Source organism: Ambystoma mexicanum, chromosome 5q (genome assembly GCF_040938575.1).
Source record: "Ambystoma mexicanum isolate Mex_15411 chromosome 5q, UKY_AmexF1_1, whole genome shotgun sequence".
NCBI classification, from domain to species: Eukaryota; Metazoa; Chordata; class Amphibia; order Caudata; family Ambystomatidae; genus Ambystoma; species Ambystoma mexicanum.
The window spans coordinates 838,497,041-838,569,129 of NC_090933.1; positions in this window are offsets into that span (position 1 = coordinate 838,497,041).

Genomic DNA, 72,089 nt, shown 5'->3' on the forward strand with positions numbered 1-72,089 from the left:
GGGTACTTCCCTTCTTGCGTGTAGATCGTTGATCTCGAGAGGAAGCCTCTATGCCTGCTGAGCCCACAGACAAGACAATAGGCCACCGCCCGAGATGACTAAATCAAAGGGAAACGGCACAAAGGCAAAAAACCCTTTATGCCTGCTGGTGTTCAAAGTGAAGAGGAGGACGATCGCCTGGTCCTTGGTAGTTTCAGAAAATAGGGCAGTGGACCGTTACGACAGAATGGAAGGAGGCATTGATTTCCAAGGTGTTGTATAGCAGTCCCAAAATGCAGTGTCCCAGCAATTAAGCTGGGAAAACAGATACCATAGACTGAACACGTATACAGCATGCAGGGAGGCGGATGTGCCGCGGACCCCAGCAGTACAAGTTAGGTGAACGGCAGGAAAAATGAGGGCCAGGACTGCTGTAGCGTAGTTAGAAAGAAAACAAATGAGGGACAGGAGCGCCGTAGCATAGCAGTAATAGAGCATGCAAGGATGCAGAAGAGCAGCGGCCCCCAACAGTGCTAATGAGGCGAATGGCAGGAAAAATGAGGGACAGGGCTGCCGTAGCATAGCTGGAAGGAAAACAGATGAGGACAGGAGCGCCGTCGTGTAGCTATGAGGAAAGCAAATGAGCGTTGAGGGGGCCGTAAGCCATAGAGAGAGAAAGAGGGGGGAAGCCCCATGAGGGGAGACCATGGAGGTAGAAGGAGGAGGGAAGAAAAAGGACAGAATGTAGGGAAGAGGCTCTACAAACAGCGTCTTACCTGGAAAGTACAGAGATGGGTTGCAATGCACCAGAAGGGTTTATAGTCATAATCCCGAATTTAGAAATCCCGAAAAAAAAAATCTCGAATAAAAAAGGCCGAAAAAAAAAATATCGAATTTTTTTTTATGACGTTTTTTGTTCGAAATGGGGGGGTTCCCCCCAATCCCCCCCCTTTTTTTTTTTTTGTTTTTCCTTATTTTAATTATATAACTAGAGCCAAAAAAAAATATATGAAAATTCGATATTTTTTTTTTCGGCCTTTTATATTCGAGATTTTTTTTTCAGGATTCTGAATTCGGGATTATGACTGACCACCGCACCAGAAGACGGTTGAAGTCCGGAATAAGAAGAGAAGACGGACAAAGAAGACTATACCTGTCAGCACATGCAATATGAATGTGAGGGCACAGTCAATGGCGTCTGAAGCTCCATCTGTCCTGAAACTTCCATGAGGGTCTACCAATCAAAGTTGCTGGCAGCCATTGGGTTGGTGAGGGGCGGTGCTGAGGGAACGGAGCAGGTAGGTAGTGAAATGGGGGTGGAGCCAAGATATTCGTGTGAGAGGGAACGAGGACAGGGAGGGAGAAGCAGGGCTAAGGCCATGGCAGGGTTCTGAATAAATAAAGAAGGCACTCAGGGAGTGGCGCATGACATTGCCAAGAAGCACAGGCTTACATCATAGATGCAAGCCTATGTTCCCGGCCTCCTGATTGGCTAGTGCCACTCCCCTGCGTGCTAACGTTAGAGCCAAAATGTCCTGTACACTCCAAAGTGATTGTTGGATACCTCTTCTTCATATGGCCTAATACATACAATCCCCTCTTAATGTCAGAATTGCTTTCAGTGCTGGAGATAGAATGTGCTAAGGATTGTCCTAGAAGGTCCCATTTCCAACAAATGTATGTTACCAACTGTTGATCATCGGATTGCGTATGCAACGTCCTCCACTGAAGAGGTTGACATTGCCTGGCAATCACCTGAGTGCATGCTACTAGATAGAATAGGGCCTCTACTAAACATATTATGATTAGCAGATAATGCAAGATTGGAGGGCACTGTAACTCACCCAGAAGTTTGAAGTGATGGGGCCATAGATTTGTAATCTTTATGGGTAATTCTAATGCATTGTTGACCGCAGGGAGAAGAAGGGAGACCTTTCTGAAAATGAATCCCAAGTTAAAGACCTTGGCAGATACACAGCCAGCTAACACCGAAGAGTTCCTCTTTGTGGACCATTAGATCAGGAATGTGAGCCGTTATATGTCCACCTTTTGCTCAGTGGATGAGTGCAGGCACAATGTAAAAAATCATTCACCCTAGAATGTTATACCCAGTCGGCCGAAGTAGAATCTGTTTTACCGTCCAGCCCCAAAGACAGTGAGGCTCCTCGATCGGTAGAGGCAGGGTCATTTCTCAGCTATCTGGTATATGCAGGCAACACCTTTTTTCACCAGAGAGGGCATTCATTCAATATAGGAGAAGAAGAGGATGCTTAAACTCAAGTGCATTTCTTTTTCCCCGACTAACATTTTTAGAGGGTGCAAAAATCCAATTATTTTCTGAAAATTGGTAGCATATCTCACGGGATCACTGGGTTCTGCAGACAATGCAGAGGATTTTAGCAAGAGTTCATACAAATACTGAAGTAAAATCCTTGCTCCCGAGGTTTTCCAGGAAAAGGAGTTCTCTCATATTTCAGGGCGGCCACACCATGTGGGAAAAAGGTGCAGCTTTCTGCAAAAAAGAACAACACATTCTGGCCAGTGATACATTTTGTGTATTGGGTATTTATAATGTGCCTATACACAATGGGCCTCATTACGAGTATGGAGGTAGCCATGCCACTTTTAGCAGCATGGCTACCCCCATACAGGGTACCGGTCCCGGTTCCAGGAAAAGGGAATTACTGGGCCATTCTGACCTTGGAGGGCCCGGTAATTCCCTTTCCCTTTCCCGGGACCCAGACCCGGTACATCCTCATTCCCATTTGAGCCCCCATAGGGCTCAATGGGAATGAGAAGGATGCTAACAATGGGCCTGTTAATGATGGGCCCGTTGTTAGCATCCTGGTCTGCTAGCGGGTCCCGCTAAGGACGCTTGGTCTGGTCTGAACAGGCGTTCCAGAGCGGGACCGGCTGCAGACCTCGTAATAGGGTGGCCCCGAATGTACAGTGCTGGTCCCTTACCGGCACCATACATTCCGTGGCCGCCCATGTTGTAATGAGGCCCAATGTGTTTCAATGTGCAACAAGACAAGAGGGTGGGGGAACAGAGAGCCCAAATCAAAATGATCCTACTAGGCCTTGTGACATTCGGATCGTGCAAGTGCAGTAAAGAGAAGTGCAGGGGAGAGTGGAGGGGGGAAGTGTTGGTCATGGCAAAAAGACCCGTGAGAAAAGCAAGGGCCAGGGGAGGCCAGCTGGACAGAGCCAGGGGAAAGCAGAGAGTGTAGAGGAAGGAAGGTCCACAAGCTAAGTGCAAGGAAAGGGATTGGAAGGCCTACAAGGGTGCAAGTCTAGCCAGGCTGGTGCAGGCGGTGGGCCCCGGAAGGGCAAGTGCAAATTGACGGGGGCTGTCAGGGGTGACCAAGTGCAGGGGTATACTGGATAAGGGGGGCTGGTGCCTGTAAGACTCTAGAGGAATCAGGCAGCCAATCAGGAAGCAGACAGGGACATTAGCAGGGGACGAGGAGAGGAAAGGAAGAAGAGAAAAGGAAGGTCTTGAGAAGCCTCCGGAACTTTAGGAGATCAACAAGGTCACTCAACACGCATTTAGTGTTACACTATTTCAGAATGTAGACCAATGCAATATTTCAATATGTCTTACAACCAGGGCACTGGATGTTAAGGTTAGATGTCAAAGATGTCTACTTAACAATTTTGATTAATGCTCGATTCAGAAAATATCTACGGGTCTGGTGGAGCAGGAATGGTTATACATGTCCTGCTTCACATTCAGAATACATTCAGATGTGCAGTGTTTCACGAAACGTGCCTGACCAGTGGTTGCAGCACTTAGAAGAAGGGCCAGTTGTCTTATAATATACCAGGATGACATTTTGATAATGTCCCGCTCATGACCGGAATCCCTCAATCAAATTAATCTGGCAATGTTTCTCCTATGGGTGTTGAGGTTTGTTATAATTCAAAACAAGATCAACACCACTACATTTGAAACTATGGAATTTCTGTGGCTCCAAATATGCTTTCGGATGGGTTCCCTTTGACTAACAATGACAAAGATTTGTTCCATAGAAAGGGAACCACAGAGAGCTTTGAGAACACCAGTAATTACCCTGCAACATCTGTTGCCAATAATAGGTCTACCCTCCAATTAAATGAAGGCAAGTAGACCTCACAGAGAGTCATGTGTGGAGGAATGCTATGCCACAGCCGTAGTGCAAGTGTCAAACATTGGGCAAAGGACACTTGCATGTATTTTCCAGGGCCTTGTGGAATCGGCTCTACGGCAACAACATCCATTTTACAAGAGTCCTTCTGAGAGGCTAGTACACAATGCAGCAGCTTGTTCCCTCACCAACATCTCTGCCATAACCCCAATGTACCATGGAAACAGTGGAAGAAAGAATTTAGCACTTACCTGTAAGCAACTGAAGGTACTAGATACACATTGGGAAGAAAAAAGGTAATTATCCAAAGGTGCCTTGGGTTGGTGGGACATCATGTCTGCAGAAATCTATCACCCACAGAGAATTAAGAATTAAGAGCTGATCTCATCGACTATGAAGAGCATGTTGCTTGGATGGACAAACAACATTATACTAAGGCAAATGTCCTTGTAGAACAGCATACATTTTACTCCAGCGAGCAACTGTCTGGAGATGAATATATTATACCACTGAGAAATCTAGCAGTGACATGTACATTTGGTCAATTTCTTCATTATGTCATACGAGTTCAGTTGGTGGTACACACTAACAACCACCAGGTAAGGACCACCTCTAGCAAGAGTCAGAACCAAGACCCAAGAAAGCAATACAACTTTCCAAGACAATTGAAAGTCGAAACGGTATTGCAGAACAATGGAAAAGGAAAGACAAAGACAAATCTTTCAAGTGTGGAGTGCATTGGATAGGATACCAAAATAAACGTAAGGGAAAAACAAGCACACTAGAAACCAGGGCACAGACATCTATGTTTCCGCTGTGGAGATCATACACACGTTGCCACTTGGAAGAATTATTCAGCACTAGAAAGGTGCATGTGTCTGAGCTTGACATTTCGGCAAGTAGTGTGAAGCAATCAAAGGAGTCAAGGCGTCCAGGCCCAGGCACAAGAAAAAAAGGAACGTCATTGAGGTAGTCAAAGAGAATGATGGTGAGTTTGAGAAGGTGGATCAACTATGTGCAGCTGTGAAAGAGTACCCTTATCATAAAAGAAAATGATGAAGAAGATTTTGAGAGTGTACAAAGAACCACCTGCCACTATGAAAGGTGAGCAATTAGAGTCGATAGCTGACTCAGGGTCCTCAAACACATTAATTCTGGCAGACATGTACCAAGAGAAACTCTGTAGAGTAATGGGGACCTAGAGAAGGTGGCACAGGCACCTGGAGTTCAGGGTTCCATATAGAATTGATTGGATGCTTCAGAGCACAGTCAATATAGCAGAGAGAGGGACCCCAATCCCAGCTGATACATTGAGGCAACCGTTCACATGACTCAGTGACCAGGAGCTTTTGAGCAAATGTGCTGGAGTTTGCATCAGAGGCCAGGGAAAGGTTCCCAAAAGTCTTGCAAGAGGACATTGGCAGACCCAAGGAGAATCAGCATCAGATCAATTTCAAAGTACTCTGCGGAAGAGTACACCTCAGATTGCATGTGAGCATAAAAATCTTACTTGAAGACATGGTGAAGGGTGGCACAATTCAAAATACAGAATCGTCAGAATGGGTCACACTTGTACTGGCAGAAGATTCTGACAAAATAAGGTTGTTTGTGGGGGCTTTATGCCAAAATTAGTGTTGACTGCCATCCTCTCTCTGTGACAACTCTTGCATAAGATTGGGAATGCTGTGGTCTGCTCCACATTGGAAATTAGGAGGGTGTAACACTACATTTAATTTGTGGAGACCTCTAAGGACCTCACACCTTTTGGGACACCTTTTGGTCTCCATTGCTTCCATTTTTAGTGACTTCCAAGAAAGTTATTCGAAAGAATGCACACATTGTTGCAAGACCATGTCCTCATTCTGAAAGCAAAAAATGTTGTTTGTACATGAAAGAAGTTGTTTACTTCGGCCACAGAAGCAAGGTCAAGCCAATACACAGTTTTGCAAGACCATAGACAAGGCTGCACTTCCAAAGAACAAAGAGGAAGTCTATTATGTGTGTGTCTGTGTGTATTGTAATGGTGTAGGATTAAGAGCTCGACACAATTGTGGCATTGCTGATTGCTACAGACTTTTATTAAAGTAATGATGGATAGGAAATGACTGCTTATCCCTATTACTAAGACGGGTTTGCCTGCATCGAAAGAATAACTAAGGGGTCGGTCAGGATGTCCTATGAAAGAAAAGTCCACCATTGTGCCAAAACCCTATTTCCAACCCTTACACTAGGAACCCATACTAAAGTGAATGGGGATCTTCTTCTGGATGTGTGATGCAAAAGTTCTTCTCCAGTTCGTAAAAGAAGAGTTCAATAACTGGTGCAAAAGCAACTTCTGAATGGCCAAGAGAATGAGTGTTCACAAACACCTGGGGAAATGACTCCCTTCCCCTGGCTTCTTTTCAACTCTTTCAAAAGTGCCAAGAGGATACCTTGCTTCTCTTAACGTCTTTATGGGTGTGGATCCTGACTCACACTTGCTTCCTTTTGTGTTTTAGTCCACCTGGTACACTAGCTTGTAAAACTTCTTTCTCCCCGGTCAGCGCTTCCCTGCGATCTGTGGCGACTCCAAAAGGGAAACTGGCAAGCGGATGGGGTGTGGTCTGCTCCACCCACTTGCCGGTTACCAGGGACACTAGGAACTTCTAGTTCCACCTTCCTGGAGTGGTCTCTCCATGCTGGACCCTCCTTCCAGCGGCGTGTTCCTGTCTCAGTCTCCGGGTGTGCCTTCTCTTTGCTTTCTGCTTCCACAACCTCGCGGTCCTTCCTGGGAGGGTTCGACGTTAGTCTAAGTCCTTCCTTGTTTTTTATACATACATAAAATCCATATTGACTAGACTGTTACTTCTGCGGGGTGATTGGTTTTGCTCTGTACCTCTTCTTCGTCGTAGTACCTTTGATAGTTCTAGCTCCTTCAAAGTTGTTCTCATTCTTCCTCGTCTCATACTTACAGTCTTGTAAGGAAGGGGCATGTTCTACCTTATACATTTACATGTAAGGGGGAGGAACTGGGTTAGAGGGTGAGGCAGTGGGTAAAGGGGTATTCAAATACGCCTTTCTCCTTATGACATCCTCCCTCGTCCCATTAGAGATTTCCCCACCCATGTGATCCTCCCATGGTCCACCACCCCCTGGGGGACTATTGGACTGTGGCCGCACCACTCTGGCCCCATGTGAGGTGTCCTTCCCTATGGCAGAAGGGACGAGGCCTAAGGAGTCATCACAGTGTATGTGTGGTAATTGACATCTGCCAAGGGTGTAAAGCCCTGGCTTTTATTAATTTTAATTAGCACATACAATGATGCTGGTGATTCCTTCTCTAGAGGGGTAATCTGCTAACCAGATCCCCCTTTGTTCCAACAAAAAAAAAAGAATATTGTAGTTGTGCCCTGCTGCATCAGTAGTCTGATCCACAGCACCCGTTCTGCTTGTGGCACAGAGCAGCTTCCAAGGCCACAAGATTCCCCCTCGACCACTACAGTGACAGGAAAGTCACTTCAGCAAAGGGGGACATTATAGATATGTCCCCTGTACCAAGACTATGATGATTTGAGTACCCATGCTGGGGGCAGGGTAATCTCTTATAATAAGCTATGCTTGAGTTTAGGGATAGTGCATGGCGATACTTATGATCACGGCCGTCACGTTCCAATTGATATTGCACATATGTCTCCCCCTGAGGGTCAGCTCTGCTGTGGAAGAGAATGTGTACTTGAGTCAGATGGGCTGATACTACCACAAAGCAGGACAGAAACCCAGAGGACCCAGCCTCTCTTTAGTTCTCTTAGTGATGGCTGGTAATCCCCTCCCTCAGAGACAGCCTCACAGCAGGCAGCTGTCCTGGACCCAGGTATCAAACAAGCACACCCATTCAGGAGTAGTAGCCTCACACTAGGGTGCTGTACATTCAAATGTCTGTCTTTGTTGTCAGACGGAGGGGAGGGGAGTAGGAGTAAGATAAGCAGGCGTGCCCTGGACAATCAAAGTGGCCTTCCACCATCTTGTTCTCTCTTTCCCTTTCCTGTCTCCTCCATTTCCTTTGGAGAAAAGCACTTTGGGTGCAGGATCAACCGGGCAAAGTCCATACCAGCCAGGAACAGGGATTGGTCCCCTAAAGCAGGCTAAATTTAGACCAATCACCTGAGAAATTCCCCTCATATGCTGCAGAGGATGAAGTATCTCATCCTCTACATTACTGACACAGTGCGTCCTTCGCATTACTTACCTTTGGGGGGGTGGGTCGCCCACCCGCCTTGAGATTCAACGATACCCTCGACCTCCAGGATGTGAAGGGGAAGACTTTCCCTTCCATGCCTTTGGGTCGAGGGACAGCCAAGATGACATTGGTGCACTCTATGTGCACCGACATCATCAGGAAATGATATTTACACATCAAAGCCAAAAAGCTTCAGCATGGAAATATAGCAGACATGCTTTTGCGTTCTGCAAGGGCTTTTCCAATGAGCCCTCACCGAAAGGAATTTCTGGTCACGGATCATTGGATCCTTGACCAGCAATCCCCAATAGCCCACTATGGAAATGATTTTGGGGTTGAGGGCCCCCCATGGACAAAACAAAACATTTCCCCCAAAGATTCACAATGTTGTTTTGCCTTCTTTAAAGTCAAAGTTGTGCTGTTTTGCACCAATTTGTCTCCAAGTAAGACAAAACAACATTGAACTCGATATAGAGTGGCACACTTGGGGGCATGAGTGGGCTGGCCCTGTGTCTGTGGGGGACCACTAGGCCACCAGAGAAATTGTAGACTTGGCGACGTTCGACCCACATTGGTGACAAGTGCCCCAGGCCGGGGGCAGCACCCCCAGCCAGACTGTGTTACAGCGTTTCCCTCTGGGTACGGGACGGGGCTCCCTGGGACCACTGCTGGGCTTGGGGATGGTTGACACACATGGGAGACAGGTGCCTAAGACTGGGAGCAGCACCCCAGCAGTCCTGGAGCTCTGGCTGGGCCGTGTTAGAGCTTTTCCCTCCAGGGATGGACAGATACCCCACCGGGGCTCCCCGAGACCGCTGCCAGGCCTTGGGACGTTTGACCCACATGGGAGACAGGAGCCTCAGGCCGGGTGCACCCCCCAGCCATCCTAGAGCTTTGGCTGGGCTGTGTTATGGATCTTTCCTCCAGGGAGGGATGGGGAACCTGCTGGGGCTCCCCTGGACCCCCGCTTTGCTTTGAGAAAGTCGACCCACATGGGAGAAGGGGGCTATGGACAGGGGCAGCATTTGCAGCCAAAATGGAGCTCTGGCTGGGCTGCGTTAGAGCTTTTCCCTCTGGGGAGGGACAGGGACCACCGCTTGGCTTGGGGACAGTCAACCCACATGGGAGACAGGTGTCCAAGGCTGGGGGCAGCAACCCCTGCCATTCTGGAGCTCTTGCTGGCCAGTGTTACAGCATTTCCTTCCGGGGATGGACGAGGACCCCGCCAGGGCTCCCTGGTACTGTAGCTGGGCTCGGGGATGTTAAACCCACATGGAAAACTGGTGCTGAAGGCCAGGTGCATCACTCCAGGCTGTCCTGGAGATCTGGCCAGGCTACATTAGAGTTTTTTCCGTCTGGGGAGGAACAGGGGCCCCACCAGGGCTCCCTGGAACCCCCACGGGGCTTGGGGACAGTCGACCCACATGCGAGACAGGTGATCAGGGGCAACACCCCGGGCCATCCTGGAACTGTGGCCAGAGAGCGTTAGAGTTTTTCCCTCCGGGAGGGACGGGACAGCTGCTGGGCTTGGGGCGGTTGACCCACTTGGGAGACAGGCCCACAAGGCTGGGGCAGCAACCTGTCCTGGAGCTCTGTCTGGGCTGCAGGAGTGTGTTTCCTCTGGGGAGGTACAGGGACCCCGCCAGTGCTCCTCTGGACCACTGAAGGGCTTAGGGATGGTCGACCCACATAAGAGATAGGCACCCTAGGCCGGGGGCAGCACCCCTAGCCATACTGGAGGTGTGGCCTAACTGCATTAAAGCAATCCCTCTGGGGATGGCCGGGGACCCCACAGAGGTTCCCCGGACTTTTCCTGGTCTGGGGCTGGTCCACCCATGTGCAAATAAAACACCCAAGGCTGGGGGCAGCATCCCCGGCTGTTCGACTCACATGAGAGACAGGCGCACAAGGCCGGGGGCAGCACATTCGGCTGTCCTGGAGTTCTGCCCAGGCTGCATTAAAGCTTTTTCCTGGAGGGAGGTATGGGGACCCTGCCGGGGCTCCCCGGAACTGCCGCTAGGCTCGGCGACAGTCAACCCACATGGGAGATAGGCACACAAGGCCAGGTGCAGCATCCCTGGCCATCCTGGAGATGTGGCCAGGCCACCTTCCTGCTTTTGCATCCATAGGGGGGTGACTGGGACACTACTTGGGCTTCCCATGACCGCCACTGGGCTGGGGGGCAGTTAACCCATGTACAAGGCAGATGCTCAAGGCCGGGTGCATCACCTCGGCTGTTCTAGAGCTCTTGCCGGGCTGAATTAGAGATTTTCCCAATCCAGGGAGGGATGGGGACCCTGCTGGAGCTCTACTGGACTTGGGGATGGTTGACCCACATGGAAACAGGTTCCCAAGGCCAGGGGCTGCACCCCCAGCCATCCTGGAGCTCTGGCCGGTTTGTGTTAGCGCTTCCCCTCCCGGGAGGGTCGGGGTCCCCTCCAGGGCTCCTGAGAACCCGCTGGGCTTGGGGATGGTCGACACAATGGGAGACGGCACCCAAGGCCAGGGGCAGCACCCCCAGCTGTCCTAGAGTTTTGGCCAGGCAACGTTACAGCTTTTCCTTCTGGGGAGGGATAACGACCCCTCGGCCACTCCCCAGGATCGCTCATGGGCTTCAGGAGGGTTGACCCTTTTTCTTTTTCACCCCGGTAAGCGCACCCACACATGTGAGGTCTGGATTTCATCGGGACAGCTGTGTGAACATGGGAAGGTAAGACATGTGGTGTTTTGCAAGTGTTTCGGTCATTTCTCAGTGGGACATGTGTGCTAATAGTGTATTTTTTGTCGCATTTACAAATTTGCAGTGCATTCTGGGTAAGACATTATAGCGAGATTCAAACAAGTGATGCCTCTCTCGATTCCCAGCGATGTCTTCTTTTTAGAAATGCAGAGGGTTCTCTGGTTTCCTTGGTGGCTGGACACCATAGGCCCAAAATAGTAGTGCCGGATGAATCTTGCGTTTTCAGAACAGTTGACATACGAATGGTTTACTCTTTTTCTTTTCCGTCAGCACCCATGCATGTGAGGTCTGGTTTTCATCAGGACATATGTGTGAACGTGGGAAGGTGGGACATGTGGTGTTTTGAGGGAGTTTTCCAGTTGGAAATGAGTGAAAATTATGTCTTTTTTGCCACAGTTCCAAATTTGCAGTGCATTCTGGGTAAGACATTCTAGTGCGATTAACGCAAGTGTTGTCTCTTTGGATTCCCACGGGTGTCTTCTTTTCAGAAATGCAGGGTCTTCCCTGGTTTCCATGGTGGATGTGACAACCCAGGCCCAAATCTGTGGGTTGTTCATAAGGCCAAATGCAGTATGGATTTGCTCTTCCAGGGGCATTTGGTGTACCAGAGGTTTGGCCTTTTCTCTTTGCGCCCAGGTCAGTGCACCCATGTGAGGTACCATTTTCAACATGCACCAGGCTAACATTTGTTGTAGCATATTAGAGCATGGGTGAATAAATATATATACATCCAGACTGGAAAGCTTTTTGATCCCCAGGACAGTTCTTTTATGGGATGCAGTCATGGGGCTAAAAGGTAATTTTAACAGATTCTCCTATGTATATACCCAGTGGGGTCAAGAAAACTGTTGTAGTGACACTTTAGTGGAGGGAGAGTTTCCTCTCCTTTTCTTTTAGGTAGGCAGTGCACCATAGCTATCTAGGTACATTAGTCCTGTAGGTAGAGACATCGTTCTGAATAGGGTCAGCACTAGTTTAGTGTTAGGTCATTAACTCAAATACTATTCAGTAATTCATTCCCTCTATGACACCTTTGTGTGATGCGACTGCTTTGGAATTTGGGTGTCGGGGATGAAATAGACTGTCTGTTTTAATATCTAGTTCTCAAAATTTGTTTGGTACCATTTTCATTGGGACACCTGTGAGAACGTGGGAAGGTAGGACATGCATTGTTGTCCATGTGTTTCAGTGGATTCCTGCTTGCAAATATCTCAAAATTGTGGGGGTTTTCTGACATTTTGGACTTTGCTGTTCATTCTTGGAAAGAAATCGTAGCACGTTTGACGCTGGTGAGACCTCTTTGGATTCCCACAGCTGTCTTCTTTTCAGAATTGCATGGGTTCCCTATTTTCCTTGGTGTCTGTGACACCGAAGTTCCAAATGTTTGCCCTGCTTGCAAGGCTCAATACAGTGTTGATGGTTTTTTCCCAGAGCACCTGACATACCTGTAATTTAGCCCTTTCCCTTTTGGACTCAACCCACTAGGGCCAATACACTCTTCTCAGTGTGTTTGCCAAACCCGTGGTAGCCATTTCCTTTTAGTACAGGGACAGTGCACCCACACAAGTGAGGTACCATTTTTATCAGGACACTTGTGGAAATGTGAGAAGGTAGAACATTAGTTGTTTTCTCCTGCTTGTGATAAAGTTTTCAGACATTTCCTCGGCTTGTGGTATTGCTTGGTTTGTGAAATATTAAGAAAAATGAGTGATTTCCTAACTAGAAGAGTCAGGGGAATGTAACGGTGCATTGCTTGTCTGGATATTATATTCATGGAAGCCATCACCTTACAAATGCAAACATGTCTAGCACATGCTTTATTTTCTGTTACTTTTCACATTTTTTGCCGAACTATGGGAATTATGCGTACATAGCTGTTGCCTGACCTGCACAAATTACCCCATCCAGAACTTGAAATTGTATCTACTTTTCAGAAATGTATGCCTTTCTGTGTTCCAATTCAGCTCTCCTACCCCCCTCTTCCATTCCGTGCAAGTATGGTCTATTTAAAAAAATAAAATGGAAAAATCGCCTACTTCTCACAAAACTGAAGGTACACTTCTGAAAAATATATGTTTTTGTTTCCACTCAACCTGTTCTTGTAAGCTTGGAAAATGGCGACTTTGGAACTGCACACCTTTTGTTCCTAACTCTTACAAGAACAAACCCACAAGCTTCACTGTATTGGCATTTTTTGGAAAAACATAAAATATTGTCCCTTTTTCTTATTTTCTCACAGCCCCCCTACAGCAAACCACACGTTCTTGGTGGTGTTATGACCGTCTGCATGTGGTAAGAAAAGGCTGTGCTAGGTTCACTGTACCTCCCACCTTCACCACGCCTCCTCCTCCTTTTGAACACAAGCATTCCCCTGTAGGGTGATCCCCACGGGGAAAGGGTGCAGGTGTTCCACCCATCTAGCCTGCAATGCTCTTCGCTGCTCACTGTCCCAGGGGGACCACCGTACCTGTCACCTTCACCAAGCCCCCACTTCCATTTGAAAACAGGCATTCCCCCGGAGGGTTTTGCCCGCATTGGAATGGGCGTGATTGTGCCTGCAGTGTGTTTGGCGCTTGCGGTGGGAGGCAGATCCTAAGCTCCCAAGATCATGAAGACAAACAACGTGTGCAGCAGAAACAGCTTGGGAGTGGCCCATTGTTACTATTTTCCCGCATTTGTGGCCATGAATAAATGATAAGCCTGTGGAAAAACCACCCACCCGCCACTATGGGTGACCACACAGATCATGCAGCACCCAGAAGGAGAATACTTTTAGTTAAAAGGAAAATTGAAACGGAAACCTCCTCATCTAACACATTAGCTACAATCTAGAAATGCCCTTGGAGTCCCATAACCCTCACAGGAAAAGCTTATACCTTAAATAAGGAAATTAATCAGTTCCTCTGTGTCACCCAGGAGGATTGGGGAGATAAGCCTTGAAACAAGGAAAGGGGAACAGCAATTTCACAATTAAGCAGCAGTAACAGTGGTAGTGTGGCCACCCATGCCCCTGACGGTGGGGTTATTGGCATTACCACTAAAAGTGAGGTGGTTTGTACTTTAACGGCCGATGGCCAGTCTACTTCCCTTGGAGCAGCCTATTGCTTTGAAGGGGGTGCAGAGGGTGTCAAAAGAGCCATCCTAATAACTATACACTCTGAGGCGCGGGTCCCTAATATGACCTTGAGGATGACCAACTTTGCCAATTCTGATGCCAGCCCAACCAGATCTAGTGCAGGTGAATAGGACCTACTTCCTCAATTGGACAGCACAGAGCATAATTCTGTGTTCATAGCGGCACCAGATTGCACACAGGAGAGGGACTGGGCGCAACTAAGCAACAGCAAATGCAGCATGAGAGCCAGAAAAGATGATAAACAAACAATGGCAGAGGGACCCAACCCTGATCCTGTCGTAACGACAGAGACATTACCCCCGCTATGTTGAGACTTAATGCATCTGTGGAAGATATGCTCAGCGAGGGAGTTCTGGTCAAATGGCGTGCCAACCATGGTATCAGCCACTCCCATACAGGCTCAGATGCAATCAAGAAGAATCTGAGCACGAGTGCTCTGAAATGTGCCCAGTCATGCACAAAGCCCCACAGCCCATCCATTTCATCAGATTCTCCTGCAACACATATCACAGATTCAGTGACCAGGGTGGCATGTGGGGAATGCACTTGCAAATGTCTCGTGCTGTTCAAATTAGCAGATCTGAAGGGGCTAATACTGGCCCTTCTTGAAACCCACGGAAGAGGGGCACCACAGGAGGGGCTTATAATAGAATTGGAGATGCTGAGGGGACGCTGAAATCATCGGAGAAGATAGACCACTATAACTCTGAGGACCCTGGAAACATGTTTATTACCCACATGGCCGGGTTGAGGCCCATCATGGTAATTAGAGAGACCAATGTAACTAATGGTGCCAAGGGGCACCAGGTGCCAATCCACTCAGGTCTCCCGGCCCTCTCCCCAAGACAACTCACCAAAGCAGCGAGACTACCCCACCTGATTAATTACCACACTGTAAGCAGACTGTACTCCTAGTGATAACCCCATGGTTGGTAAGTCAGCACGCAGTGATAGTTATTCCCTTTTCAACCAAGCCCCTAATGATGTTTTCCCCGGAGTCTCCATACTGAAACCAAAGATGGGCAAGAAAATGAGTGGGGCAAGAGGGAGTTGCATAGGGAGGGTCAGTATTTTTGCACAAGATTCCCAGATTGCCCCCCAACTGCTAAATAACTAGGGTAGCACTTATAAATAAGTGCACCCACTGGCTCCGTGAAGTACACGCTGCTCATCTGTAATCCGTGAGGACATTGAAAACTGTGTTAGACTGCACTACCAGGGGGAGAGTCTCTTTGACACCATACAAATTGACCTTAGGGACCAGAAAGTGGCCCATGGAATATTGGATACTAGCATGAGGTTCTGTCCACCACAATAATGTACGATTGAAATCCATCTCTACCCCCAGTCTAATCTTGGCCACCCCTTAGAATACCATTCACAGCAGTCAGTGCTCTCTGGCATGAATGCAGTGCCGCTGGGGAAAATTACCTGATTGACCAGTAAGCATGTACCTCAGGGTGCCCTGCATAGAACTCAATTAACATTGGGGTGTGGTGGCCAGTGGAAGGGAAACAGGGTTATTTTCAGTGCACCTTTGTTACATGGAAAGATTTATATTAAATAGGCTTGTTATTATTGTTTGTATTTGACAGGATGCAGTTTTATGTTCTTACGGACGTATAAAGTTATTGACAAACAGAAGAATAAGGTGCAAATTTGGCCAGGATATCACTTGTAACAAAAAGTTTACAATGGATTAAATGGCAACTTCCCAAAATTACCAAAAAAGGCTCAGCACTAGGAGGAAAAACCCTCTGCAGGTAAAGTTTAAGGCTGAAGAGAGGCTCTGAATATTCTCATATGGAATTCTTTTGGGGCAGCTGCATGGTCCAAATCCCTCCACAGGTGGTGAAGAAGGAGCCGTCCAAGACAGAATGAAGATCTGCCCCCTCCCACTCCCATGGATCATTGGGAGTGACTAGTGCTGTGGACCCGGACCAACCACTCTGCAACAGATCTACTGTGCCAGAAGAGCAGAACTGAACTGGAGTATCCTGTCCTCGAATCCTTTGCGAAGAATTCACAGCAGCCGGAGGGCCAGAGAAGCTGAAGCTTGTTGTTTTATCACACTTAACTGGTAGTTCCATGTTCCCAGCATCCTGAACCATAGGAAAAAGCACTGGTGCTGGAGTCCGTATTCCTCCAACCAACCAAACTATTGCACTGCTTCTAAACAAGCTCGATACTGCATTTTGTGCTAGCGAATCAAGTCACCTGTTATGCCCGAAGTATCTACTCAGCGCCGGAACACAAACCAAATCCCTGGAGGGTCACTTGCCGACTTTAACCGGGGGCTACAACCCTGGCTTGGCCCAGCTAGCCCGTTTGCCGCTGCCTCATTGATTGCACATTGACACACCCTCGATAACCACTTCAACGACTGTCGCCCGCTGACTTGAACCACTGGAGCTTTACTTGCCAACCTCTCCCAGCTGCCGAAGCCTATCTCGGCCTGGTTAACTGCAAAGCATTCTTGGAATGGCCACAACCTGCATCATTTAGCCACCACTGTTAGACAGACAGAGCACCCACAGTAGACCCTACTCGATACCCGCTTGCTGCCAGGGCCACCACGATCCTATGTGCCCGAACTGAGCCTGATCAGTTCACATCAGTGTTCGAACTCAGGCCTGATACGTCAGCCCACCAAGAACTGAATCCAGGTATTAACCCGTGAACTGCTCCCACGGTCCATTTGGACATTATAGACTGGTTAGGTAATGATTGCTCCTGTCTTCCACCCAATATCCTTTTTACAGTAGTACCTTACCTATCCCCCCTGGAATCATGCTCAGAGTACTCTTTCTCTATTCTGTTGCACATTCTCTGTTCTTTCCCTTGGGGTGGGCTTTTGTGTAATAATCTATTTTTGTCCTACTTGCAGATGGTGTGTTTTTATAGAAGCCTTGATTGGACATTCCCTTTATTTTGGACTGTGATACTGTATTATTTTGGGTCACTACTGGTTCACCTTCACATCCCTCTTAACAGTATAGCCTGCCCTCGGCCCGTGTTTCACCTTTATGATTGTGGTGTGTTTTGGTTAACAGAAGTGAGGGCTGAGTGGACCATTTACCCCTACTCATTGTCACATTGTGCATTACACCAAATTCATTCATGGAAGGGTTTGCTAAGATAGGGGTTCCCATGCTTAGGCTAGTCAAGAAGGGTGTTCTGTTTCACTAGGGAGCAGAACAAGAGAAGGCTTTCCGCCTTGCCAAACAGAACATCCTTTCAACACCTAAAGTTTGCAAAGAAAATTAAGAACTTAGGCTGTGTCTGGGAGGATAAGATGGGATGTGGTGCACAAGTGGGTGCAAAGGTGCAGGCCGCATTTCACTCTCTATGACCTCTGAGACATATCACACCATTTATTGCAAACAAAGATAGAGCAGCGGTAGTAGACACACTGATTAACTCAAGATTGGATTACGGGAACGCTTTGTTATCAGACATACCAGCTTGTCAATTTCGAAGATTACAAGTGGCCCACATGGCAGCTGTCAGTATGGTGTATAGAGTAAAAAAATCAGCCCCCATTTCTGACATAAGAAGATCTCTACACTGGCTAGCAGTGAAAGAGCGAAATGACTTTAAAATTATTTGCCTGGTATTTAAATGTATTAATAAAATAGCACTGAGATACTTATTAGACAAAATCAAAAGTCACGTTTCAATACGGCAACTGCGCTCAGCTGACAAGAACCTGCTCCAGGTACCACGCACTAAGTGCGTGAGCAAAGGGGATCATAGATACGGGGTCTATGGCCCCAGACTTTGGAACAAATTCCCTCGAGATGAAACCCCTTCCTACTTTCCGCACAGCCCTTAAGATCTACTTGCTCTGCTAGAAACCAGGAGTAGAGGAGAAGGCAGCAATAATAACATCATCAAAGTGAAAAATGGCAAGACGAATGTTTAATTGCTACAGCAGCGCCCACATACGATTTAGTTTGTCAGGTGCACGGTATAAATTCTTCAAAATTCAAAATTCACCCATACCGAGTCATTTTGACACTGCCAGGCACTCACTCCTATCTGGGTACTAGTGTGAAAAGCGAAAGGGTCATCTGCACACATATGAGACAAGGGAAGGAACTCCCTTTAGCCTTTGCCTTGGCAGAGTAAAACTACTCTATTATCCATTGTGAGGTGCTGGCATGCGCATGGGGAAATGAGCACTTCCTGCAATTGTTGTGGGGCTGGAACTAACTGTTGGAACTGATCATCTTCCCCGCATCCATGTGCTAAGGGCAGGTGGTGCACACATAATGTTACTGTGTCTCACCAGATTGACATTGAGACTCACATAATTTAGTTAAAACATTGAGCATACATTGAGCAAACCTTAGTTTGGTAAATGATGAGGGCAGGAGTAAAGAGGAGGCCTTTTGCAATGATTTCCAAGATTGTGCTCTAGGAGGAGAAGTGAACTCCAGAGCCAGAGAAGAGCGGGTAAACAAGGAGAAGGAGGACAGTAGATTGCATTTATTTGAATGCTCCCATGGACACACAGGGTGACTCAGGGGGCCAGGTGTAAATTAGCTCTAAGGGTTTATTCTTCAAGTTAATTCCATAAGCATTCAGTACACAGACACAAGGAAAGACCTTTCAGCCGCCTCATTTATACCAGTTCAGCCCCCAAATGATACTGAGATGGACAGATCATCCATAGCACTCTCTCAACATTCTCTGAGCTGCACATGCACAGGGCACTCATCAACATCCAGCTCTGTCTCATCATGAACAGCAGGGCAGACAAACATGACTCAACGCCTCTTGTTCTCTCACACAGTTCACAGCACTTACACAACATGCACTCACTTACTATTTATTGGTTTTTGTAATGCGCACTAAACAGCAAAAAATGTGTTTCAAGGCGCATCAAGGCAAGGGGGGAATAGGGATGAGCAAGAATGTATACAACAAAAACGTTCTTAAAATTTCTTGAAACATTCAGAACGTGCAAGTGCTATTGCATGAGACAGGAGGGAGGAGGGGAAGTGCAGGAAGGGGTTAGTAGCGAAGAAAACCTACAAAAACGTTCTGACTAGGTTGTGAGACAATTTGGAATGTGCTAGTGCTGAACATGAAAAAGGTGGGAAGGGGGGAAGGGAAGTGCAGTAGGGGAAGAAGGTGAGAGGTACATTAAATGCAAAACAAGTGAAAAAAGTGCAGGAACAATTAGGTAAACTGCATTAAGGAAAAAACAGACATGAAATTATGACAAGCAGGTAAGAGTGACTGCAGACTGGAAAAGACTGACCTCGTGGAATGAGGGGCTACATCAGGCATGCAGGCAAGCATATAAGACTAAGAAACCACATCAGAGTGGGTGCACACATATGGAAAGCCTCACTCTATGGTGCAGGGGGCTACACTACATTTGCAGGTACCAATAGGTGGGTGCAAAAAGTAGAGTGCCTCCCCTCAGGTGAGGGTGGCTACATCACATTTTCAGGTAGAATAGGTAATAGCAAATTGGGAAAACCTCACCCTATGGTGCAGGGGGCTACATCGCATTTGCAGGTACAAATAGGTAATCTGAAAAAATTGGACTGCCAACCTAAATATGAAGGGGGCTACATCAACTATGCAGAACAAATGGGTACAATGCGATACTGGACTTCCTTGCCTCTAGGTGAGGGGCTACATCAAGTATGCAGAACAAAATGCGGGAAGGGAGAGATGCTTGCATTGTGCCCAGGCTTTGTGCTATGACCCACAACCTTCACAGACAGCAATCAACCAGTACATGCATTCTACGCCACATATTAGATAAACAGACAAATATATGCAGCCACTTGTTCTGGTGAAGCGACCGAGCTAATAGTCTTTGTAATGACCCAATCACCTGACACAAGTGGCGAGACAATGGTCTGGGATACTGAACACCTACCCTTCTACGACTAACACAACCTCCAGCTAAGTCGCAATCTGCTGAGAACCCGCTACATGGTGCTGGACCTGCTACATGCAGGGAATATTTATTAAGCTTACACGTAGGTTGGCCAATACAAGGGACGATCACCGCTCAAATGCCCAGAGATGTCAAACCTGGTTAAGAGAGATGCATCAGACAAACCCAGCCTGCCACGCCCGAAGCCAAGTGGTTCCCACAATGTGGGACCCTCTCTACAATAGAAAGCTCCAAGGTAGGATAGTCATTACTACTTGCATCCACAAAGTCATCCAAGGGAGTACTTCCACACGCATACAATTATCAACCATCAACCATCACCCATCACTCATGCTAATGATACACAAGATGACTCAAGAGGTAATTTAGCATTAAGGCTTTATTCATTAAGTTGCGCTTTAAGGTACGTCCATAAGCCTTACATCCACAACACACCTACCATCCACCTCATCTTTCAACTGACACTCACATGAAACATTAATTCAAGTGCTTTCCTGTCTCTCCATTCTTCTCATCATTGCATAGAGCATGCATGGAAAAAATCACAACTTCTATCTGATCTTGATGTTCTCTCTTCTTATGATTAATCTCTCTTCTAGACCAAGAAACATTACTATGTGAATCTCATTTGGAAAGAGCAATATCTTGTGAGGATATCATTGTTGTTTTGAAGCTTGGAATCCAAGCAAGCGGAAGGCTGCAAGCACCCGCCCCGCCATCTTGTCCCCTCCTCTTCCCTCCACTCTCCACTGTCCATATCCTGCTGCCTGCCCCCTCACCTCACTCACCTATTGTTCATTGCTGCATTGGTGCATGGAGCCCCCCTTCCATTTCCATGGGGGCCATCTTGGGTAAGAAACACTTGTGTTCTAAAATGACTCATCATATCATATCAAGTGATTGAATCAATGGATCACAAGGAGTATATGACCCATTGATTCAATCAAATACATTGCTACTAGTGCCCTGGAACATTAACCCAGGGTGTTAATATCAACAATAACCAGTTCCCTGGCCCTATTAACTTTGCCCATGGTTGTTACCACCTGGTTCAACCCACGGAAGTGGCTATTATTGCTATACTAAGAAATAGAAGTAACATCTGGATCAGCGGGATTTACACACTGCAGGCTAATAAAGACACACCAGCTCTTTCTGAAAAATGAATGATCACATTTTGTATTTTCCCTTCAGAAGAGTGCAGGTTGTTGTTTTAAAGAAGGCAAAAAACCAACAGGAAAATCTTGTAGCAATAAGGCCTGCATTAAGCAAGAGCTATATGTTTGTCTGCTAGTTTTCAAGACTACATGGGTCTCTTCCTTGGTGTAATGCATTTAAAAATGTAATGTCTTTGACTCAAATATGGAGTCTTGGTGAAATACATTTTGGATGCAACAGTGGACATTTGACTCCAAGTCTCAGTGAAAGCTTTAGTTCTGAACATCGCCTGCATTTTCTGAAACTGTAGAAAAATATCTTGTTTTTGTTAAGGCCAGTCAAGGTTTGTTTTGCATTCCGCAAGGAGCCGAAAGCACTTCTTTCGGCTCCCATGAGAAACAGAGGGTGTTTATTTGTCCTGGCATACCGCAGCATACACTGGCCAGGTATCTGTGAAATGCTATTGGCAGTTGACCTCTCTGGAAAATTGCTGTCCTGCATTATATTGGGGGACATTGGGTGAGGTTTGCAGACAGAGACACAATCACCTCTGCTGGGCTGAGAGAAAGTAGGCGTATCTTGTCAGGTCCGTTCCTGTTGTGCAGGTTTTCTGTTTGCCAACCTGGGTTTGGGAAGCTGTCCAGTGAAGTTCGTGGTAGGGATGAAGAGGAGTTCATATTTGCCAAGGGTGATTTAACCTTTTCTGTCATTTTTCTTTACATTCAGTAACATTTATGTGAGTTAATAAACAGCCATATAAGCACCAGCTGAATGAACGAGTTATTGTTTCAAAAAGCACACTGCCTTCCGTGTTTGTGTATTGGGGGAAAAAGTATAAGACTTTCATGCACTTATCTTTGGAAGAGCAGAACACTTGGTCAGTGGCTCTACTATGGAAGTGACCCATGTGGCATACAGGCATTGCTGCAAGGTCCTCTGTAGTTTTTTGCCATTTTAAACAAAACCCGACAGCACTTTTTGATTGACCAACATGGTACACTTCTCTCTCTGCAGAGGACTGTCAATTGTCAGGGCTTTGGATTGAAATGTCCAATCATATCTCCCTAACAGTGGTACGTTTTTTCCCGTTCTGAGGTCTTTGCACCCCCTTTGGGTGGAAGGTTGGTGTGCCACGCTTTGCAAGAAACGTTGAGGATTCCACACTACAACTTTTACTGTGTCAGCTCCTCATCTCATCAATCTTCTCGTGAACAGCCCCCTGCAGGGTTACAGCATCATTGGAGAATTTAAATTATGGAGCTGCCTCAAAAGCAGAAGAGGTGGACAGGTGGGTCAGTGCAGGAACTCTTTGTTTTGCCCTTTGGCTGCATGCACTGTGGGAGATGTCATTGCAGCCATTTTGAGACAGAGGAAAAAAACAACCAAGAATGATGGCCTCTCCTGATTGCCTGACGAATGCCTGATAAATGCTGTGCATTTCCCAGCGGGCACACCCAATGGTCAAATGTCCTTGCAGGGCCACTGAACACAGCTGTTGGGCTAGTTAGAGTGAAATTTGAGATGGCACTCAGCCTGCCAATCCCAATTCTAAGGAAGGTGAAGTGAGGGCATGAGTTATTGCTATGCCAGGCAGCCCATTCTCTGAGCCTACCGTGTTTTCCTACCATAACCTTTAGCACTCTGCTAATGGTAATACATGGAGTCCCCATACCGCCTCTTCCCTTCCTCTGCCAATTTCCAGATCTTTGCTTTACACATTACGCAATGTATCTAGATATATAAACCGACAGAGAGAAAGAGATACCGAGATAGAGTTGGAGAGCGAGTCAGAGAGAGAGAGTGAGAGAGAGAGACTGAGAGAGAGTCAGTGACAATAGAAAAGTGAGGAGATGAAATGGCAGTTATCTGCACGGGCCAGTGGTAAGAGTGTGGGAAGGAGACTGGGCTGCTTAGCCATGTTATGCCTTTGCATGCTTTGACTACTAATGCTTGGTTCTGCATTGGCGTGACCTTATAATGCCTTGCTAGACCATGTTGTGCCTTGCTATGTGGTCTTTGTTTTTTGTGCCCCTCGCTAAGCTGCTCAATATTCTACTTAATACCTTATGCTGTACTGCTGCCAGGTGTCCCACTGTGATTATGTCTGCTCTTATTTGACTACCTGCGTCCCACTGGAATGTACTTGTGTTCCTGTGCCTACCTCTGTTTTTTTCCACCGCTTAGGCTTTGCTCCCTTGTGCTCCACAGTGATTTGGCCAACTGTTGCTGAATGCAATTAGTACCCTACTGTGTTTTTCCTCTCTGATGTTATGTTATGTTATGTTATTTTGCATTTATATAGCGCCTTATATACCATTGGTATGGTCTGAAGGCGCTGGTAGGTTGAACGCCCTTGGGAACCGAAGTTCAGGTCAGTAGAGAGAGTAGGGAGAGTCAACGGCGCGTGTGTGCACCGGGTATGTGTGCAGCTGGTCCGGTATTCGTGAAATAGCTGCTTCTTAGCGTTAGGTGTGGCGGTTGAGATCAGGGGTATGTGTTTGTTCTGGCAGGATTTATCCAGACCGACTGTGGCTGCGTTAGGCCTGAGGAGAACGCCTGGCTGGGGGGTGTGTAACCAGCAGTGATTACTTAGAATGTTGGGGAGTGAGCGGCAGATGTTAGTATGAGAACAGTTATACCGAATGGTGTCATAGTATCTCTGTGTTCTAGTTGAGTGGTGGTGTACAGATGAGAGTAAGCGAGGGGTGTGATATGATGCGTTACATGCTCTTTCAAACATTCCCTGCATTCCAGACCATACTATGTACGTCGTGCAGTTCTATCAAAGAAATGCAACTTTCTCAGAGAGGCTATTGGGCACAACTTCTAAATACACACATATGCTATTGGGTACACTTCTAAGTGCAACTTTTCTCAGAGAGGGTATTGGACACAACTTCTAAATACACACATATGCTATTGGGTACACTTCTAGATGAAACTTTTCTCAGAGAGGCTATTGGGCACAACTTCTAAATACACACATATGCTATTGGGCACAACTTCTAAATGCAACTTTTCTCAGAGAGGCTATTGGGCATGACTTCTAAATACACACATTGGCTATTGGGTACACTTCTAGATGCAACGTTTCACGGAAAGGCTATTGGGCACAACTTCTAAATGCAGCTTTTCTCAGAGAGGCTATTGGGCACAACTTCTAAATGCAACTTTTCATGAAGAGGCTATTAGGCACAACTTCTAAATACACACATATGCTATTGGGTGCACTTCTAGATGCAACTTTTCTCAGAGAGGCTATTGGGCACAACTTCCAAATACACACATATGCTATTGGGTACACTTCTAGATGCAACTTGTTACAGAGAGGCTATTGGGCACAAGTTCTAAATACACACATATGCTATTGGGTACACTTCTAGATGCAACGTTTCACGGAGAGGCTATTGGGCACAACTTCTAAATGCAGATTTTCTCAGAGAGGCTATTGGGCACAACTTCTAAATACACACATATGCTATTGGGTGCACTTCTAGATGCAACTTTTCTCAGAGAGGCTATTGGGCACAACTTCCAAATACACACATATGCTATTGGGTACACTTCTAAGTGCAACTTTTCTCAGAGAGGCTATTGGGCACAACCTCTAAATAGACACATAAGCTATTGGGTACACTTCTAGATGCAACTTTTTACGGAGAGGCTATTGAGCACAACTTCTAAATGCAGCTTTTTTCAGAGAGGCTATTGGGCACAACTTCTGAATGCAACTTTTCTCAGAGAGGCTATTGGGCACAACGTCTAAATTGGGTACACTTCTAGATGCAACTTTTCTCAGAAAGGCTATTGGGCACAACGTCTAAATGCAGCTTTTTTTCAGAGAGGCTAGTGGACACAACTTCTAAATGCAACTTTTCTCAGAGAGGCTATTGGGCACAAATTCTAAATACACATATGCTATTGGGTACACTTCTAGATGCAACTTTTTACGGAGAGGCTATTGGGCACAACTTCTAAATGCAGCTTTTTTCAGAGAGGCTATTGGGCACAACTTCTAAATGCAACTTTTCTCAGAGAGGCTATTGGGCATAACTTCTAAATACACATATGCTATTGGTTACACTTCTAGATGCAACTTTTCTCAGAAAGGCTATTGGGCACGACCTCTAAATGCAGCTTTTTTCAGAGAGGCTATTGGGCACAACTTCTAAATACACATATGCTATTGGGTACACTTCTAGATGCCACTTTTTACGGAGAGGCTATTGGGCACAACTTCTAAATGCAACCTTTACATGTATAGGACAGAGTTTCCAATGCAAATATACTGCAGATATAATTAATTTACAGTGGCGATGTTTTGTTAGATGAGTGGTAGGGTAGTATGGCCTGAAGTAGTTGCTTCAGGCCCCGCCCTTGCCACACTTACTTGTTGTTGGCTTCTTGCTTCTCCTGCGGATACCTGCAGATACGATCTGGAGTCGTCATACTTTGCCTCAGGTCCTTAGCCGATGGGCTGCCGGGCAGAGGGCTGCCCTAGGAGAGCTGGGAATGGAGGGGAATCGTCTCGGCTGGACCAATCGGAGCAGGGTGGACGGGTCGGGAGGCGGGAGCGAGCGGGACCAGGAAGAGGGTGCGGGGTGGGGAAGGGAAAGCAAACGTGGGATGGGGGGACCTGAAAAAGTTTTTAGAGAGGGCCCGGAGGGCTAATGGAGCGCTACAGGTGCGCAGGAAACACTCCGGCATGGGGCCTAAACTCACCTGCACTCCAGGTGGTAAATGGGGTGCAGGTGGGTTTGCTAAGATACTAAACGCTCACAGAGCGAGGTTGGCGGTCAATGGGGGGATGGCTATAGGGAGGGAAGAAAGACACAGGGAAAAATGGGCAGAGGAGGGGGAGAAAGACAAGCACAGGAGCACAAAATACAAAAAAAGGAGAAGAAAAAACGTACATCTGCAAGGCAGAGGCTGCAACAACGGGGTGGAATGGGGACATGAGGAAAATGGGGCCTCAACTCACCTGCACTCCAGGATGGTAAATGGGGTGCAGGTGGGTTTGCTCACGCACTAAATGCTTGCAGAGCGAGGTCGGTGGCCATTGGGAGGAGGGCTATAGGCAGGGAAGAAAGACACAGGGAAAAGCGGGCAGAGGAGGGGGAGAAAGACACACGCAGGAGCACAAAATACAAAAAAACGAGGAAGAAAAGAAACGTACATCTGCAAGGCAGAGGCTGCAACAACAGGGTGGAAGGGGGACATGAGGAAAAGGGGGCCTCAACTCACCTGCACTCCAGGATGGTAAATGGGGTGCAAGTGGGTTTGCTAAGGCACTAAACGCTCGCAGAGCAAGGTCAGTGGCCAATGGGGGGAGGGCTATAGGGAGGGAAGAAAGACACAGGGAAAAGCGGGCAGAGGAGGGGGAGAAAGACAAGTGCAGGAGCACAAAATACAAAAAAATGAGGAAGAAAAGAAACGTACATCTGCAAGGCAGAGGCTGCAACAACGGGGTGGAATGGGGACATGAAGAACCATTTACTTGAAGTAACTGGTTCTTAGATATTGCACCATGACCCCGTAGCATGCAACTTGTTCATAGGGGTCCCACCAGCACTCTGCCATCTCTGGATTCTTTACTCTGAACTACATGAAGGAACTATTCTCACTAACTTTATACTTGGTATTTCCTGTTGCTGCATGCACCACATATCCTCTATGCCTACTTGTCACTTCTACATACTCACTATTGATTCAGGATTACCCTGTCTCCATGGTACCTACTACTGTATGCTTTGTATAGCTCCCACTTATCCCTGTGTTCCCCCACTTTCATAAAGGACCATTCGCTGCCCACTGTCCACTGTCAGAGACACCAGTCCTCTCAGGGGTGCTTCAGGATATATACTCACAATACCTTACCTGAAGGGCACCTCTATCAAGATGCAACCCAAGGGGCACCCCTATCAATATAGCACAATGCTACGCATCTACAATACATTTTAAATCATCACAACCAATGCATCCTAGCACCACAGGCACATAAGACCCCATTGAAAACAAATACCTCCGTGTTCTTGCCACAAAACACTGAGAAAAATACAACATACCTGCATACAGAGCTCAGGGTACTTCCAGCCTGCAGGTATCAATACAACAGAAATGTTATCTTGCATTTTTCCTCTCTTCTTACTGACCTAACTCATTCACTTCTCTTTCACATCTGCCTGCAAGTCTGGAGGCCATGCAAATGCAGCGGTGCATGGCATAAATCGCAAAAACATTTCTCAGAGAACTAAGGTTCTATCCAGAGTAGAATACCCAGCATTTTTTGATCATCCTAATTTGATTGGTGTCCATTGCCTAAAAGGTTTTGAGGACTGTATCCTGTGATTAGCTGGCATGCAGGGTGGTTTCCTGGTGGGTCTCTGCACTATGGACCACTTTTGTCCAGGTACCCTGGTTTTCTGCTCCCATTGTCTGAACTAAATGATTTGTTATAAAATATCCAGAACATTATTCCTCTATTGACACATGTTATGTCAGACTTTTGTTATGTTTAATCACTTCTTCATCCCTAAATAGAAACAAAGGTGAATTTAAATTCACTATTTGGCCACATTTCATCCAAATATCCTTGTGGGAGAAACCCCCCACATTCGTTTCGCATTGTGTAACATGGGACTACTTTGAAAATGATTTTGAGGGTCACCTTTGGTGTATAAAAGACCTTAGGAGCTTTTCCTTGTTGCTTTTCATCGCCTTTAGAAATCCCTTCCTCTCTGTATCACCACCTGCTTGACCATATTGCTCCTGTGAGTAGTAGCGTGGGAAATCTTCCATCAAGTGTTTCAAGCGACAGGTGGCCAGCTCCGTTGCCATGCCCCTGAACCCCTTTACATTTGATTGAACCCCTATAAATTGAATTCCCCAAAACATTTTATATACATTTTATATAAAAGTGATAAGAACCCAGCTGTAGTGTATATATATATATATATTACATGGCCACGTTAGTGGCCATGTAGTTATGGTTAAGTTGCTGTTTCCATAGGAAGAGCACTTTTTGTGTGGCTTATAACTTCGCTCTCCCTGGACGGATCCTCACCAATCTTTGTAAAAAAAGGTATTTGGGTCACTCTGAATTTGTTTGCAAAGTTTGGTGAGGATTCGTCCAGGGGGGGTAAAGTTATAAGGGGGGTCCCAAAACTTTTTTTTTTTCCCATAGACTGAATGGGAAACATTTTTTGCTCGCGTCTACAGCCCAAACCGCTGGACGGATTTTCACCAAATTTGGACCAGGAGCAGCGGCTTGGTCCTGAAAGCGTGCTTTTGCAAATTTGGTGAAAATCCGAGCAGTAGTTTTTTTTTTTAATGACCAAAAAGTAGGTAAAAAAAATGTGTGATATCTGTGTTCGGTCCGTGGACACACTTCCCTGTTCGCTCCGCGGACAGTGTCCTGATTGGCCAATCGGCTTGCGTGATGTTCGTGGACATGCAACGTGTTCGCTGATTGGACAGCGTGGAGCACGTCAGATTTTCGGTAGCGCCCGCCATCTTGGATTCGCAGTGAAACTTTGTTCAAAATTTGTATTAAGTAGAGTGTGTTGGTGTGTAGGAGTGTTTGGGGAGGGTGGGAGTGTATGAGATAGGATGAAAGTTGTGTTTTTTATGTGTTAGACGTTCTTTTTGTGTTCAATTTGTCTGCGGACATCACGGGTGTTCTGAAATGTTCTAAATAAACTGAATGGGGGGTGTTCTGAGGACTCAATATGTGTCCGTTTTGTTCGCAAGCAAACTGAAACTGTTCTAAGAACACTCACAGTGTCCTGAAATGTTCGCAAATAAACAAAATGGGGGTGTCCTGAGGACGCTGTCCGTATTGTTCTTTGTCAAGTTGAATGTGTTCTAAGAACACTCCCGGTGTCCTGAAATGTTCGCAAATAAACAAGATGGTGGTGTTCTGAAGACGCTTCTAAGAACACTCGCGGTGTCCGGGGAATGTTCTAGGCAGGTGTCCTGAGGACACTGTCCGTATTGTTCTCTGTCAAGTTGAATGTGTTCTAAGAACACTCGCAGTGTCCTGAAATGTTCGCAAATAAACAAAATGGGGGTGTCCTGAGGATGCTGTCCGTATTGTTCTCTGTCAAGTTGAATGTGTTCTAAGAACTCTCGTGTTGTTCTGAAATGTTCGTAGGGGGTGTCCTGAAGATGCTGTTCGTATTGTTCTCTGTCAAGTTGAATGTGTTCTTAGAACACTCATGGTGTCCTGAAATGTTCGCAAATAAACGAAATGGGGGTGTTTTGAGGACACTGTCCGTATTGTTCGTTGTCAAGTTGAATGTGTTCTAAGAACGCTCGCGGTGTCCTGAAATGTTCGCAAATAAACAAGATGGTGGTGTTCTGAAGACGCTTCTAAGAACACTCGCGGTGTCCGGGTAATGTTCGTAGGGGGTGTCGTGAGGACGCTGTCCGTATTGTTCTCTGTCAAGTTGAATGTGTTCTAAGAACACTCGCTGTGTCCTGAAATGTTCGCTAATAAACAAAATGTTGGTGTTCTGAAGACGTTTCTAAGAACACTCGCGGTGTCTGGAATGTTCGTAGGGGGTGTCCTGAAGGCGTAGTCCGTATTGTTCACTGGCAAGTTGAATGTGTTCTAAGAACACTCGCAGTGTCCTGAAATGTTTGCAAATAAACAAAATGGTGGTGTCCTGAGGACACTGTCCGTATTGTTCGTTGTCAAGTTGAAAGTGTTCTAAGAACTATCGCGTTGTTCTGAAATGTTCGTAGGGGTGTCCTGAAAACGCTGTCCGTATTGTTCGCTGGCAAGTTGAAAGTGTTCTAAGAACACTCATAATGTCCGCGGACATTAAAAGGTTCCATAGACCATACTTGAAATGTTTGACTCTATGGATGTGATATGCTGCGGTGGTTGTTGCCAGGGCATAGAGTCTTGGGTGCATGGCCATTTGGCATATCACATTAATATTTGCTTATAATTTTGGGTGTAAAAAAAAAGTATAAGGAACAAAGGTATTAGATACTATGGATGTGATATGCTGCTGTGGTTCTTCTTATTATTGTATACTAACTGTTTGGTCTAGTAACATGTACATGTATTTCTTGTTAATTTCTGTGATAAAAGAAAATAGCATGTTAGTATTAGTGTTTTGTAATGACATTACATTGTATAATCAATATACTTTTTTTTTGGACCCTCATATTTAGTAGATTACAAATCAGAGTACTGTGCAATTTGCTCAGTTTCTTTATTTGTTGCTAAAATCATTGGGTCTGTGGGAGAAAAAAAAGATCCATGTTGGATTAAAAAAAAAAACTTTTTCTGTTATGCTACAGTTTATTTGTTTGTTTGTTTTCAGTGTTCACTTGTTGTTTCTGGCTAATGCTTTATACTTTGGCTTGTATTTTTTTGGAGCAGTAACATATTATTTATTTGTTTTGATATTATAAAATTTTGGAGCAGTTAGATACCAATTGGCGTATTCTAACTGTCTATTTTTTTGATATATTTTAGTGGTATTGATTTATCTATTTGGATATTGTTAAATTTTGGGACAGTTAGATACCAATTGGCGTATTCTAACTGTGTATTTTTTGGTCTAATTTAGTGGTATTCATTTATCTGATTAGTTGTTGTAGAATCTTTGAGCAGTTAGATAGCTTTTGGAGTATTCTAACAGTTTATATTTTTTTAACACAAGTTTACTTAGGGTTTAAATACAGTTTAGTTATCAAATTTTGGTTTTAAGAACATCAAATAAGCGTTTGTAAGATTTCCTGGTAATCTCTGCTTTAGAGTAATGTTACTATCCTTACATTCAAACCATCCACATTTCTTTTTTATATATGCAGTGTAGTGCCCTAAATTGGTTGTGGCGCCTGCGTGGTAGATTATACCTATTGTTGTGAACGTTTTCTTACCAAGTGATATTTGACCATGTGTGAATCCAGTCAGCTTGCAGTTGTTTTTGGTACCATCTGCATTGTAACGTAGAAGCATTAGCATTATGTATTTACTATGTGTTTGTACTACTAACGTGGAGCAATTATCTGAATTGCAGGTAGAGCATAATCTACCATGGTTTGCATTTTGTACAAGTCGCTGAAATGGAATGGATTCACAATTTGGTATTGATATATATATGAAGCGTTCATTGGGGATTTCTTCTTGTGTCACATTGTTGCAGAGAGTGCATGTATGTTTCCATATGTATGAAATCTGAAAGATTTCATTTATAGGTATGTTTTTGTTTTCCGGTACTTGTAGTAAGTACATTAGAAATTCTTGTGGATCTTCCTGTGAGTTTATAGTGAATTTCACCATTCCAGCACAGTAGTCCAATTGTTGTCTTATTCCATAAACACTATACGTGTTGTCAGGATTGTTTGCTGCATTTCTGTGAAGTACTAACATTTGCAAACACAATGGGTCTGTACTGTGTAAGTAAATGTTGTCAACAATTGGTGGTAATTGAAATAGAATATTCATTGCTACATTTGCGTAGCAACTTACACCAACTATATTTGAGAATTTAAATGGTCCAGGTAGTTCTGTATCTAACTGCTTTTTTTGGAGTTTGTCTTCCTTCTTTAAAGAAGTACCTGGTTTACTTTCCCTAATTGATTCTTTTTTGCGTGTGGTACTTGATGAAGTATTAGTTTCTTTTACTCTCTTTGGAGGATTTTCACTGACATCCTGTTGCATTTCTGTTTGATTTATTTTTCTTTTAGAATGTTTTACTTTTTGTGGAACAGAATATGTGTTTAGGTGGGGGGTGTATAGTGAGCAAAGTCTATTGTATTCTAAAATGCAAGGAATATCAGCGTTTATTTTACTTGCATCAAAGTTGATTAGAAATAGACCGTCAAGTGTACGTAAGCGTGATAGTGCTACATAGCTCATGCCTTCTTTAAAGACTGTGTTACCAATATCTATCATTGCTTTGTCTAGGGTAAGACCTTGTGATTTATGAATCGTGACTGCGTATGCAAGAGTCAGAGAAAATTGTTCTCTGCGTACATACATATCTTTGAAGAGAAGGAATCTAGCTGTTGAGCGTCCTATCCTTTTTACTTCTGAAAGTTTGTCAAAGAGTATATTGACAAACTGAATTTTGTTGTCGCGTGGGTATGTTTGAAAGCCAACAACTGTACCCAGTGGTCCATTAACTAGTCCTTGGTCCACGTCAAAGTTACGTTTAAGCATTACTCTGCAATTTAAGGAAAATTTTAATATCTTTTCTAAGCCTACTGTGTTTGAGATTGATTTTTCTAAACTATTTAGTCTTGTTGTGGCTTGGTCACACATAGGTAGTGTCATACCATGTACATCTAGTTTGTCTGTGGCGCTAATTTCCATGATTGGTTGCATTTCTTTACTTAGCATGATTTCATTGAATTTGAAACAGCTTGCAAGAGTTGGCATTAAGGCCATACAATTGACATTTTTGTGGGCTAATTGTTCCATAACATCAGTAGCACATGCATTATCGCCATAAAGGGCATTAATGTGCCGGGTTTTCAATATTGCTTCTGCTTCTTTAGAAAGTATACTGATACTTTTTAAAATGTTGGCATAAGTGAGATCTGCAGATTGCCGCTTGTTTTCTGTTAATTCTCTGTATTGGAAATGTTGCCAAAGGTTGACATTTCCAATGATGCCAACAGTTTTACAGCAGAGTTTGTGTCCTAATGTTTTAAAAATAGGCTCACCTTTTGCTGGTGTTAATTGAAGCAGATCTCCAAAAACAAAAATGTGTTTTCCTGCAAAGAGCTCGTCATAGTCTGTTTTGAGTACTTCTTGTAATCTGAGGTGAATCAAAGCTAACATCAGGTTGGAGACCATGCTCACTTCATCTATTAATAGCATTTTCATTTGTTTCAATACTCTGCGTAATTCCATTGCAGCTTCTGCAGAAAGTTTGTAATAGTCTAAATTGTTCTGGTGTTCTACTGGTAATAGTAGTAATCGATGTAATGTAACACCACCTTTGAGCATTCTGACCATATGGCTCTTATGCACTGATCCTCTACACACCGTACAACATTGCACACTCTTTAAATCTATACAACCAACATGGCTGAAACTATGCACCGACATTTGCAGTCCCTCTTCTATTTTTAGCACCCAAGTACTATAAAAATGTTTAGAAAATGGCGCTGGCTGTCTCCATGGCAACCAGCACGGACGCGACCATACAACATTGAGATCTGGCTTGACGCTCTTCTGAACCAAACGTATGCACTAGTTAGTCATTGGATATATCCCCCTAGGGATCCTCTGTAAACTATCAGACGCCCACTTACATTCTATAGATTAATTCTAGATTTGTGGATATGGACTTGCCGTTACATCACGTCAGATATAGCCACAGCTTCCATTCCCCTTGGGACGTCGCATTTTCAAGTTCAACGTGGCGTGCTCTGCGCTTTCATTTTGGGTATGTATGTACCTTCTAGCTATTTTTACCCTCTTTATTTCTCATGTGGTCCCATTAACTATTAGTGATTCATGATTTTGTTATCACCCAGATGACATTGAATTCTGAAATCAAATGCAATTCACATAATGCTTATGTTGATTGCGATCAACTCATCTGGAATTCTTCACGGCTTCTTGCATGGACGCTCTACTCTTCTCCCGTGATGCCAATTAGGTTGGTCTTTGTAAAGCGTTATGGATTTAGTAATCTTCAGTTCATCTATTATTCTAATTTGCTCATACTTACTTCTTCAGCCTGGAGTGAACTCATGGCATCATTACCAAGACCATTTTTGGATCCATTTTTTCCTGAAACCTAATTGTCCTACTTAGACATTCGATTTTATGGGTGCACAGACCGAGACTATTATTATGCACCACCTACGGTATTATGTTTTTTTCTGTCCTATACTTTTTCTTTTAAACTCATACAAGGTAGACTTTAGATTAAGACTACAGCTCTCATCTAGGAGCGTACATTGTAGAAATACATAATCTCTTTCTTTTAGTTCTTTCTGTATACTCACCATCTATTGACTTCCTCCACATTAGTATACTAGCCTCCAACCCGCCCATGCACTGACTCATCAGTAACGTGGGATAGTTGGTGTACATGAATTCCACCTTATAACTTTAATTTGAGTTTGGATTGATGATTGGAAGCACGATTCAGCCAAATACTTGCGATTCATTGGATAAGTTACCATTATCATAAGGTTAAATTGCCAGGATGTACTGGTATCTAAATTATGTTAAATTGTATGAACAAAGTAAATTACTGTATATATTATCTTGAGTACATTATTATACATCATTGTGTTTTTCCTTTTTTCTAAAGAGTCCATGTTGGCCATTTGAAGAAGAGGAATCTCACCTCGAAACGTGTCGCTGAATATAACAGACTCTATTTGCATTTTTGTCTATATATATTCTTTTTATGTAAACTATGATGCCACATTGTCTTCTTTCTTGTAAACTAATAATCTTTTTGAAATATATATTTTGTTTAGAAAAACAATCCTCTTGCAACATTTTGGCATTTGAATGTATTCAATATATTATCACATTTCCTTAGTAGTGGACTCTTGTCCAAACATTTGAAAGTGTGCAGGGGACGGGAGGATTCCTAGGTAGAATCTTCTTTCTCACATTATGTATAAGCATTTAGCATGCTAGCCCCGATCTTTATCCTTCTACACTTTCTTGGACCATAATGTCTGGATCAATTTTTCCACTCACCTAAAAAATAGCCATAAATGCTTGTGGTCTTCATTAAATAAGGTGCTCACGCCCTATGGTGCAGTATGGATTATTGCCCTCAAAAAATTTGAATAAGGATTTCTCTCATTCAACCAACTGTGGAAGTTGTTCAGTTCCTCTTGTGAACCCTTGAAAATCATAAAAACATCATCTATGTATCACTCCATATGATGATGTTTCTTGGAATGGGTTGTCATCAGTGTAAATCCACGCCCTTTCAAATTGATCTTCATAGATATTTGCCAAGCCGGGTGCAAATGTAACACCCATTGTAGTACCCAATATCTGGACATAGAATATATCTTGTATGTGAAGAAATTACTTGTAAGAGCAATCTGTGCCAGTTGGAATACAAGCTCTGGCGGTACTTCACCCAAAGGGTCTTTGGTTGCGAGAAGCTGTTGTAGAGCTAACACGATGGCTTCCTGTGGAATCTTAGTATATAGTGCTTCGATGTCCAAAGTAACAAGAAATTGTGTTTCTACATCGAAGGCTATAGTTTTAAGAAGATTGAGTATGGCAGTCGAATCCTTGATAAAGGGCACCATTTTGTGTAACCTTTGTACACACATTTTAATGCTTAGATTGAGTCGGAGTGACTAACTAAGCTGTCTCTATCCCTCAACAAAGCACTACGCTATCCCTGGGAGAAATCTAACCCTGGGAAGAGATGTTGCACCGCCTATTTAACAGGGATAGTTAAAGAGGAAACAGTCCCTCCACTAAACTCAAACTAGCAAATAATACAAGCATCCTCACTGCTTTGCTACAAAAGTGCTTGCCAAGAAATTGTAAACCAGGGGGCAGTCACACATAAGCCACACAGTGGATTCTCAAACATACGAAAAATACTAAAAAGAGCATTGTCGCCAGGCGAATCCCATCAGCATTTGGGGAGGGGATTTTCAGCTTTTATCTACCCAACCCCAATGTGCATTAGTGTGATGTCAGCCAATTACAACTTGCCATTAGTTCTGGGCAATGCACGACAATGCTATTTTAAAAAAGGAAAGAGAATATCTTCTTTCAAAATATAGTATAGCTATTGTTTTTAATCAAAAAAGGATGTCTGAAGTAAGGGTTCACCGGTTTCAGTGGCATGTAATTCACGACCTTCCTCAGGTCCAAGAACACAGCTGCTTTAGTTGCAAATATGAGTTAATACTCCTGTTTTCATTGATTAATGTAGGCTGCTGATACACCACCAGCTTCATTGAAAGTTCCACAGGCAGCCTTAAAACATCAAAACCCCCTTTGTAGCGCTATCACCAGTAGATGTCTATTGTAGCGTGGCATTTGTTGGAACATATGTTTGCGATACTTAGAACATTGTTACATTCATGTTTGTATGCCTGCAGTGGTGTTTGCAGTTAACACAACATCTTTGGGTATATACTGCCTAGATGCTCTTTAACTAAAGCCAACATTAATTGTTGTACACATCCACTGTCGGGTTTCACATTCAATTGGCTACTTCCCAACCAATGTTCATTTTTTATTTCCTGCAAATAAGCGTAAATACATGTAAATTATCTACATTCTCAATCTTCATAGGTCAGTTTATGGGACACCATGCTAATTTCTATGTTGTAATGTCTTAAATATACATTTTCCCCCCACTTGCAAACCGTTTTCTCAATTATACTTCTAACACACAGCAGACACCCATGTCTGAACTGCTTCATTTTTAAGAGGGGCTTATATACCACTTGTATAACCCATAACATTTTAGACACACACTGTTGTGCTCCTTTCTCAAATCTTAGCTGGATTGTTGGCTGTATAAAATGCATCATTACAAGACATTTAGGGCTCAACATGTAGCATATTTTACGTAACAATTTATCTGTAGAGAATATTTCCAAACATTCCTGAGCCTCCTGTTACGGATCGTCAATTTTATGTCTGGTGCACCATTTATGAAAGTGTTATTTTTAACATATTTTCACCACTATGGCTGTGAAGCTCTGAATGGCTAGGATATCAGCCCAGATAACACCTGTTGTGACTGCATCGTCTTTAACACTATGGCCCTCATTAGGACCCTGGCGGAAAGGGGTTTACGCCGGCGTAAACCATGGCGTACCTTTCCGCCTGACTACGAGTTCCCGTAGCGCCATGGTGATTTTTACGCCTGCTTTTTGCAGGCGGAAAAATCCATGGCGCTACGGGACTTGTTGTTAATTACGCCACCGTAATTTACGGTGGCGTAATTAACGCCTTCCCCACTCCCATTATACCCTATGGGGCAAAAATGGGAATGGGGAAGGGGAAATGGGGATTGGGGACTTACCGCCCCGCCAAGGTCGGAATGGGGCAGTAAGTCCGCCAACCCCCATGGCGGAGTTGGCAGCTTAGCGCCATGGACCATGGTGCAAATTGCACCATGGTCCTCCGCCAGGGTCGTAATGAGGCCCTATCTGTCTCCATTATCGAGGTGCATTGCTCACAAAGTCTATTATTGAGATTGCCCTAGTTTTCAATTTGATTTGAGCAGCATACACAATAAATATTGTCAGTGGGCCTCATTACGACCCAGGCGGACTTCGCGGTGCTAAATGCACCGCGAAGCATGGCGGAAAGCCGCCGATAGCGCCATGGGGGTTGGCGGATTTACCGCCCCATTCCGACCTCGGCGGAGCGGTAAATCCCCAATCCCCATTCTGCCCTTCCCCATTCCCATTTTTGCCCCATAGGGTATAATGGGAGTGGGGAAGGAGTTAATTACGCCACCGTAAAATACGGTGGCGTAATTAACAACGAGGTCCCGTAGCGCCATGGTTTTCTCCGGCTGGTAAAACCAGGCGGAAAAGGCCGCCATGGCGCTACGGGAACTCGTAGTATGGCGGAGAGGTACGCCATGCACTACGCTGGCGTAATACCCTCTCCGCCAGGGTCCTAATGAGGCCCAGTGTCTGCTACAGCTTGGCTCTCATCATTGCCGGCCATTTTATCAGCCAGATGCTGTATACAAAAACAGAAACGCATGGTGTTAACTCCGAGCTAGATGTCACACTCCTAAAAGCTACAAATGTTTTATTTAAAAATATACCCACTGGCTGGCACAACATTTGACATTGATATTCTCCATGTCTTTCTGTATTCCCCAAAGGTTCAGGGGGTGGGGAATACTCTCTGCCACCTCAACTTCACCATTCTGCATGATCATGGACTTGTATCCATGGTCTTCAGACTCTATTTGCATATCTAAACATGATAGCACAGGCTCTACACCCATGGCCTGCTTGAGAACCTCTGGCAGCCATTTGCAAATTGGCCATATATTTTCACTGAGCTCTTGATCTTCAAAGTCCCCCATCAACGCCTGTGAGTCATCCATTGAATCAATACTGTTGTATCTTTTCCTAATGCAATAAGGTAAATACCTATCACCGGCATCGATGGGGCTGCCAGGGCGTGTTTTCTCCTCATCGTAACTGTAGCTGTTCATAATTACAGTTTTCTTGACACCACGCTGGCTAGCCCCTAGAAGTCTAAAGAGTACAGGTTTTCAAGGCCCACAATAACAGCTATATATACGTATTGTGAGACCTCCAAACCTAATAGCATCATAGCCTTAGAGCCTCCCATGAATATATGCCAATTTATATCAAATCTATTGGAGTTCTTAATAAATGTATCGGGAAATCTTGTAAAATGTACATAACGTGTACATACGTGTATTGGGGTCATCAAATTTATAGAGGTTCAATTCAATTTATATCACATTTCTATAAACATGTTTGGGGTCGTGACATTTATTGAGGTTCAATGAAATGTATATTGAATTTAAAGGGGGGTCATCAAATTTATTTGGGTTCAATGAAATGTACAGGGCTTCAGATATATCTCTATCAAATGCTATATACACTACAGCAGGGTTCTTTTCAAGTTTATATAAAACTGATATAAAACCTTTTGGGGGACAGTACATATATATGGGTTCAATCAAATTTAAAAAAGGTTCAGGGGAATGGTGAAGGGGCCGGCCACCTGTCACTTGAAATGCTTGATGAAGGGCATCCAAACCCACTGCACCTGTGGGTTATGTCTCAAATGTGGTTGACACTATTGTTTTTGGCATTCGTTCTGGCAGGGCCCTCAATAGACTCTTGTCAGGATCTCACTTGGAGGATATCCTCAGGTTGGTGGTCTGGTCAATTGAAAATATTTTCCATATCTTGTCTTGTGAACTGGAGGAATATGCTTCAGTTGTGATTATGGTCCACGTTTGAACTGACATAATATGAAGCCTCTGTGCATGCCGTAAAACATCGATTTTGCTATATTACTATGTGAAGTTGGGATTTTACCAAGACAAGAATTATCCCGCTGCTAAATTTCTATGACTGATTGGGGTCCATTCCAACCCTATTCATATTGTGTTTTCTGCTTCGAGTGATGGTTTATTGAGTTGTGGTTTTTCTGAGCCTCAGATGGGATGATGCCTAATTACCAATTATTGAAGGATATAAGATGTATTGTCAGTCAAGAAAAGAGAAAGTAACATGGCAGAGGCAGGGTGTTAATGTAGGACAACCATGGTCAATCAGAGAATAGACTGAAGGACTAACATACTTCTTGTCCTCAAGACATTATCTTAACAGGAAAAATATTCCTTGATGCTGTATGAAAACAAGATACTATAAACTGCATAATTGCACAGACAACAAACTATTACTGGATTCCACTCGAATAGGACTAAAAATGGGGGTACTAGAGGGCACCTGACCAGGATGGGCACTCCGCAGTGAGCTCCAGCCTAGACGGGAGGAAGAGTGGGACCACACCTAGATATTTCGAACCATTGAGCACCCACAGAGGTGCAATTTCCTCAAATTCCCTGCTCACCACAAGCGGTCCTAGTTTCGTAGTGGCACTTCGCCAATGTGACGTGCACCGGAAGTCTGGTTGCAAATTGTAGAGACCAGTGAGCCTGATGCGCAGCTAGATTGGCACCCAGAGTGAAAGACAATGACCAGTACTGCCTGGAACCTGTTTCATCAGGGCCCTGCATGCCAACAGAGTGAGGGACGAACGAAGCTGGGAAGCTCCCTGCTATAGAGGTCAAACCACAGTCACAGGAGCACTGAGTAGGGATGTATCCCTGGATGAGACAGGCGCATTCCTTGCAAGACGTGGACTGTGGGGTAGAATGGACCTGCCTGCTGTGGAATTCTAATTTACTGACAGTGAGGAGCGTAACAATCTCAAGTATTGTAATGGGGCCTGAGTGTCAATTCGCAGATCAGTGGACTACGCTGCAATAATTATTTTTTTTGCAGACCTGACCAGTCCCATTATCCCTGCTTTGGTGTGGTGAAATGAGTGTCTCCAGGAGGAGCTAGTGCCCTGGCTGTGGGGACCGATGAAGGGCGTCAGGCCCACATAGAAAATGCAGCCATTTTGATCACAGTTGGCTTGTGCCTGGTTCCTCCATCTTCACTGTGCCCAATGGAGTGGGGTTTTGTACACATGGCCAAGTGGAACAAACGTCAGTCTTGACTGACATTTTCACATAAGGAACTCCCGGTGATAGCCAAGTATAAGGCTCCTGCTTTTAAAGAAAGATCAGCAGGGGAAGAGATGTAGGTGGAGGGGGTCTCTGGAGTTCACAACACTGGGAGTGATCATCAGAGTCCTTCTTCTGAATTATCCATTATCCTGGCCCAAATTAAGATAAATAATCTGGTCTTTAAGGTGGATAGTATGCAGCAGCGCATTACGAAGGAGAGTGGACACATTTTGGAGGTGGGACATAGAATCGGGTCTTTGGAGAACACCAGTTCTGAAATGTGCCTTGCATTATGGTCCCTACAACAAGAGGTGAAAGGGATTCATGTGAAAAACAATGATCTGGAAGCGAGATCTAGGAGGAACAATATACAAGTGGTTGGCATACCTGAATCGGTTCCGCCGCAAAATATAGAATTGTTTATGGAGAGCTTTTTTAAAGAAGTGCTGCCGGATCCCCTGCTGTCATCACAGTTTCTAGTGGAAAGGGCACATTGCATGTCTCCACAAGCTATCAACCCTGTGCAGAGTCTGTGTCCAGTAATCACCCATCTGCTGAATTACAGGGACAGGGACACTATTGTGTGGCATGCCTGGGAGTTAGATGAGCAGCACTACCACGAAGCGAGAATCCCCTTTTTACCCAGACTTTACTCCATCGATCCAGAAGTCTTGCCTATCTTTTGTTGCTGTGAAGCTTCAACTGCAGGAGCATGGTTTGCAATATGTATACAATCGAAACTGCAAGTGATCCATCCAAAGCAACAAGACTCACTTCTTTAATGATCCAGCAGGTGCTCATTCCTTTCTAGAATCCTTGATGAAGACATGCCGAGGTCCTAAGTTTGGGCTCCGAATGGGATTGTATTGCAGGTTCTAATATATTGTTTTACCTACTGAGCTGGGGCCACATAATGACGCTGGGGCCATATAATGACGCTTGGGCCACCTTGAGGTATACCTGAGTTCTGGGACCACAAATATTATTGTTCTCTGTGGGTTATGTCATATGTGTTTGGTTCAAATAAGTAGATGTATGATTTTGCTTCACTCCCGTCAACTGGAGCAGCTAGATGGCTGGTTGCGCAAAGTTACAAGTTTGGGGTTATATTTCCACAAAGTTTGAGGTTTTCACTGTGGATTGGGGTAATACAGTGGTGGAGGTGGCGGGTAGGGTTGAGTTGAGGTGGACGGGTTTTATTTCAAAAATTGGTTTGCATCATGTGAGATTATTTTTAGTGAATTAGGATCCTCGAATGACAGATATAATGCACAACACTTAAATGTGGTTATACCCTTCTTGATGGGTCTGCAGTGATGTATCAATCCTATTAAGATGTGCAAAATCATTGCTTATTGCAAGCAGCATGGGCAAAGATAATCCTGTTCCAGGAGACCCATTTAACTGGGATTTCCAATGAGGCGCTAGATAAATCCTGGGGCTCCTCCAGATTTTACACCTCCTTTTCCCCATTTTCACAGGGCGTTAGCACCCCCTTCAATAGGTCTTTTAGATTCCAGGTTTTGGAGCATGTGCAGGACCCTGACGGCTGATATGTCATAGTTTTAGGCTTTTCGGCTCATATGCATCTGACAATAGTTAATATATATGGCCCAAATATTGACAACCCTACTTTTTATAAACACTTGATTGATACATGGATCCCTTATTCACACACTCGCATTGTCTGGTCAGGAAATTGCAATACTTTCAATAATTTCAAGGTGTTTCCCTTCCTCCAGGAGGATCAACGGGCAGCTTCCTGGAGACACTCAGGCTAGGCAGCTAATACACATCCCTGTCCTAGCTGAGCACTGCTCATCAAGCATGCACATTTAGTTTACTAAATTATAGCAAAGGTTTTTGAACTATTTGTTAATTTGTTTTAAAAAACTGAGCACTATTTAGTAAATTTAGTATAAAAACAGATAATGTTGGCTGCTAATGATTTTTAAATTGTGACTGATGCAATTAATGGCATTTATGTTAGGCGTTTCAAACCACTTGTATGGTTTCACTACACTGTAAATAAAAAATAAAAATGAAATGGAACTGAAATGAGCTTTTTGCTCTGGTGTTCCCATCAGTAGGGCAGAACCCCCTATGATCTGCCCGCGTCACTCACTCATCTCAAGCGATGAGGGGACCTGTCTGTGTTTTACATCCCACCTTACTCTTAGCATTTCTGAGGGTTCAGAATATTGGGGCCAAAGGCCATGCTTCGGCACTGCATTCCGAGAACACACCCCATTGATAGTTTCAAAATAGGTTGATCTTAAATCTGTGACAATTGAACCTTTAAAATCTCTGGTTTAGTGCCCAGCAAATGTATTCCAGATTTGAATATGCATCAAATGTTCATAAAAGATGAACAATGAGGTATTCAATGCAGAGACATACATTTACAATTTATGTCACTGTTGCAATATTCTACATAGCCCGAGCTGCATCAATCATGAGAGTTTCACTATGTGAATCCTTTGCTGTGCTAGTTTATTCTCTGCAATGCTCATCTGTTTGAACAAGAAGACGACACAGACTGTGCAGCAGACAGGCTGACGTGCCAGCCAGGGACGCACCCAGGACAGGCGCTCTGTTTTCCTTCCCATTAAGATGTCTGTGTGAAAATGGCAGAGGTTTGCATTTTAGATCACGTCTGTCCTATTTTAATGGTAATAATATGTGTAATTGTAGAGATAATTCTGCTTTCGGTTTTGCAGGTAACCATCTATTAATAGATTTAAAGGAAAGGGACATTATTTGCCTTAAAGTGCTTCTTGCGCACCGTAGCTGATAGATAAAATAGGCACATTTGTTAAAGTGGTTTAGGGTATCAATCAACCAAGATTTCCTATTTGAAAAGGTCATAATAATTGCTAACATTTGATGGGAGTATGATTCATGGAATTATTTGCGCCGAAAAACGGGTATTAGTGCGCATTTCTACCCGCAAATCCATGTTTAACAAATGGGGATTTGCGGGCAGAATGGCGCACAAATCCCCGTTTGTCGGCACAAATAATTTCATGAATCAGCATACACTCATTAAAAGTGGCATTGGGAAACTGGATGACAGCCCAAACGCTGGCTAGCCGCACTCTGGACACCGGTCCGCTACTCTTGAGCCAGGCCCGTGCTTTAAACAGTAAAATAAATAAATAATAAAAGAATACATTATTTCACTTTATGATAATTAGCGTGAATAACTTTACTGCATCTATGAAATGTCTGTAAAACATTGGCTAAATATGCAATGACATAATCTACCAGCATAAAAACATTGCAATGCACAAACTATCCTTAAGAGCAGAATGCTTTCATCAAAAATAAACACCAGCGATGCTCCCAATATGTGTATATTATGCATCGAATATTCTTCTACCGCAAGCATCACTCATTGCCTCCTAATATCGACTAATAATATTGAATCATTTAACTTGTCTTGCCACAAACTATCAGCAAGAAATATTCATTAGCCAATGAATAAATTGGTTTGGCTTTCAGTTCGAAAATATACAATGAGAATTATGTTGATGGACTTGTCCTGTGGGAGAAAAAACAATCAATTCCTTCCAATCAAGGTAAGTGCATCTCAGCACAGTAGAACATGTCCCTCCTCCCCTTCATCTGTAACCCAATAAACAAACGTGTGAAACAAAACCCAACCACTCTGCTTGCCAACTAAACGTTATTCAACGGGCTTGAGGCAGCTGCTCCATTGGAGTCAGAGCGGAATGCTGTAAAATAAACACGTCTGCACTCTGCTGCACTGTTCCTCTGATAAAGTGCTTAAGGAGATTCCGTTCCCTCTGCGTGGCTGGTTGGGCAAAGAGATCTATTGTGTTAGGGTGTGTGGTTGCACCATACACTGCCACCCTCCCACCCCCGAGGCGGAGGCAGAAAAGAATACGAACCCATGCACTACTGCATATGGGCAAGGAGAAACCCCAGCACTGGGCAGGGTGTATGCTGGCCTCCACCACCTGGTAGCCTAGGGGGGCATTGCTGTGGGTTAATAGGCAGGCGGCTGCAGAGAAAGTATGGGTGGCATGGGAAGTAGGCCTGCGCCCTGGCCAGTCACTCAGTCTCAATGCTGTGAGAAGGTTGCACATGTAGCCCCAGCTGCAGCTCCAGTTGCAAGGCATCAGCCTGGTAAACATCTTCCCTGGCCTGGACACAGGGTGATGCAGGTGCAGATGCAGCAGTTTGCTCCCAGGTCCGTCACACATCCTCAATGTCTCAGTACTGGCCGCTGCAGATGCAACTACAACTGCAGCTGCATTAGCAGCAGCCTGTTTCTGGATCGGCTGGGCATCTTCCCTCACTTCTATACCCTAGAAATGCCTCCCACTTTGTGTTGAAGTCTGGGCCAAGCTCTAGAGCAGGAGGGCGCTGAAGAGAGTGTGGGGAGAGTGTGGGGGGTCAGCAAGCTCTAGAGCAGGAGGGCACTGTAGAGAGTGTGGGGAGAGTGTGGGGGGTCAGCAAGCTCTAGAGCAGGAGGGCGCTGTAGAGAGTGTGGGGGGTCAGCAAGCTCTAGAGCAGGAGGGCGCTGTAGAGAGTGTGGGGAGAGTGTGGGGAGTCAGCATGTTGTCTGGAATCTTTTGACAATAAAAAGGCACTGTGAGTTCAGGTCTGTGCAGCCGTATGTGCGTCCATTGGAATTAGTCCTTGGTCAGCTTTTCTTAAAAGATCCACGTTTTTAGAGATTTGCAAAATTGTAGAATTGTGGGGCTTTCCGAGTTGACACTGGGATCGAGTTCCAGAAGGTGGGTGTGTGACAACAGAAGGATTGTTTGCAGGTCCCCTCTTTGCTGACGAGTTGTGATTCAATCCGGTTTGGTCTATTTGCTGTGCTAGGAGCATTTGCCACCCGATATGTGGAACTTACATGCCAGATACACTGGTGTGCTATGCGTAAAACTGCTTTGTAGCTGATATATGCAGTCTTGAACAACAGTATCCTAGCCTGAAGAGAAAGCCAATGTATTTTGTATATGATGGGGTGATTCTGTCAAATTTCTGTGTGCCTGTAATAAGGCGTGCTGCACCGTGGTGGACTCCTTTTAGGGGAGACAAGTGCGCTGCTGGGAGTTCCATCCGGAGGACATTTCCCCCATCAATGTGCGAGACCACAAGGGTCTGCACTACTGTCTGGAATCCCTGCGGTGGGATGAAGTGTTTCATTTTGCAAAGGGTGGAGAGTAGGAGCCAGTCTGTTTGGACCTACTTGGCTATGTGTTTCTGGAAGGACAGTGTGTTGTACTCTCTTGGTACCTACTCCATGGACGAATTTCCATCATCCATAATTGGCCCCAACAAGGAATAGGCATCAAGCATTTCCCTCCCAGGCCCCTCACATTGTACCTGGGCAGCCTCCATTGCTAACATTCTCTCAATGTTTGCAGCCACGACAGTATCAGTGACAGTAAATGGAGCTACAGGTGGAGGAGTAGGGAGGGGGACAGTTGACACTTGTTCCGGGATAGGGACTGATCCCACAGGAATGCATTCATGGAAATGCCAAAGGACACTCCAATTGTAATTGCTTTGGGGACATATTGCTATGGCTAACCTTGCTTGTGTAGTTTCACCTGCATATTAATCATAGAGAGGCTGTATTGCTATTCGTAACTTTTTCTACCCTTGCTCCTACCATGACCTGGTCAGGTACATAATTTCTTTTTTATAACTGTGGACATTTTACTTTCCATGCAGCAGGGTGTTTCCAGGTGTGCTATGCATGTGTTCGCATTGACCCTCCATCATGGCTCACTGAGACTCATAGACATGGACCCTCACTTGTCTGCTGTTCTCAATACATTAGAAAGTAATTGTTGACATGACTGTTGCATGGCAGTTTGTCTCCGTTGTGACATTCCGCAACATATATATATATATATATATATATATATTACATGGCCTGCAGCAGCTGCCATGTAGTTATGGTTAAGTTGCTAAACCCATAGGAAGAGCACTTTTTGGGCGGCTTATAACTTCGCTCCCCCTGGACGAATCCTCACCAAACTTTGCAAAAAAAAGGATATGGCCCACTCTTAATTTTTTTTTGCAAAGTTTGGCGAGATTTGGTCCAGGGGGGGCAAAGTTATAGGAGAGGTCCCAAAATGTCTTTTTTTTCCCATAGACATAATCTATGGAAAAAACTTTGCTCATGCCTACAGCCCAAACAGCTGTATGGATTTTCACCAAATTTGCAGCAGGAGCGGCGGCTTGGTCACAAAAGCGTGCTTTTGTTAATTTGGTTTAAATCCGTCCAGTAGTTTTTTTTTTAAAAAAGACCAAAACGTAAGGCAAACAAATTAGTGATATTTATGTCCGCTCTGCGGACACACTTCTCTGTTCGCTCCGCGGACAGGACACCGATTGGCTAATAGACTTGCGTCATGTCCATGGACACACAACGTGTTCGCTGATTGGTTGGCGTGAAGCGTGTGGTGCGTCAGATTTTTGGAAACACCCGCCATCTTGGATTCGGGGACATCAGCAGTTATATGATTCATCCTTACCTAGATGCCCCAGTTGCCTGGTTTTCCATCAGGTCAGATCTGCATGCTGGGGATGCACTGATGCGTTGCCATGGCAATTACCTTCCGTAAGCATCAGATAAAATCTGACAGATTACATGGGGCACCCACAATGGGAAATTGAGGATACCATGACCAGGTTCTCTGGAATAGAGCAGTTTACAAATGTCTAAAACGGCATGAATCAAGTGTTACACATTGGTTCACACCAACATGTCAGAAGTATTGTTCAAAAAAGTGTGTGAATTGAAAATGAAGGCGTGCGGGCATTATATCTTGCTTTTACCCCATCATTTACCACTCTGCACATTATGAAATGACTCCCTTATTTTGAGCATATTTCTTTATTGCCATTCAACATTAGACATATAATAGGACGTGGGGGAACCAACTGTCCCTTTGCCATTCTCATGTGCTGGCATTTGTCCTTAAGCATGTCCTGGACCATATTTGGGACATGTCTCTGAGCATCCACTGGGAATGTGCCTTGAGTCTGTCAGATGGTACCAGGATTGCTGCTTCCATACTTATTTTTCTGTTTTATGTCACCAGCAATGTTGGCTTTTCGCACACACTTTCCAAATCATAACATTGCTTATTTTACAGCTTTCATCCTGTGCACTCACCTACTACTCCAGTCTCAAATTGTCGGATGTGCTTGGGGCCACTGAGGTTGATCACACTCATGGCCTGCTCTTCCCATGACTACAGGTCCATTTCTGGCGGATTCACTGCCTTCTGTGGCCAAGCACTTCCTCAGACGTTTGCAGACCAGCCTTTGGGCACATCATGACAGGTCCTGCCAGTGCTTCTTGACTTCATTCAGGGGGCGTCTGATGAAGGCCGTTGGCATTCATCTAGGCGAGGATTGGTTTGCAGATCCTACTTCCATGGCGGTCTGACAAATTGTGTAAGAGGATTCAATTCAACACTACAGCTAAATCAATGCCTAGTCTGGGATACTGAATGGAAACCCTTATTGATATATCTTTATGTCCAGTTCATGAGTTCTGGATGACTACCCCTATATAATACCCCTCTCTTAGAATCCCCCTGACCCCACTGAGCCAAGAAGTAGTTCTGTTTTGCAAGTTTAAAAGGTTTATTTGAGAAATAAAACAAAATATAGATACCACGCTTTTATAATAAATTAATAATCGATATCGCCCTTATAAATATAATGTTAATCAACAATGGGTAATCTGACCGTAGCACACTTCTTTATAATCAATGAGGAGTTAGTATAGGATGGATAAAGTAGCAAAAATACTTTTATGATTTCAAGGGAAAAGCAATGAGGAATAAAATGCAGTACAGAAATACTTGATATGATTTTAGCAAAAGATAAGATAATCACTTTTTCTCTGGAAATTCACCCCCTCCCCTATGCAATGTAAGAAATGGAAGGAGATGGAAGTAACACACACAGTTCTCAGGAATGCAATCAAATACAATACGAAATTCAATTCCCACCCCAGCAATCTAAGAGAAAACCGGTATGAGTTTTAAAACATAGGCCCAAGTGCTTTGAATGTGGTGGCAATGAAGTGAGAAATATGCTGAAAATGCTTTTAATTCCCTTTAGGAGGTTCAGGGTGAGTGAGAGATACTTGGGATGAGCTCAGGCTCACTTTAGCAATGATTCAGGGATGGTTATTAAGAGGCAAACACATTTTTAGCAAAGGAAAGCAAAAAGCTGCTATCTTTTTACAGGTAAAGAAATCAGGCCGAATCGCGGCAAAATTCGCGAGTGCGTGAATCGTGATTACGGCAAAATTATAAGGTGTTCGTTGGAAAGCTGAGATTCTAAGCTTTCAGAGGAAAGTTAAACCAAGTGCCTAGGACAAACGGTTCCAGAGATATGAACGATTAAATAAAGGTAGATTTTCAGATTTAAAGTAAAACTCAAAATGACAGGTGACAGCTTGCAGCTGCAGAATTGACAGGTGACAGTTGTGCAGCTTTACAAATGACAGATGACACGATTCCTAGGAGGCAGCTCTACTTAGGTTAAAATAGTTTGGATTAGATTATTTTAACTAAGAGATTGGTTCTGCACAGTTCTGCTAGGTACTCACAATATAAATTTGAAATAGGCCTCGCCACGGATCTGGTCAGGTTTTGACTGGACTCTGGTTCTGGTCTTGGCACTTCACAGTGATCTGGGTCAGCTCTCTGGTTCTGCTCACAACGGTCTGGGTCACTCTGGATCTCTGGTCTGGTCTCTGGCAATTGTTCTTGGCAAAAGAATTCAAACAGCTCGCCCGGCTGTGGAATAGTTGCAAATGATTTTAATGATGCTGAGGCCTGCTGAGAAGAGTTCTCAGTTTGTGGGTTTAGGCCCTTGCTTTAAGTTCTGAAGTAAAGTTCTGGTCTTTGGAGATTGATGGATTTGAAGTCTGGATCTCTGGATGTGAAGTCGTCGGTCAGCATGCTCCGCAGCAAATGGAATTGAATGTCCCTACTTGTCCCAGCAGTCTCTTTTTATGTGTTTTGGAAAGTGGGTGTGTGCGCTGGTCATAACTAAACCTGCCCCTCTCACTTGTCATTGGCCAATTCCTCCTCTCTCCCTTGATTGGGGGAAGGAAATGTGGGGAGTTCTGGCCATCATGATGTACTGCACAGTTTTATTGTAGGGCTTGGATGCATGGGTAAAAATATCCCACAAGCCCCCTTCTTGCGATGGCCATTCTGTCCTTTCACTGATGGAACTCGCAAGATCTGGGATGTTCGCCTCCTCTTCTTCCAATTCCATAGGTGGCACAGTTCAGCATCTTTTCCTCCCTCCAGTCGATCAATCAGTTCTCCTTGCTGGTCCTGATGGGAGGAATGGGCGGTAACCCGGGCCCCTTGGGTCTCTGCTCCCGGTCTCCGGATCGTCCTCCTTGGCCAGTCTCCAGGTTTTCTTTCTCCTAGGACGACAAAGGAAAAGCGGCAATACCTATTCGTAGACATTTTCCATCACTACTAATGGTGTGGCAGACATATACATTTTATACTTTAACATACCTAACATTTTACTTTTGAGATACAACTTATCATTCAAAGACAGTGGCTTACAAGAGTATAATATTTTAGAGACTATATGTGGGATATTTTAGGGTTGGGACTGAATTAATCTGGAGCGGTCCCCTCTGGTATTGCAGAGGACTCCTCCAGTTGCTGCAAAGTGTGCCTGGGATGGCAACACTTTAGCTGGTTAATATGGACCCACTTGTCTTCCCCTTCCGCCAGACTGCCTTTGGGGATGTGGATCTTGTAGGCCACAGGGGAGATTTTGTCTATAATTTCAAACGGTCCCTTCCATGTAGGCAAGAATTTTCGCTGTTTGGACTGGTTCCTTTGGAAATTGTATAGATAGACCCGATCACCCACCTTATATTCCTTTCGGGTAGTTTTTAAATCATAGTGGGTCTTCATGCTCTCGGCTGATCTTTCTAGATTCCGCTGAGCATAGGCAAAAGCATGCTGAAGGTGTTTCCTTAAATTCTCCACATACTCATGAGTTGTGGAGGCATTTATCAATGTTTGCTCTTGGGTTCTGTAGAGCAAATGCTGGGGAAGCACCATCTTGCGTCCAGTCATCAACTCAAATGGTGACATTTTGGTTGCAGATGAAGGGGTAGATCTGATGGCCATTAGGACCAGAGGTAATCGGATATCCCAACTTGGCCCAGAATCTGCCACAAACGTTTTTAAGATGCTCACAATGGTTCGGTTATATCTCTTCACTGCTCCAGAAGAAGCTGGCCGGTAAGCAATATGTAGCTTTCTTTTGACCCCGAGTATCTCCCACATCTTTGTCATTACTTCACTGGTGAAGTGGCTACGCCTGTCAGACTCAATCCTTTGAGGTAGACCAAAACGGGAAAAGATGTGGTTAATCATCAGGGCAGCTGCTGTTTCTGCCTTGCAGTTTGGGGCTGGGAGACATTCCACCCACTTGGTAAACAAGCATGTAACGGTCAACATGTACTTGTTTCCTCTAGACGAGCGAATCACAGGGCCTACAAAGTCGATTTGCAAATCTGACCATGGCAGTGTCATCCCCCTCTTTTGGAGAGGCGCACAGTGTGTGAGGGATGATGGCTGAAATTGTGCACACACAAGACACCCCTTCAAGTATTGGTCGAGGTCCTGCCCCATGTGTGGCCAGTATGCATCCTCTCTTAAGATTTCCAGTGTTGTGTGAAACCCCCTATGACCGGCGGTGGCCGCATCATGGGCGTGACTTAACATCAGGCTTCGGAATGAGGTAGGAACCACCCACTGATCATGGCCAGCTTGGGATTTCCTTACCAACAAACCGTCTTGGATTCGGAACATTTTTGGACATTTCATCAACACTCTTAGGTCCTCTTTCCCAATGTAATCGGTATCCGTCAGGGGAAAGTTCTCAGGGTCCTCAAGGTGTTGGTAAAACTTACCAATAATTGGATCCCCCTTCTGAGCTGCAATTAAATCAGCATCAGGGGTCTCCTTACTCCATTGTGCAGTTGAAAGATCATTGTGAGCATTTGTCTGGGACCTAGTGATAGCGGTGACCTGGATTTCCCCCAACAGGGACTCTATTGCGATTAGATCCCCTTGGATGGCCCCGGTTTTGGCCAGCTGATCAGCTAAGTCATTTCCAGTTTTGTCTGGTCCCTCTACTTTGGAATGACCCTTGATCTTTTTCCAGTAGATGGTCATCCCATTTGATGTGACCAGATCATCAATATTTTGGATTAACTTCCCATGTTTCAGGGGTTTGTTATAAGCGCATAACATGCCTCTGGTTTTCCAGTTGACCAGATGCTCCACGAACCCGTTCCGTACAGAATCCGAAACTGTGATTATGACCAGTTCATGGAGTTGATGCTGGACAGCAGTGAGGATGGCCTGATGCACAGCCATCAATTCTGCCACCTGACTACTTCGGGGACCAATTTTGTATCCAGTGGAGGATTCTGGAAACTCCTTCACCCATGCATTCCCTACGCCGGCCACCAGTTCTTTCTCCCCGTTGTTGTCAACATGGTAAGATCATCCATCCACATAGACAGTGGGCATTCCCTCACACTGGTCTTCTTCAAAGACTTTGTGTGGGGAATTAAGGTATGCCTCCATGTTGTCCTTGATTTTTAGACTTTCGTCCTCGAGACAGTTTTCTCTGGCACAATCATGCAAGTCAGCCAGACCTTGCACGAGGGGACTCTTCTTGTTTTGGCCATATCTGACCTCCACAGGAAAGCCTTGCATTGACAGAATCCAGGAAGTAATTCGGGAATTACTCACATTTCCGGCCCGGATTCTGTCACTTTGGAGATATTGCAGAGGCTGGTGTGGAGTCTCCACTATGATGTGTTCCCCCTGGATAAATGGGCGGTAATTCTTCAATGCCCACACCGTTGCCAGGAGTACCTTCTCACAATCGTTGAATTTTTCCTCCACAGAGGATAAAGTTTTGCTCGCATAGGAGATTACTTTATTGACCTTGTCATGCTTTTGGTATAATACTGCCGTCATGCACGTATTAGAGAACCCCGTCCCCAGGAAGAACTCCTTGTTTCTGACAGGGTAAGCTAGGCAAGGCGCTTGTGAGAGGCTTCTTTTGAGTTGTCTTACCGCCTCGGATTGTTCTGGACCCCATTCCACTTGACCCCCCCCTTCTAGAGATGAATTAGGGGTCTAGTGATCTCTGCATAGCCTTCAATGAACTTTCTGCTGTAATTAGTCAGTCCAAGGAGGCTCCTTAGTTCCCGCAGAGTTGTGGGGTCTTTCAGTTTCTGGAGTGCTTCCACTTTCTTTTCTTGGGGACAGAGACCCTGAGGAGTAATCTCATGCCCCAAGAAATTAACACGGGTTCTACACCACTGTGCTTTCTGAAAGGAAAGTTTTGCTCCGGCGGCCTTCAACTGTGTCAGAACATAACAGATCTCCGCTATGTGTTCCTCCAAGATGAACTTTTGATGAGGACATCATCTACCTAAGTCAGGTTACCCCTCGCACCCAGGTCGGGCATGGTCTTATGTAGGAAAATGTTGAATTCATTGCCGGAGTTGAGGTATCCGAAGGGAGTCCGGGTCCATGTGTACTGCTGGCCCCCAAAGATAAAAGCCAGTTTGTATTGGTCCTCCCTACTGACAGGCACGGTCCAGTATCCATTGGTCAGGTCTATTGCTGTGAATAACTGTGACCCCTGAATCTGGGCCAGCCCTTGGTCAATGTAGGGCAGAGGCCATCGGGAAGTATGGACCCGTTTGTTGAGCTCCCTAAGGTCGGCGCAGAGTCTCCACTGGCCGTATGGCTTCAATATTCCCAGCACCGGATTATTGAAAGTGCTGTGGACTGGACGGATTATTCCCCGGGACTCAAGGTTCTTAATTATTTCAGTAAGGGACTCCATGGATGCGAGAGGCAAGCGATATTGCTTCACAAACACTGGAGTCATTCCAGGGTCCGTGGGAATTGTTTTGGTGTGGATCTCGGTGCGACCACAGTCATATGAGTCTACCGCAAAGAGATCTTGGAAATCCAAGAAAACTTCTTTCAACTTTTGCCTCTGTTCCAGAGTCACACAGGCATCAGCTAGGTTGACTCTCTCTTCCACCATCTGCCTGAAGCCTGGAAAGACTTCTGGTTTGGCTATCTCAGCGGCCTCCTCCAGCTGGGTGGAGAAGTCCCTGGTCAGAGTGCTTATTTGGACCGGAGGCTTCAGGTGGGAAAGGCAGCCCTCATGGACCCGGAAAATCACCTCATCCCTCCTGAAGTCACAAGTCACATCTTCCTTACCATAAGGGCAAGATGTGTACACCAGGAAGTTCCCCCCATGCCGGGTGAAAAGTCTGTCTGGTGTTGTGTCGTCATCACTGTCACTGTCAAAACAGTCCTTGGGGATTGGTCCTAACAGTTAATTTCCTAAATCAATGGAGAAATGTCAGTCATCAACCGCCATTCCAATAATGGTGCCTGCGGCTAGAGTAATACTCTTTAAGTCACTGTTATCCACCTCTATTGGAATGGTGTCATGTTCTATGTTGACTAATGGTGTTGGGTTTACCCCCAACCCTTGCTGTTGGAGAGAAGCATTTAGATGAATATAAGCATCAGGGTTTTTCAATTTTTGTCCTCCTTTAGCTTTCACTCCCAGGGAGAATTGTCGGGTCCTTTCTGGGATGGTGACTTCCTCTTTAATCTGAATTTCAACTGCATAAGGTAGCAATTGAGCTGACCTAAATGCTTTTTCTGAATCATCAAAGCCCATGGGAGTATCCGCTAATCGGGACCAAGCTTTGAAGTTTATTAGGTCCAAACTAATGGCAAAGCGATTGAGAATGTCACTGCCTAAGTAAAAGGCGGCAGTGACATCTCGCACGACCCAACAATTATGGACTATGCTCTTGTTGCCAATGGAGATTTTGAGCATACACCTGCTTGGCAGGAGATGTTTGGAATTAGGTGCTTCCAGGTCCATTTCCCATTTGTCTATCAGTTTGAATGTGGGAATGGCTGGATCTTTTGGGAGTTGGCGGAACATGGCTTCGCTGATGAAGCTCTTACCGTTGTTCACACACACTCGAGCGAGAACAGAGTCCATCCCATCATTTAACTGAACAGGGATGAACAACTGCTCTCCAATTTGCTGAATATCAGCCAGGCTCTGAGCTGATTTCACCTCTTTCTGGACTATAGGAGTGGGAGTTTCTAATTGTGGATTGGTGAAGAATTTCAGAGTGTTTCCTTCCAGTGTGGAATACCACCTTAAACTGGAAGGAAGGTTGATTTTCAGAAATAGAGAGGACCCCCTATCACCAGTCTGTTGTCCTACTGCTATTACTGTCACGTCTGGAATCTGGTTGTTCTGGAAGTGAAATTCTACTTGGTCAGATTTTTGTTCAACCATGTGGCAGGTGCCGTTTAAACTAACATGGTTGACACTCTGTTTTAATTTTATTGGTCGGCTAGTCTGGGTCCAGAGGACCTTGTTTACACAATCTATTAGGGGTGACAACCTTCTCAGGAGGTCATTCCCTAGTAAACAAGGGGTGCCCTCTGGAGTCACTACTATGACCGGGTGTTTCACCTTGTGTCGCCCAATTTTAATGTCCAAGTCTGCAGTCCCGTCAACGGGAATTTCCTTTCCCGTCAAAGTTCTGCAGTTGTCCAGGAAGAGAGGTGAGAGGAATTCGGTAATTCTCCCCCTTCCTGCATTTAGTTCCTCAAAGGCCCTTTTGGACAGAAGGGTAGCTTGGGATCCAGTGTCCACCAGTGCCAAAATTGTACCCTGCCCCTGTACTTGTACCGGGGCATAGTATCTTCCCTCCTTCTCCTCAAGGGGGCAAAGATAATGCACATTTTTGGACAACTGGTGGGCTAACTTTCTGGTTTTGGACATTGCTAGCGAAGAGATTTGGGCAGAATTCTGTGGAGAGCCTTGGGAATCTGAAAGAAAAAGTTGGCAACTCTGGAGATCAGAGCCATTGTGGGTTCCCCTGATTCCGGTTCTGGGCAGCCCGCCCTTTTTGGAGGCAGTCACCAGGATGGGTTTGAACCAGGGGATTTCGGTATTGTCTGTTCTGGGATGAGATGATGGGCGGCGGTAGCTCAGTCTCCACATCTCCCCAGTCTGATTTGACATCCCTTGGGACCCATTTTTCCTTGGGAGGAGTTCCCCCATCTCCGAAGGAGAATATCCTTTTCCCAGGATCTTCTGAGGATCCCTCTCCCTCAAATTGAAAGACCTGTACCTCCTCCACAAAGTGGGTCTGTTTGGGTCCTTTGTTTCTCCTACCTCCTCTCTGCTCCTTGGGTGGCAGACTTTCAGGGGTAGGAAATTTTGTTTCCAGTTCCTGGTTTTCCAGGGGCTGTTTACAAGTTGGGAAGGAAGCTTCCTCTAAGGCTTTACACCCCCCTTCCTGTGCCTCCTCCCTGGGAACCGGTGTGTTATCGGGGTGCTGCCCCCGTCATTGTTCTGGAGCACCAGGTCCAGAGTTTGGGGCATTCTGTGGTGGCATGCTCATCTGAGGGTTCTGTTGAGCCCTCAGTATGTGACCCAGATCCCGTGCCATATTTTGGACCTGGCGCTCTAACTGGGAAACCCGCTCAGGCTGATACGGGGCTCTATTTTCTCCCCTGGGCTGATCCCGGGAAGGGTAGCTATCCCTTCTCTGGTAGTACCATTGGTTGGGAAGATTTTGGTACCCCTCCACCCTTGGCCTCCCCTCTCCCGGATTAGGTTGTCTGGGCTCAGGGAATTGGGGAAAGAAGGGATGGTTTTGGGGTTGGAAATTGGACGGATACCTGGGGAAAAAGTTCTGCCCAGGATTTGGAGAATTTCTGCCATCTTGGGGGAAGTTAGGAGGGAAGTTTCCCGGGTCATGTGCTTGGCTGGATCCCCCCCTTGGGCTGGAGGAGTCCACACATAACCCAGGATTGGTCGGTTTCCCTTGTAGCGGGGATTTACATAGTCAGGGGAGCGGGGGACCCCATTTGTGGGACTACCTCCTCGACTCCCTGTCTGTGACTGGCCCGAGGGCTTTCTGGGCTGTGAATTATTTGGTGCAGGCAGGTTTTTAGGCCCCCCCACCTCCAAATCTAAAACGGGGGCAACCTTTACCTCTGCCACCTTGGCAGCAGCAGGGGTGCTGTTGGTTTTGGGGTTTTTCGGCACGTTATTTTTATTTTCGATAGGCTTCTGCACCTCACGAGCTGGGTCATTATGTATTTGGGTAAGGCATGGAAAAACATATTGATAAATTCTCTGCTATCCGTGCGCACCCTTCTGGTGGTCTGCACAAAAGCACGCTTTAATTCTTGCACAAACTCTTGTGGGGCCTGATCCTCCCCACATTGCAAATTGTAGGCTGCCTTGCGAGCCTCTTGAGGATTTCTGTGCACAGAAAAATGTTTCAAGATGGCTGCCCTGTATGTGGACCACCTTGAATGGTTTTCATCCTCCAGCCCCGCAAAGAAACAGCTTTGGCTGTCGTTCAAATGGAAAGTCTCCATCATTTGCTCATAGAGCTCCAAGTGTTCCCAAACAGAATAATTGGCGTTCTTATGATAAGGCGTGATGACACTCCTTATTGCCTTTATTTGTTTCAATGGGTCCTTAAGCAAGGCCCTTTTTGCCTTATTGGCCTTTTTGATTCGGGTAACCCTGGTCCATTCATCCTCCGACTCAGAAGCGCTGCTCCCAGAGGTGCCCGTCTGATCTTCCAGGTTTTCCCGGATTCTGCGAGCCTGGGAATGGCTGGCAGAATGTGGGGACCTGGTCTCCTGTGTCCTGTAATGCTCAGAGGAGTCTTCAGATCCCTCCTTGCTGCCAGTATTTGATGGGTACCCCCCCCACTGACCTAACTGGGCAGAGGTTTTCAGGATCCCCTTAATGGGCCTACTCTCCTGGGGTGGCTTGGGTGCCCATACCCGGATGCCCGCCCATCCATTCCTGGGAGGTACTGGCCTATGAGCCCCATACTTCTAGCTGGATAGTAATCTGCCGTCTCCATGGCCCTGGGCTCATGTGCGTGAGGGGACATGGGGGTGGCAGAGTCCAAGGACTGGGAGAGATGAAGGCCTCTGGTACCAGGGCTCCTGAGGTTATGCTCAGGCATTTCCCTTTCCCAGCGCACCTCGTCTCTATCAGCCCCTCCTCCCTGTTGCAATGCAAGAGCCTGCGCTTTCAGTTCCTCAGTTAAGGCCTTACTAGACTCTATCAGTCTCTCCTGCATCGCTACCTGTTACTGGAGCCTATCATTGTGCTGACAGAGAGCCTCATTTTCTCTCTGTGCATCCTGATTGGTCCTGGAGTACTGGGCCAGTCTCTGCTGCAGGAGGGTTACCTCCTGAGCTGTGTCCCTATTGGCCTGCTCCTTTCTTTCCAGAGCATCCTCCACCCTCCTGGTGTGCTCTAACAAGTTCTGGTCACCCCGTTTTTGGAGGTCACCCAGTCCCTGGAGGGCCAGGTGATTTTCTTCCATTTTCCTTTTTAAGTGGCAGACTTCCTGGCCTAAGGTATCCCTTTCCTGACTAAGAGGCTGCATCTGTGCCGCCAGGTCGTCCCTTTGCCTTTGGAAGGCACCAGCTTTCTGGCGCTCCTGGTCAAACTCTGCCTGGGTATCCAGGTCTTTCAAAATCAGTTTATTGTTCTCTGCCTTCTCCCTATCTAGGTGGCTTTGCAGGGTGACATGCCCTATTGAAATCTAATTGTTGCTCCAGCTTTTTCTGGCTCTGCAGTAGGGAGTCCAAACCTTCTTGGTACTCCTTCTGCAAGGCCAGAAATCTGGTATCCTGGTCCGCCTTTTCCTGTTGCAGCACATCCATATCCTCCTTCATTTTAGTGATGTACTGTCTGCTTTCCTTTTCTGACTCCTGGCTCCTGAGCAGCCTCTGCTCAGAAGAGTCCAGATCAGAATGGGCCTTCTCTAACGCCATCTGTTGCCTATTTGCCAGATCTTGGCCTTCAGCACATTTGTCCTGTATGGCTCCCTTATATAGATACAAATATGCTGCTATCCTGGCAATCTTATTATGTTCATCTTTGGCTTTAGGGGCCATATATAGTTCACTCAGGGCCACATGTAGGGGACCCTGATCTCCCCATATATCTGACCCTGTTTCAGTGACCTGTTGCGCGATTGCCTGCAACCAGACCGTTTGGTCCTGATGAGTCCACTCACCTCTCACAAATAGCTTATGTAAGAAGTGCTCTCTGGCTATTTTGATGTCTACCAGTGTCGTCATTCTGGAATTTGAGTTCCTTCCTGACTTACAGAAGGTTGTATTTTATTTTTGCAAAACAGACCGTTTCCTTAGAGCGTTCCTTTGAGGAGTGCTTTACAGCGTAACACAGCGTGGTGATCCGACCGGATGTATGTATCTTGTCAGTTAGCACACTGTATTAATCTGCACAAGTGATAGATCTACTCCGGAATCCCCGGCTACGAGCCCCCAATTTGTAAGAGGATTCAATTCAACACTACAGCTAAGTCAATGCCTAGTCTGGGATACTGAATGGAAACCCTTATTGATATATCTTTATGTCCAGTTCATGAGTTCTGGATGACTACCCCTATATAACACCCCTCTCTTAGAATAACCCTGACCCCACTGAGCCAAGAAGTAGTTCTGTTTGCAAGTTTAAAAGGTTTATTTGAGAAATAAAACAAAATATAGATACCACGCTTTTATAATAAATTAATAATCAATATCGCCCTTATAAATATAATGTTAATCAACAATGGGTAATCTGACACTAGCACTCTTCTTTATAATCAATGAGGAGTTAGTATAGGATGGATAAAGTAGCAAAATACTTTTATGATTTCAAGGGAAAAGCAATGAGGAATAAAATGCAGTACAGAAATACTTGATATGATTTTAGCAAAAGATAAGATAATCACTTTTTCTCTGGCAATTCACCCCCTTCCCCTATGCAATGTAAGAAATGGAAGGAGATGGAAGTAACACACACAGTTCTCAGGAATGCAATCAAATACAATATGAAATTCAATTCCCACCCCAGCAAGCTTAGAGAAAACCGGTATGAGTTTTAAAACACAGGCCCAAGTGCTTTGAATGTGGTGGCAATGAAGTGAGAAATATGCTGAAAATGCTTTTAATTCCCTTTAGGAGGTTCAGGGTGAGTGAGAGATACTTGGGATGAGCTCAGGCTCACTTTAGCAATGATTCAGGGATGGTTATTAAGAGGCAAACACATTTTTAGCAAAGGAAAGCAAAAATCTGCTATCTTTTTACAGGTAAAGAAATCAGGCCAAATCGCAAATCGCGGCAAAATTCGCGAGTGCGTGAATCGTGATTACGGCAAAAGTATAAGGAGTTCGTTGGAAAGCTGAGATTCTAAGCTTTCAGAGGAAAGTTAAACCAAGTTCCTAGGACAAACGGTTCCAGAGATATGAACGATTAAATAAAGGTAGATTTTCGGATTTAAAGTAAAACTCAAAATGACAGGTGACAGCTTGCAGCTGCAGAATTGACAGGTGACAGTTGTGCAGCTTTACAAATGACAGATGACACGATTTCTAGGAGGCAGCTCTACTTATGTTAAAATAGTTTGGATTAGATTATTTTAACTAAGAGATTGGTTCTGCACAGTTCTGCTAGGTACTCACAATATAAATTTGAAATTGGCCTCGCCACGGATCTGGTCAGGTTTTGGACTGGACTCCGGTTCTGGTCTCGGCACTTCACAGTGATCTGGGTCAGCTCTCTAGTTCTGCTTACAGCGGTCTGGGTCACTCTGGATCTCTGGTCTGGTCTCTGGCAATTGTTCTTGGCAAAAGAATTCAAACAGCTCGCCCGGCTGTGGAATAGTTCCAAATAATTTTAAGAATGCTGAGGCCTGCTGGGAAGAGTTCTCAGTTTGTCGGTTTAGGCCCTTGCTTTAAGTTCTGAAGTAAAGTTCTGGTCTTTGGAGATTGATGGATTTGAAGTCTGGATCTCTGGATGTGAAGTCGTCGGTCAGCATGCTCCGCAGCAAATGGAATTGAATGTCTCTACTTGTCCCAGCAGTCTCTTTTTATGTGTTTTGGAAAGTGGGTGTGTGTGTTGGTCATAACTAAACCTGCCCCTCTCACTTGTCATTGGCCAATTCCTCCTCTCTCCCTTGATTGGGGGAAGGAAATGTGGGGAGTTCTGGCCATCATGATGTTTTCCATGCCAGTACTGCACAGTTTTATTGTAGGGCTTGGATGCATGGGTAAAAACATCCCACAATTGTGGTCCCCAAGAACTGTGATGAATGGTGTGGCCTTAACTATCCCTTCCACCAGGAATCTCATCTCTGTGAACGTTGACTGCAAGATATGGTTTTGGTGTGTGGCTGGTGTAGTAGCCAAATGAATGGGGGACGCTGGTTAGGCGCTGTGAGGAAGTCAACCATCCGCACGGCGGGTGTGCACGTGCATGGGCTTTATGATATTTTTTAAGAAATTGAATGATGGGAGATCAACCTCGGAAAATGTGTGGGGCTAATCCACACACATTTTCCTATGTTCACAGAGAAACAAATGGTCATGTGTACTGTGGGTGGACACAGCCTACAGGCACAGTCCTCCTGTCATGTTCAGTTGGAATGTGACAGCCAGGAGTACATGAAAGCAGCAAGAGGAGGAGGGCAATAACTTCCTCCTGCCAAGGCCAGCCTAATGAACTATAGAAGACTCCATGGATCTGCCCTATCCTTTGTCTGCCAGCTGGTAAGAGTTAATTGAAGCATGCCTGCGGGAGGCCTGGCCGCATGAATGACAAAGAGAACAGGAAACCCAATACCCTTTTGATATGCATGTCAGTCAATTTGAAGTCAGTTCCCGCCCCTTCGTATGAAGGGCAGTGAATGTACAGTCTGGGACAACTGTTTACAGTGGTCATCCCTGCATGGGCACTCCAGTCAGGAAGGTACAAGTATGTGATTAGATGGAAACAGAAAGTATGTTCTTGCCATAACTTCCAGGGAGACCTGTACTTTGATCAGGAGTCACAGAGAGCACAGTTAACCAGAGAGACACTTTGATCCTCGACAGACAGGATGATGGGAGGGACTTAGTAGTATATGTTGTCACCCCTTTACCTTTGCTGTTACAAAGCACTCTGGTCATGACCTCACGCATAACAAAAGTGTTTTGGTGGGGACCCTGGTTTGGTTCATTAAGGTAGACTTTGCCTGCATCAATCACTGGGGCCCATTTGGCTTTAAAAGTGGATTGTGCCCTCTTCTGGCAGATCATCTGACAACCTCAAAAGGATTAAGAAGAAGGACTCATTTGGATCCTGGCTGAAAGTACAGTCTGCCTTACACTTCCGCCAATGAAGGAAGACAGCCAGGGTTTCCAAGAGGCAAGCAAGATCCCTCCCCTAAACATATCTCAGGGAACAGAGGGAGATACCGACCTCATAGGACCCGTCCAGTAGGTCCAAAAAGTGGTACCCAACCAGCACACAGCATGCCCTGCTAGTTTCTGCCAGCAAGCTTCCTAGGTGGGAAGTTCCAGAGAGCCTCTAACCAAAGGACAAGGCCGTTGTCTGCAAACACTCTCCTCAGCTTTGGGCCGTCCACCTTAAAGGACAACACAAGCCCAGTGAAGAAGCTAGGAGGAGTGCCAAAACAAGAATCAACCAGGAAAGGAAATTTTCCAGGCAGTCGATTCCTCAAACTGCGACCGGCTGCATCACTGACTGTTGTCACGCTGCAGTCACTAAAGCCATCTGAGATGCCTCGACCAGTGTTTCAGATCTACCAACTAGCACAGAGACGATACTTGACCCCGAGCCACCGTGTAGGCCTGCCTGCAGCTGTCCATCCAGCCTTGCATGCCAAACTGCCTGGCACCTGATACCCGCAGCTGTCTCCGATCTTGAACTCTGTCGCAAGAGCTGCAAAGCATCCTGGAACCAACTCAACGCTGTCGAGCATCAAGATCATTTCAAGCACCAGTTACATTGTGGTTCTGTCCCCCTGGTCCTTCGCCCAAGGCACCTAGTGACATTTACAACCTCTTGCTCCCTTGGTGATGAAGCCAAATAACCTTGAACAGTCAATACTGGTTGATTTACCAACTACCCTCCTGTCAATATCCAGAGTGCATCCCTTTTCTTCGTAAAACTATCTATCCTCTGTGTTCCTTTACAGGGTGGATTGTATTTTGCAGTGTGCTATAACTGTCTGTTGTAATAATAATAAAGTAGATATTTGGATACAGCCTTGACTGAACAGTCCCTTTTATCATTCGGTAGTAATTGTTTTTTCGCTGTGTTGCAACTAACCAACGATCCACGACCTTGCAGAGATAAGCCTGCCGTTCCATCCACATTACCAAAATTGGACAAGGAGGTTTATAATTTCTTGTGTTTCCAATCTGTTCAGCTCTCTTCTGGTGTACTAGAGGTGTGGGGCTGATTGATGATTTAGAAACAGATATTCATCCCTGGACCACTGGTGCCCCGGAAGTTGATTTATCATATGTGCAAAGTCAGCTAAAGGTTCAGATTGCAGTACTGGGGAATTAGTTATTGACTGAAGTTGGGGTGACTGAGGATGAGATGATGATGGGGCATCCCAGTGAGGTTGGCGGCAGGTGAGGACGGATGAAGATGCGAGTATCATGTTGGGAACAGTAGTGAGGGAGCAAACAGCAGTCAGAGGTGGGTTCAAGTGGGGTTCGGAACAGTGATGGGTGCACAGGCCCTCAAACTTGGTCATGGAGGGCCAAGGTGGGCAGGACACATTGGTGAGCACTGTATGGTGTAGCAGCAGAGTAGAGGGGACGATTGAGGATAAAGGCACTGTCAAAGTAGTGTTAAGTGGTTTCTTGGGATATGTCTTAATTGAAGTTGGTGTGGGTTTGTGTGCAGGGCCTGTAGGTGAAGGGGCAGGCAAGGAGGTGGTAAGGGTGTGTTGGAGATGTCAACGGGGTATGGACTTTAATATATATATAATAAAATAAATAAATAAATATATATATATATATATATATATATATATATATATATATATATATATATATATATTTATTTTATTTGTTAGAATAGGGTGTGCAAAGGTCCTGTGGCTTGTGTTTGTGCTGCTTGAGAGGGGATGTTTTCCCTCATTTGGCTCGGGCACTGCTCTGTGATCAAAGAGCATCACTTTCCACACCAGCATTAGCTTTATTTTGATGTGTACCCACAAGCAAAAGTGTCACAGCCCGCACATTTACGCAATGGAAAGGACAGATGTATATGCCTCACACTTAGACCTGATGTAGCTGACCAAAGTAAAAATACACTCCACTTTGCACAACTGTGTGAGGTGTAAATCATTGTACCCAATGAAATGGACACAGAGCACACTTAAAGAGCTCTATAAAATGACCACTAAGAGGTAATTTCCACCCTAAGGTAGATCGGAAAAGGTATTGGTAAAAGTGTTTAACATCTCCTTCTCAGATGTGACTCTTTTTGATGCATTTGTCCGGTGGAGTTGGGGAGTGGGGCAGTCTCTATTTCCCACTCAGCTTGACAAATGTGGCCACCTTACCACCACATGGATTATCGTGCTGTCGGTAATGCATCAATTACTGTGGAATCCGCCAAAAATTACCACATGGCATAAGAAGTCAGATTTCATTGGAATCCATTGTAAATGCCTCCCCAGATCGTTATTTGTCGAAGGCATTTTCACTTATCCACCAACCTAGTGGGGATTTCACCTTTGTTTTGCTCTTCAGTTTTCCACTACATGGGGGGTTCTTTTTCAAGCCATGGAGTGCAAACAATCCTTATAAGTAAAGCCTGCTACCCCGTGCAATACCTTTACACTCCAGGGCATTATAGTGCCAGTGCCATTTGGAGGTGGAGGGAGTTGTTGAAAGACCACGTGACAGAATTATTAGCAACACTCATCCCCTGTGCCCAAACAAGATGCTTTTGACAAAGTTAAAATGCAGATTCTTTTTCTCATCCTCCCTTGTTATCCCACTTACATTACTATGGGCCTCATTACGATCCTGGCGGTACGGGCTAAACGGCGCCGTAAAAGGTGCCGGCGCCGTTTACCCCGTACCGCCTCATTACGAGGTCCCCTCGCGGGACCCAGGAAGCAACGCCTGGTCAAACTAGGCGTGCTTACCGGGTCCCGCGAGGGGAAGAGGGAGCAAACAACGGGCCAACTCGTAATGGCCCGTTGTTTGCTCCCTCTCCCATTCCCATTCAGCCCTATGGGGGCAGAAATGGGAATGGGGAAGGACCGGGTTCGGGTCCTTGGAGGGAGGAATTACCGGGCCTTCCGAACTCGGAATGGCACTGTAAATCCTCATTCTGAGGACCCGGACCCGGACATGATTTCGGCGGCAGCCATGCCGCCAATAGCGGCATGGCTACCACCGTGTTTGTAATGAGGCCCTATATGTTGAAAAGGCATCAGGATATAAATGTTTTTTCTTAATTTACTGTTAGGCAGAATTACATTCAGTACCCTTTGGGAAAACTACACACAATTAAGACTACAGGGGTAAGCACAATCTCACCTTTGGTATAAGTCTGTAGACACATTTTTGTGGTAGCAGGGCTGAGCAGCCAGGCTTATCTCAAGAGGGATGTGAGCAGTACAAGGTGTTACACAAAGGACTCACAATCACAGTAGTTCAAACAAACACTTACTCAAGGTTTCTTGGTAAAACAAAATTGATTTATTTACACAGTCATTTAGAAAACATTCCACCAGCAATAAGCAGCTCAATATCACACTGTAATACACTTCAGTATCAAACCAATACGTTTATGAACAAGTTAGGCTCCCCTGAAGTGGGAGCAAAATGGGTAAAAAGACACAGGTTATAAGAATGAAACACAAATACTTTCTCAGGGAGGGCAAATAGTTTCAGTTCCCTACAAGAGGCGATTCAATTCAATAGGCCTGGGCCAAAATCAATGGATCAGTGTCTTGGATAGGATAGCACAGTTCTGGTAGTAAACAGTTAAGTCTTTGCCAATGTTCTTAGAAGTAGTTTGCACGAAAAATAGTTATATGTCGGATTAGGAGTGAACAAGACTCCAAAGTTGGGAAAGTTTCACAAAATTTCACTGCGGCAGAGAGGATTTCTCAACCGCGTTTGCACAGTACCTTTGTAATGAAGAAAAACTGTAGCTGAGGCAATTGTTCCTGGCAGTTCGCTTCAGATCTCGCTGTTCCTGGGCCTCAGTCATGGGGACAAGAGGGAGGATGTCGGGAGGTTCCTGCACTGCACGGGGAAGGATCCACAAGCTTGGTAAAATGTCGGTTTAAGGTGTGAGTGCCTTAAAGTCCACAAACTGGTATCCCTCTCACTGGCTATCCGGTTTTCAACAGCACTCTGAAGAAAATTCGACCAGTATGGAGATGGTTTCTAGTTGGCTTGCGAGTTGGTTTTTCCCACCAGCTCAAGGAAAGAAGTCGGCCTTGAAGGGGCTTCTCTGCCGACTGAGTTTCAGGCTATTCGGACCTGGAGCAGGGCTTCAACGGGCAAACCAATGGTCCAGGAGTTGCAGCAGTCATCTTCCTTCTGCTCGTCTTCGGTTCTTTTGTTCCACTGGTCAACTCTGCCTTCCAAGTCCCAGAGAGCTGCTTTTAAACAGTTTGCTCCCATTCATTCCTGCCTGACTGCCACTCTCCCAGCAGGGTGGCTGTCCTTGACGGACAGTCTGCCAGCCAATCACGCCAGAGTACATCCAGGTCTCCTAGGAGACTAAACACAGGGCGTTTCGGGCACCTCCCTCACATCCTGTCCACCCAAGACACTCAGGCGCCAGGGGGGGCTTCAGTACTGAAGCCTGCCAAAGGCAAATGAACAAAGGGACCAAACCTGGTTTGGTGCACAGAGACAAACACTAGAAGGACCTTTCCAAAAAGAAATGGCGGGGGCTCAGGCGCCATCTTGAAAAACATGGCTCTGGTGGATTTGAGCTACTAGAGCGTTTAAACGGGTCACAGTAAGGAAAATCACGGTATGGCAGTGTGTGCTAGGTCTAGCAATTTAAAAAGACTAGCAAAGTCAATTTAACTTTACATTCACTGGGAGAAAGTAGTCAGTCCCAGAGAAGGTATTTAAACCTTGGGAAGTCTGAAGGACCTCCCTGTGCCACTGCACTGAGGGTGCTGTGTGACACACAAGAAAAAGATGATGCCTATGGAGTTGTCTAAAACTCCATATCCAAAGAACACAAAAGTAAAACACACATCAAAATACATGCAAGAGTGAGAAAATAAAGGCTCACAATCCTTCCAGGTAAAAATGAAAGTCCTAGAAATCCAGCAAAGTTTCTGTGGGTCTCAAAGGGTAAGGGAAATTAACACATTTATGAGCATTCTCCCTAACATTTACACATTTTACAATGACATGGATGCAGTGAGCGCCGTCCAGCACAACATTTGTGTTGCAGCACAGCTCCTTGGAAATGCACATGCCACCTTTGTGAATCAGGTGACCAGCAAATATTTCAAATTAATACAAATAAAATATGCATCCTCAGCTATATTTTTTTTTAATTGCATAACTTTTTGTGAATTTGGGTTTCTATGTTAAAGAAACAGCCAAGTGAACACCATTAGACATTTACTCACACTTTGCATCATACCTATTCCATTAGTTTTACCCTTTGTTGGCTTTGAATGTGCGATGGTAGAAAAAGGTCTGATCTCTTCGACAAAATATATACAGCAACATTTCATCAGCATGAATTGTCATTGGTTTATCTCAAATCTGTGATAGAAATCTCTTAAAAGTTCAGTGGAAACCAAATCCCCCAACACAGTGACAATTCTAATGATTCCGCTGATTTTATTCCCCCAGGTTAACTGTTATCTGAGGAAAGGTTTCAACTCTGTTTCCTCTGGGAGTGATCACTGGGCTAGGATGTGAGGTAATTCTTGAACCCAGATAATGGAGATATTTAGATGATTTTATTGGGCAAGAGGATGGATCTCTTGGGTTCAATACAAATGCTGCATCTTGTGCATTTCTCTACACACAATATACTGTAGATTATATGCAAGAGATCCATCAGGCCACAAACATGCACAAAGTAATAGCATAGAAGTACAGCAGGAGTATAAGTTGCCATTTAAATCATAGGTTAAAAGAGAAGCCATAGTCATTTTCTGAGCCCTGAAGTTCAAATATTAGGCACACAAACAAAGCGTGAAATATTTATACCTGTGATGAATCAGAAGTGATAATCCCAGAAACCCTGGCCTGGAACCCTTCTCATGCGACCAGGGAAAGGCAGCCGCTATCTGATCCAGACCTTGTGGGTGGTATCAATTGGGAGGATCACATGAGAGGAGTCCCAGGTCAGGAAGAAGGGGAGAACACTCTGATTAATTTCCCTAATGATCATACCATTTTAATGGCTTATTGTGAAGTTGAAGATTCTGAGATTAAAATGAATAAGAACATTGGGGACTTGAAGTCCCATGATGCTCTTAGTACCAATATGTGGAAGAGGGGCTTAGAGCTGCAGAACTGTAGTGTGTAGTCTATTGATTGTAATGACCCACACCTGAGTGGGACCATTAGGCATTTAATGGCCCTTCAGGTGCAGGCCATGGCGAAGAAGCAGCAGAAGCAGCAGAAGCAGAAGGAGAAAGAGTGGCAGAACTGCCGCTGTCTTGCAAGTGGGACGCCGCGTTGAGAGAGTAGCAGAAGTCAGGAATCCTGAATGCAGAGGACGCGCATCGGGAAGCAGCACTAAGATTAGCTGTCCCGTGGGACAGAAAAGCTCTTCTAGTCCTGCATCCTGCTTCGTGGTTGGCCTTTGCTGAAGTACGTGCAGAGCAGAGAAAGCTCCCTTTTCAGGAGGCATGAGCAGTGAGAGTGCTACCAGAGCTGTAAAGCACACGGACCATCCTGACGAATGAAGAAACCAAAGCAGCAGGTCCAACAGCGATGCAAGGAAATACCAGTTTGTTGACCTTTGATAGTTAACCCCTGGGCACTCCAAAATAGACTGGCGACTCAAAGTAAAGCTTTTGATAGCGAACTGTCAAATTAAAGCATTTTGGACGCAACTCTATGTTTAAGAGAGACAAAGTAAAAGAATATTGTAACAACCTTTGCCAAAGTAAAAAAGGCACAATATTTGAACAAAACGACTGTAATGTACAAACAGGGAGAATACCTGTAAAAGAAGATTACAACCAGCATTGAATAAGCCAAAGAAAGGCAATTACAACCTAAAAGGGACACACTGTTCCTAATAAGGGATATCTGAAAAGGAAACAATGTAAACTGCATTACCAACAGTTAGTTGAGGCAGTAGTAGGAACCAATGATGGCAGGAGAGAAACCCTACTTATGTGAATCATAAAGAGGAAGAGAAATGTAATCTCCATTGCCTGTGGCAAATTAATCAGTGTGAGAGACATTGTCAATGTGTGCTGTATCCTTATGAAAGAAGTTATAAAAACCTTTGTTGTTGTCGAAAGTCAAAAGACGCATACCAGAAGATATTTTTGATTTACTTTCCCCCAATGAGGATTTAAGTGTGGAAAGTCTGAAGCAAACCTTACCACAGAGTCCTAGTAGTAGTAGGAATTTGTATATTTGCAGGCGAGTATACCAGGAAAGGGACATTTAGTGGTTATTCCTGGTGGGCAAGCGTACCAGAAAGAAGGCAATTTGAAGTATTCTAGTGTGGTAGAAGGGTGCAGTGGAAATAAAAGTGGCAAGTCCACTAAATGTGTTCTGTTGAACTATTGTAAAATCATCCTGAAAAAAATAAATGTGTTGTTTATGAAGAAGACATGTGAATTTAGGAAAAGTAACTGATATTCAAAAGAAGAGACTAATTATAATGAATACTGATCGGATGTGTGAAGACAGAGTCTTTCTAGTTGTCAAGCAGAAGTTTGTGGAATCTTTGACAATTGTTCTGAAGAGTGAGGAAACCTGTTTGAAAATAAGACATTCCAATTGCCAAGTGAATGACTTATGGAATGAAAGGACTGTGTGTTATACCTGTAGTGGGACTTGGCTATTGAAAATAACTTTCTTGATTTGAACTTTGGGTTTGAAATATCCTGCTTGAATCTGGGGAAGGGGTTCCGACCCTGGTGACAAGGATACATGTTTGTAACATTTCTGTTTGAATATAACTGTTATTCTATGGAGTTCAAACAGCCATATAATCCCTGTAGGATTTTTTTGTATTTATGAGTGTGAGGGACAGATATGTTTGGATATTAGATCATTTTTCCTTTTACCTCAGTTTGACAGGTAGGGAAGTCCTTGTTAGGTTAGGGAAAGATAGGAGTTTGTCTCCCCCATATTATTTAATAAAATGGCTACTTGTGAGAAAACTCTACTTGTCCGTCTCGCATTGCTGACCCCTCACATACCTTACTGTCACACTCTAGGGAGAAGGGTCAAGAATCAGGATTAATGTTTCCACCATGAATTCCTTGTCAGCCTTCAAATACTTCATGGTTTTGACGCACCTTCAAAAAGCAATGGAGATCCATTGTAAATGCCGCCTACCATGCATCAATAACAAGGAGCATTTACATTGTTTGCAAAACTGAAGGCAAGCATGAGGCGTGAAGGCAATTTTGCCACTTTGTGGTGCTTTGCTTTCTACTCCATTTTGTAAATGAAGAAAAAAGCCTGGAAGGACCTAACCGCATGTCATTGCTAGTGTTGCTGTCGCCTGCATGCCATTTGCAGGTCATATGAAAAGACCCCATTGTTTTATACCTGGGACATGCATACATTTAAATATTTAGAAGCATTCATGTATGGATACATGCACAAAAAGAAGACTATTTCTAAGACGATGACTGTACAGGTTTATAGGGCAGAACAATTTGAATACAGAGATGTATTAATATTCTCAATACAAACCCCTCACTATTTCCATCGGTTTCTTTCGAATTAATGCACTGTTCTCTTGCAGCACATTTTCGATATTAATTTCCCCCTGCGTTTGCAGTTATACATATACTGGATGCTAGACTGGCACTACAGAACTGAGACAGCAAAAGCCAGAACATATCAAAGTCCACATGTGTTCACCACAGAATACAGCACTAACTGGGAGAGATATGCTGCATCACGCCCACAGGTTACAAGAGGAGAGACACTTCAGTCATCTGCCCAATCAGCAACATATTTATCCTTTTTTGTGTGGCACTGTTAAAGCAGGAGATGAGGGGTTTGGACTAGGTAAGTTATGGCTCTGTGGCTCGATTCACTTGAACAATTGGGAGTGCATAAAACAGTGACCACTAAAAGAAACGTGCTATTTAAGCTGTCCTGCTTAGAATTTGTTTAGGGAAGTTCACATTGTAGTGTTCAGCAAGACACAGTTCACCACAATTACTCCTAGCTTCACAGACAGGATGAAGATCAATGTTTGAAATAGGAAAACTTCAAGTGCTGAGTATGCACGGGCGAGGGCTCCCAACGCAGAACAGTCTGCAAAGTTATGTCTGTTAATACTTTTGACAAGTGCAGTGGGAAATGGAAGCTATCCTACTCACCCGCTTTGCTTCACAAAATGCAACAATATGTTTATTAGCCATGCCCTCCATGTGTATGGTCACACCCCTTACATGACGCGTTGGGCCCCTCCCACTGATATTTTGTATCCCATTTACACGACTGGGTAAGGATAGAAAGAAGCTGCCTTAGAAATAAAAGGCTGTTTTCTCTGGGAATTAATTCTACTAGCTGTGGAAAGCTGGCTTGTAGTAACACGCTTTACATAAATGGGACAAAGCTATGACATAATTAACATGGTAATCAGTGCTTTAAGTGGGCCGTTGCCAACCCGAGGCTTGGCCCCTTCAGTCTCAAAAAAGTGGGGCTGAGCCGGGGCCCTGCTCGGGCCCCCCGGTCACACCACGGCGGGACACATTATCCCACCACGGGCACATCTGCAACTGGGAGATGCGGCAGCCATTAAGTCAGTCAAGCTGACAGAAGTGCCAGCCACAGCAATGCTGTGGCTGGCTGGCACTTCTGTCCGTCACTGTAAATTCCTATGGGGACCCCTCGCACGAGGGGTCACCAGAGGAAGTTACTGTCCTTTTGTTTTCCCACCCCCTTCTCAGGTCAACCAGGTGTCTTTAACCCTCGTCGAACCTGGGGTCTGCGTGACACACATCTAGGCTTATAAAAGATGGCTTGAAAAATACATAATTGAAGCCATCTTTTATAAAGCTTTGCCGATGGACAAAGATGCTTCCGGCTTATTCCATTTGCAAAGTTTTATAAAAGATGGATTGAATTGTGTACTTTTCAAGCCATCTTTTATAAACATAGAAATATGTTACATATGTTTAAAAAATAAGTCTTGAAAAGTACACAAACCATAGTAAGGTACACACACAAATATATACATTCTGACATACATGTATATATTTGTTTGTGTAGCTTACTATGGTTTGTGTACTTTTCAGGCCATGCCGATCATGCAAGCCATTCCCCCAAATGAGCCCCCCCCTCCTCCCCACTGCCTTACCCCGCTTAAGGCCCTAATGGTAATACGACAGCTAGAAAAAAGCTAGTCTGGGGGGGCAATCGGC